General features: G+C 46.6%; 1 pseudogene; it reads right to left on the bottom strand.

The window, feature by feature from the left end:
• Positions 1 to 35894: 35894 nt before the first annotated feature.
• Positions 35895 to 62019, bottom strand: LOC142583682 (uncharacterized; annotated as a pseudogene).
• Positions 62020 to 72089: the final 10070 nt, after the last annotated feature.

Here is a 72089-nt window from a genome sequence, read left to right as displayed (position 1 = left end):
GCGGTCACAGAATATTGCGACCGTTCCAATTCTTCCTTCGCGGTTTTCTGCGCTTTAGGGGCTGCTGTTGTCTCCAAATGTCCGGTGAGAGCTTTTTCGATAATCTGAGCGCGTATACAATAATTTTTATTCTTCCCTTAAAGCATTTTCTCAATCACCAGGGTTTCTAGCACGTGCTACTCGTGATAGAGACGCTGTCAGGACTGCGATGTAGAATTGTGGACGTCTTCACGACAGACTTGTCCGGCCTGCTTCGGTAGGTTACGGCACAACAGGCAAGCATACTTTAGAGGAAGAAAAGTAGAGATGCCGAACTCCCACACATGCGAAGTGCCGCTGCAAAGATGTGAAGCGCCAACTTCCGGCACAAGGCCTGGCTTCAGTCGAGGGCGTTCGATGCGCTCTCGAGCCCCCTATGTACGGTAGAGACCAGTGGCTAGTACCACTCAGGAGGCGATGACGTCAGGTTCTATTACATGTACATCAGCAGCAAAATTAGTTACTGACTGCTACACTGCAGCAGTTTCAACTGAGCAAGTTGACATAGCAGCTCTGTAGTTCTGCCTAAGACCACTTAGGTTGCAACCTCGCTGATTGTGTTATCTGCGAACGCAAAATAAAAGATGCAGCGCAAATAAATAATCATGAAAAGGAAAGAAAACGCGGGAGAGAAGGATATTAGTTGGTAATTGTGGCAGTTCGGGCGAGTTGGTACAGCTTGACTTCATACACGTCTATATAGTTTACGATAAGCATGCAGAATGAGAGAGAATAGGCAACACACGTAACCCTAAATTTCAACTGCATCGTTCATTCACGTAAGCCTCGCCGTATACGTGTATTGCGTGACCTTCAGCGCCGCAACTGAAATAAAAAAGAGAAGACACGAATGAACAAGCGCTTGATCTTTTCTTTCTTTTCTATTTCTCCTTGAGTTGTGGCGCCGAAAACCGTGCTTAAACATTGAAACCAACTAGACCAACAAGAAGAAATGCAAGCATACAATGCGCGCATGCTCGCCGCACTCACATTTCGTCTTCTCAAAAATTTACGTTTCTTCTCAGATAGCGGAATTGATGGTTTCCATACGCATGGTTCACCAAGCCTAGCAATCAGTTCTGATTCAATAATCCAATATATTTGAACTGAACAGTTCAACGGCGCGCGAGCTACGCACGCACTCGGCCGCGCTAGAAGAGGTTACTAGCGTTTTAATTAAAGAAAGTTAAATGATGGGGTTTTACAATGCCAAAACCACTTTCTGATTATGAGGCACGCCGTAGTAGAGGATTCCGGAAATATTAACCACCTGGGGTTCTTGAACGTGCACCTAAATCTAAGCACCACGGGTGTTTTCGCATTTCGCCCCCATCTATATGCGGCCGCCGTGGCACTAGCGTTTTCCTCTTGGCCATTAGTAACACGGGCTCGATCACGCGACATTTAACACTGGGCGCGCAAGATGACAGCTCGCTTAGGCCAACGTCCTTGTCGGCTACCCCTCGTATGCTTGCCCTCGCACTGGCAGCTCAGCACGGGGCCACCAACAAACGGCGCGCTGGCCGCTCATGCCCCTCGCCCTTTCGTGTTTATGCAGGACCGCACGGCAACGGCGACGGCGAGGATGCGTATAGAGTGTCCGTACAATTGCAATAAAATACAGCTATCGCATCATTGCTCCTATACACGAAGGAGTGAGACAACTGGTAGAGAGGATGTCTTTGTGAAATGTCTGGCATGCTAAAAGAGTACACCAAATGATCTCACGGATAAAAGATATTTATAGCGCTATATCTGATGACAGATAGAACAAAGGGTGTAAAACAATGTCCACGGGCCGTATTTCGTAACAATCGAATAGTATTGAGAAACATCGTTAGCTTCGTTTCAGGCACTTTGCAGTAGGTATATACGCATAGTAGACGCCCCTGTGTCGCGTCGCTTTGGGCGACTTCATAAAAATATTTCCTGCCACGATGGTGGGATCAAACCCCTGTAGTACAGCACAGCCCCCCGATGCTCTAACTATTATTATCACTTAACACGTTTTTTATCGGTGATATAATTTCAACCTCGCACGCATACCTGTGTCACGCCAAAGCCGACTAGCTCTTCGAGACGTTTTGCGCGTGCGTCATGTGCCTGTTTGTCACGTTGTTCCCTCGTTGCGGCTAAAACTTTGAGACAACATGTTTGACTGAAGCCGCCCGCCCTCCCCCCTCCCTCGGATACGCCCACATTTCCCCGTTATTTCCTCGTAACAGCCCAAGCTACATAAACGCTGTGAGACTTGCACCGCCTTCGTGATTGGCCCAGAGCGAGCAGGTTTTACCTTTTCTTCACCGGAGTAACAACGAGATCGTCGTTTCAGAATAGACGGTGCGACATAGGCAAATGTACGAGGTTACATAGCCATCTGTGTTTCTCTCACTTACTCCTGTCCAGTGCCGTTGTGTGACCCAACAATCGGCACGTCGCAAGTTCGCGTCGAACAACCAGAAAAGCAATAATGCTCTGGCCTTCGTATGATTGTCGTCACCGTGGTTCCGCTGCGGTCGTCCCGCACACGCTCCCATCACACTCACGACTGCTCGGTTTACACAAACACGTTGGCTCTCCTAGTAACGCGAAATTCCAAACAACGCTGGATAGTTATAGCTACCGGCCAAGTGCTTCGCATAACACCTGTTCCAGCAGTGTGCAGTGCCTGCTTAATTTTATTTCCTATTTGCTATCATCAAGAAGGTGGGGCCTCATTTTATGATATCTAATTCAGTTTTTATTCCTTCATATCTTATCACCCGTCATGCAAAGTCGATGTTCTCGCATATACGCGTAAGACGGTAGCGAACGAGCCGAAAAGAATGAATAACGGAATGAATTATTGAAAAATCAGGGGCCCTATAACGTAGAACTATTCCAATATGTTTTTATTCCAATCTCCTGACGTCAAATTTGCGTAACCGCGACGCAAGCATCGGGCGGTCACCCGCAGGGTTGTCTGAACAGACCAATCAAACTCTCTCCTCGTTCATAGGAGGTCACTTTTGTTTGCTTGAAAAACGAATAACATTGCCTACACTGAGCCGCTTGTCTTAGCTAATTGGCTCACAATAGGCGAAGAGCACGCTCAAGTGGAGAGGGATTCGATAGGGCCGAGCCACTGCACTGAAAATCGATAACCGGATGAAGAGGGTGGCGCCGGTGTCTGTGATTGGTCAGGTTTCCCTTACTTTGCTTGCGGTAGCTCGTTGACAATCGCGGCGGCATGCAACTGAAACTTAAGAATGACGCTAAAGCGGATCCTCAGCATAGAAGAGTTGGCAGAATGAGGTCGTAAACGGGCCGAAAGTGCTTGAAAACGTTGCACAGCCACGCAAAAAGTCTTATTACAAGCAAATAAACCCATGCTCACCGAGAGGAGCGAGTAGCCAGTGCGTGAGCGATCGGCGGCATCTATCTTTTATTCCTTTCGGAACGCGGCAGGCTGTGGCTATTTAGAAGAAAATTCAGTTTTGTTCGGCATATTAATACATCTTTATCGTGTACACGTCACTTTGACGCGGTGAGTTTTTGCGGTTTTGTGACGTCGCATAAGAGGCAGGTGATGTGGGCGCAGTCCAAGGACTTTTGACGAATAGCCAAGGGCTAATGGCGAAGAGGCGTCGAATCAGAAATAGCTATTTTTCTTTTGTTCGGTCAAATCATGCATAATCCGTGTGTACACGTTATATCAAATGGGGAGCTATCGCGGTTTTCGTGACCTCGCGTGACAGACAGGTGAAATGGGGTTGTCCAAAAGAGTTTTTGACCAATCGCGAAGGGCTGATTGCAGAATTGGAATAGAAAAATTTGGAATAGCTTTACATTATAGCGCCCCAGGTCTCAATTAATGGACACACATTGTCGCTCGTTAGTGCATTCGTTACTCAGTTGTCACTAGTGGCGTGCCTTTCTTGTGCGAACTTTAGTGTGCTGATATGGGAAAAATTCAAGGCAAACGTCATAAAAATCTAATTCCGTGTTCTTGCATTTCAGCTTAGCCAGTGGATTGAAGTAACAGGCCAGAGATTATTCATTCAGTTCATCTGTTTACGCATGCGGGGCACCGCGAAACATAGCTCTGTGTCCAAGCAGAACTTTGATTTTGGCGAATTAGTTCATAGTTAGTCGGGGGAAGCAGTTCGAGGAAGGCAGTGAGAAGAAAACACGGAACACTAGATCGAGCGCTCGTCTATAGTGTTCCGTGTTTTCTTTCTCCTTGTCTTTCTTATGCTGCTGTCCCCTCTCGCCAACTGTTGTATGCGATATAAACATATGCCGTAAAGTTCGGAACTAGGAAGTGAATTAATGCAATTATTATTAGTAGTAAATGGATAGCTAAAGCTTGTTTCGCGAATACTGTCCGCCTGAGCAGAGAATTATTTCCTAGTGACGTGAATCGAGTAATGATTGTAGATTTAATTAAATATTGCGCGATGTAAAAGAAACACACACATATACTGTTTATCACAATGGTCTGGCTAGCAAAATGTAATAATTTAATTTCACTGGCACCTGGGTTACTGCTTTTCAAAATCTGCTTTTCAAACGGCAATATTGCGTCATTGGGTCTGATAGGCGTGGATATATTCGTACCTTTTTCATTCAAAAGGATCGAATAACACACCCAGGCAGCCTTAAACTACTCACTACGTGCGCATAAAAATTAAAGTCGCATGAAAAGAGGTTTAGAAAGCTTAGCCGCAGCCACGAATAGTCATTATCTTCACCTCGTGCAGTATCTATTAAGTTGTGAGGATCTTAGGTGACACAGGCCATAAAGCTAGCGCGGCGTGGAAACGCCTGAAGAAAACGCAGAAGGGCAGCTGAGTCATGTAGGCTTCCTTCTTAACATTGCACTCATTTTTCTTCTTTTTTGCAGTGATCCATCTCGCTGCTCGCTGTAATTGTAATTCGTTCGGCCAGCTGCAGAAAAACAACAGGAAGGCGTTAAAAACTAAGCTGCTCATTCCTAGCAGCGAGGGGGGATTGAAGTTGGAGGCTGTGGGCGCCCGCATACGGCAAGTGTGTGCCGGAAGCGTGCAAATCATTTTTCACTCGGAGCCGACAGCTGAGGAATGTTCCGTTGGCTTCAGCGGCTGGGCTGTCAGAAGCGCTATATTCTCTGCACTGGGTCTTCTCCGAGGCTTCCACAAACATCACTAGAGCTATGAAACAAAAAGCAGTCTTTCATAACTGCATCCGTCGAATTTGCGCTGATGGGGGCACAATACTCTGTAAGAACCGCTGTACAGACCATCGTATATGGCACAGCGTAATGCTCTGATTTGTCGTTGTTACTGTGTTGTTGGGAACTGAACCTGACAGTACGCGGGAGAGCGACAGATATTTATTGCAACAGAAAAGCTGAGAGCTCGGCCTGGACAAGTGAGTTGTACCGTGGCTTACTGCGTAACCTGGTTATTCCTTACAGTGTTCTGGTAAGGGGGAAGGGGAAACAGAAGGGGAGTAGGAGGTGAAAGCTGTGCCTGGATTATAAGGAGAGAAAAGTACATGCAGCAGAATTAAGAAGAATAACAAAGGCTCAGAACAATCACAATTGCATACAATTGCACTATTACAATTGTTATTACATTACATTATTACATTATTGTTATTACAATTGCATATCCAGTTCACTTGCTTTGAAAGTTACAATAGCCTTGATGGCCTGAAACCCATAGTTTTTTTTTTACCATGGACCCCCAAAATATGCTTGTAGAAAGGGGATAGTATTCAGTGCCTGCGAAAAATACTACCATCGATTGTCTCTGTCGCAAGTACAGCGGCACGCGATTTACCGTCTCCGGCATGGTGCAGTTCTCACAGTTGACTGTGACAGCAGGTGAGCAACAGAGTAAATCAGTGAATGAACTGAAGAGGAACGCGATAAACGAGAGTGCCCGTAAGCGAGTGAGTATAAGGCTGTGATTGAGCGAGTAAGTGAGCGAGTAACTAAAAGCTCCATTGAGCAGGTAGTGAGTAGTGAGATTGCTAAACAGTAATGGGTCACCAGGGGAGATCTTTAAATTAGGTATAGGCTAAACGACCAAGTATCGAGTGACAAGGAATCTAAATTATTAGTGATTGTGTGAGTAGTGAGTACGTGGCCAGCTCCACAGCTTCAGGACAGGCGAGGATATAGCTTACTCCCTCGCCGGTTTGAATATGTGTGTGTGAAAAAAGGGTGTCAGCCGGGACTTCTGAACAAAGAGATTACCAGCGCGAATCTCGTTTAGTATCGCTAAATGCATCATGAATCGCTTGTAAGAGGAGGAAGCGCGAGACTACGATAGCGCTAACAAGGCTTTTTTCAGACACTCCAGCCACGCATTTCAAGCCAACTTCGAAGGCCAAAAGGAGAGTGGGAGAACTCGCCTATAAATGCTTCACGCGCCGAGGTTATCGCTGTACGCCGCAACGATAAGAGAGAAGCAACAAAGTGGGATATGACTCCGTAAAGCCAAACGGTAACTAGCCTTTCCGTAGAAATTTTAAACTCGTGTTCAAATTGCACCGGTAGGCATCAGGCAAAGAGGGTGACTCTCCTGAAGTAGCGCAAGAAACGAAGGCACCTGCTGACGGAGTAGGAGCGTTGGAGACACGGAACATGTGGGTTACAATTGTGGAGAAAAAGACATGGCAAGAGACTCAGAGGCTGATAGGCTCATTCGCTATTGAGGAATGGTTAGAGGACCATGGAACGATTCCCGAGGTAGCTGCCTGCAGTGACGAGTCAATCGTGTTAGTAGGCGCAACCGAGGGGTATTCAGTAGAGAGCGGCGATTTTCACACAAAATAAACGGAGGGTCTGTTAGGCCAAGTGCGTTCGGTGGTGACAAGTTCGGCCAGCCTGGTAGAAAGTCCACAGGAAACGGAAGGTCTTAGGCCAGTGTGTGCGGAGGTGCAAAATTCGGCCAGCCTGCCAGAAAAAGCATAAAAAACGGAGCGCCCGTTAGGCGAAGTGTGAGCGGAGAAGGCAAGTTTGGCCAGCCTGCCAGCAAAACCACGAAAAACGGAGGGCCCGTTCGGCCAAGTCCGTGCGGAGGTGGCAAGTTTGGCCAGGATGGTAGAAAAAGCACAAGAAACGGAGCGCACGTTAGGCCAAGTGTGTACGGAGGCGGAAAGTTCGGCAAGCCTATCAGAAGAAGCACAAGAAATGGAGGGTGCATCAGGCCGAGGATATGTGAAGGTGGAAATTTCGGCCGGACTGCAAAAAAAGCACAAGAAACAGAGGGCCGGTTAGGCCAAGTGTGTCCGGAGATTGCAAGTACGGCCAGCCTGGCATAAAGAGCACAAGACACGGAGGGCCCGTTAGGCAAACTGTGTGCAGAGGTGGCAAGTACGGCCAGTCTGCCAGAAAAACCACTAGAAATGGAAGGTCCGTTCCACCAAGTGTGTGCGAAGGTGGCAAGTTCGGCCAGCATGACAGAAAAAAGCAAGAAACGGGGCCCGTTAACCCAAATGTATGCGGAGGGGGCTAGTTTGGCCAGCCTGCCAGAAAAAGCGCGAGAAAGAGGGCCCTGTAGTCCAAGTGTATGCGGAGGTGGAAAATTCGGCCAGCTTGCCAGAAAAAGCACAAGAAATGGAGGGCCCGTAGGGCCAAGTGTGTACAGAGGCTGCAAGTTTGGTCAGCCTGCCAGAAAAAAACACAACAAGCGGAGGGCGTTAGGTCAAGTTTCGTGGAGGGGGCAAGTTCTGCTAGCCTACCAGATAAAGCACAAGAAACGAAGGGTCCGTGAGGCCAGTGCTGTGGATGCGGCAAGTTCGGCCAGCCTGCCAGAAAAGCCAAAAAAACTGGAGGGCCCGTAGCTCAAAGTGTGTACACAGGCTGCAAATTCCGCCAGCATGCCAGAATAAGCACAGCAAACGAAGGGCCCGTTCGGCCATGTTTCGTGAAGGTGGCAAGTTCTGCCGCCCTGCCAAAAAGCCGCAAAAGACGGATGTGCCGTTAGGCGAGATTTCGTTCGGAGGTGGGAAGTTCAGCCAACTAGCCAGAAAGGGCATAGGAAACGGAAGGCCTGTAGGCTGTGTGTGTGGAGGGCCAGTTAGGCCAAGTCTGTGTAGAGGTGGCAAGTTCGGCCAGCCTGCCGGATGAAGCACAGGATACGGAGGGCCCGTTAAGCCAAAAGTGTGCGAGGTGGCAAGTTCGGCAATCCTGCCAGGAAAAGCACAATATATGGAAGGCCCGTAAGGTCATGTTTGTGGAGGTGGCCAGTTGAGGCAGCCTGCAAGAAAGAGCAAGAGACAGACGAGTAGTCAGGCCAAGTGTGCAAGGAGGTGGCACGTTCGGGTAGCCTGCCATAAAAAGCACAAGAAACTGAGGGTTCGTTAGGCCAAGTGTGGGCGCAGGTGGTTAATTCGGCCAGCCTGCCAGAAATAGCAGAAAAAACGGAGGGCCGGTTAGGCCAAATGTGTGCGGAGGAGGCCAGTTCAGACAGCTTGCCTGAAGATGCACAAGAAAGAGGACCCGTTAGCCCAAACGTGTTCGTAGGCGGCAAGTCAGGCCAGCCTGCCAGAAAAAGCACAAGCGGAGGGCCCGTGAAGCCAAGTGTGTGTGGCGTGGCAAGTTCGGCGAGATTGCGAGCAAAATTGCAAGAAACGGAAGACCCGTTAGGCGAAGTGTGTATGGAGGTGGCAAGTTCTGCAAGAAAAAGCAAAAGAAACGGACGGCTAGTTAGCCCAAGTCTGTGACGATATGGCACGTTCGGGTGGCCTGCCATCAAAAGCACAAGAAATGGACTGCTCGTTGACCAAGTGTGTGCGGATGTGGCAAGTTTGTCCAACCTGCCCGAAAAAGCACAAGAAGCCGAGAAACCGTTAGGCCAAGTGTGTATGAAGGTAGCAAGTTTGGCCAGCCTGCCAGAAAAAAAAACATGAGAAAGGAAGGCCCGTTTGGCCAAGTGTGTTCGGAGGCGGCAACTAAAGTCAGCCTGCCAGAAAAAGCACAAGCGGAGGGCCCGTGAGGCCAAGTGTGTGTGGGGTGGCATGTTCAGCGAGATTGTCAGAAAAAGTGCAAGAAACTGAAAGCCATTTAGGCGAAGTGTGTGTGGAGGTGGCAAGTTCGGGCAGCCTGCAAGAGGAAGCACAAGAAATGGACGGCTAGTTAGCCCAAGTCTGTAAGGAGGTGGCGCGTTAGGGTGGCCTGCCATAACCAGCACAAGAAATGTAGTACTTGTTAGGCCAAATGTGTGTGGAGGTGGCAAGTTCGGCTAGCCTGGCAGAAGAAGCACAATAAAAAGGTGAAGCCCGTTAGAGTTAATGTGTGTGTAGGTGGTAAGTTCGGCCAGCTTGTCAGAAAAAGCACAAGAAACCGAAGGTCCCTTATGCCAAGTGTGTGTGGAGGTGGCAAGCTCGGCCAGCCTGGTGGAAAAAAGTTAAAATACGGAGGGCCTGTTTGGCCAAGAGTGTTTGGAGTGGCAAGTTCGGCAAGCCTGCCAGAAAAGCACAAGAAACGGAGCGCCCATTAGGCCAAGTTTATTTGGAGGTGGCAAGTTCGGGCAGCTTGCAAGAAAAATCACTAGATGGACGATTAGTTAGGCTAAGTGTGCAAGGAGGTGGCACGTTGGGGTAGCCTGCCACAAAAAGCACGAGAAACGGTGGGTTCGTTAGGCCAAGTGTGTGCGGAAGTGCCTAATTCGGCCAGCCTGTCAGAAAAACCACAAGAAACCGAATGCCCGTTAGGCCAGGTATGCGCGGAGGAGGCAAGTTCGGCCAGCCTGGCAGAAAAAGCGCAGCAAACGGAGGGCCCGTGAGGTCAAGTTTGCGTGGAGGTGGCAAATTCTGGCAGCCTACAAAAAAAACCGCAACAAACGGAGGTCCCGTTAGGCCAGAGTGCGTTAGGAGGTGTCAAGTTCGGCCAGCCAGCCAGAAAGGGCGCAGGAACCGGAAGGCCTGTTAGGGAAAGTGTATTCAGGGGTGGAAAGTTTGGCCAGCCTGCCAAAAAAGCATAAGAAACGGATGGCCCGTTTGGCCAAGTGTGTGCAGAGATGGCAAGTAAGGTCAGCCTGCCAGAAAAAGCACAAGCGGAGGGCCCGTGAGGCCAAGTGTGAGTGGGGTGGCAGGTTCGGCGAGATTGCCAGAAAAAGTGCAAGAAACTGAAGGCACGTTAGGCAAAGTGTGTGTGGAGGTGGCAAGTTCGACCAGCCTGGCGGAAGAAGCACGAGATACGGAGGGCCCGTTAAGCAAAGTTTGTGTGGAGGTGGCAAGTTCTGGCAGCCTGCAAGAAAAGTATGAGACGGACGACTAGGTAGGCCAAGTGTGCAAGGAGGTGGCACGTTCGGGTAGGCTGCCGTAAAAAGCATAAGAAAGGAGGATTCGTTAGGCCAAGTATGTGCGGAGGTGGCTAACTCGGCCAGCCCGTCAGAAAAAGCACAAGAACACGGAGGCCCATTAGGCCAGGGATGTTCGGAGGTGGTAAGTTTGGCCAGCCTGCCAGAAAAAGCACAACAAACGGAGGGCCCGTTAAGCCAAGTTTGTACGGAGGTCGCAAGTTCGGCATGTCTACCAGAAAAATCACAAGAAATGGAGGGCCCGTTCGGCCGAGCGTACTCAGAGACTGCAAGCTCGGCCAACCTGCTAGAAAAGGCACAACAAATAGAAGGTCCGTTAAGCCAAGCTTGCGTGGAGGTGGCATGTTCGGCCAACCTGCGAAAGAAACGCACGATAAACGGAGGTCCCGTTAGGACAGGCTGCGTGCGGAGGTGGCAAGTTTGTCCAGCCTGCCAGAAAAAGCATGAGAAAGGGAGGGCCTGTTTGGCCAAGTGTGTTCGGAGGCGGGCAGTAAGGTCAGCCTGCGAGAAAAAGCACAAGCGGAGGGCCCGTGAGGCCAAGTGTGTGTGGGGTGGCAAGTTCGGCGACATTGCAGGAAATAGTGCAAAAAATTGAAGGCCCGTTAGGCGAAGTGTGTGTGGAGGCGGCAAATTTGGGTAGCCTGCAAAAAAGCACAAGAAACGGACGGCTAGTTAGCCCAAATCTCTAAGGAGGTGGCATGCCAAAAAAAGCCCTAGAAGTGTAGTGCTCGTTAGGCCATGTGTGTGCGGAGGTGCCAAGTTCCGCCAGCCTGGCAGAAAAAGCAAAAGAAGCGGAAGTACTGTTAGACCAAGTCTGTGCGGAGGTGGCTTGTTCGGCCAGCCAGCCAGAAAGGGCACAGGAAACAGAAGGCCTGTAAGCCGTGAGTGTGGAAGTGGCATGTTCGGCCAGCCTGCCAGAAAAAGGCACAGGATACGGAGTGCCCATTAGGGTAAGTGTGTGGGGTGGCAAGTTCAGGAAGGCTGCCAGAGAAAGCACAGAAACGGAGGGCACGTTAGGCCAAGTGCACGTGGAGCGGGCACGTTGCGCCAATCTGCCAGAAAAAGCACAATAAACAGAGGGCGCCCGTTAGGCTTAATATGTGTCGAGGCGGTAAAATCGGCCAGCCTGTCAGAAAAAGCACCAGAAACCGAATGCCCGTTAGACCATGTGTATGTGGAGGTGGCAAGTTCGGCCAGCATTGCGGAAAAAGCACAAAGTACGAAGGGCCCGTTAGACCAAGTTTGTGCGGAGGTGGCAAGTTCTCGAAGCCTGCAAGAAAAATCATGAGATATACGACTAGTTAGGCCGAGTGCGCAAGGACGGGGTACGTTTGGGTAACCTGCCAGAAAAAGCACTAGAAACGAAGGGCACGTTAGGCCAAATGTGCATGGAGGGGGCAAGTTCGGCCAGCCTGCCAGAAAGCGCACAAGAAGCCGAGGATCCGTTAGGTCAAGTGTGTGTGGAGGTGGCAAGTTCAGGCAGGCTGCAAGAAAAATCACGCGATGGACGACTAGTTAGGCCAAGTGCGCAAGGAGGTGGCACGTTCCGGTAGCCTCTCAGAAAAAGCACAGGAAACGGAGGGCCCGTTAAGCCAAATGTGTGCGGAGGTGGCAAGTTCGGCTAGCCTGGCAGAAAAAGCACAAGAAACAGAGGGGGCCCGTTAGGCTTAATGTGTGAGGAGGTGGTAAGTTCCGCCAGCCTGTCAGAAAAAGCACAAGAAACCGAAGGCCGTTAGGCCAGGTATGTGCGGAGGCGACAAGTTTGGCCAACCTGCCACATAAAGCACAAGAAATGGAGGGGCCATTAGGCCAAGTGTGCATGGAGATGGAAACTGGCCAGCCTGCCAGAAAAGGCCACCTATGGCTGCTTGGATAGGTCAGTACAGATTGTGAAAAAGAGGCGTCTCCCCAAGAGGACAAAGGCGGACGCGGTCGAAGCGCCCAGAAAAAAACGTGCGGAGCGCCAAGGCGCCGAGGCAAATGTGCGAAAGTCTGGATACAGCCCGAGCATCAAAATGCCAAGGAGTAGATCCCAAGCCTAGGCGTTAAAGTACATGGAGGAGTGGCATGACGCATGGCGCACGAAAGAGAGTTTCGCGAAGATTTAAGCGTAGTAACCGTCACCTAACCATATTACGGACGCCTCGCTGTAAGCAGATAGACACAGGGAAGCATCGTGGAGGCTGCTAGAAAAGTCGGTCACTGGCGTGGGCAAGGAAAAGCAACTGCCTAGCACATAAGGGGACAATGCACGCGCGGGTCTGGCAATGTGCACCTCTTCCAGTACTCGGAGGCTGCTGTGCTAAAGTTGCAGCTAGAAGTTGCGTCAGGCAATAGCTGCTTTTGCCTTCTTCGCGACCGCACCTTGCGAGAACCCCGGAATGCGGGACCCTCTAGGAAGAGTGCGTTTGAGGCTCGAGAAAAAAAAATAAGTCAGAATGACGCGTTGAAAATTGTTTTGTTCTTTTGTATTCTTACTTTAGGGAGCACATTTTGTGCGTTGAACACTTTCGAAGCATAAGGAATACACCAAACTTTTGTTAGGATGTTAGCATTTTGGGCTGAGGTTAGATCACCATTTCTATGTTAAAATTTACATGACTACACAGGGAGAATTGCAAGAAAACAGGGTCAGTGTTGCATACAGTTCGGAAGGTCACGTGCAAGTTGCACAAGTGGATAAGTTATATTTTTGCGGGAGTTCATAGCGAGTCGTGTTCATTTGGCAGGAGTGCTTCTTTAGAGGCACGTTCTGTAGATTGCGTTCATGAGCTTTAATTGCTTCGATAATATTAATTTTGTGAACGTTTAAGTTTTACGGGCGTTTGTTAGACAGAGGACAATGTTGGCCTCTTCTGCTTATGGTATGGCAGATTTTTTCAGTTAGTATGATGTTTACTTTCATGAAACCGTTACAGCTGAAAGCTCGAGAAAGGACAGCGTAAGTGTTTTTGTTTTCTTTAGTTACAAGGAGATGTAGGCTGAAGATAAAAACCTCAGTGTAGTTTTGATTGCAACTTGTTTTGGATATTTCGCACAATTTTTAAGTTTTTTTCTTATTTGTCACATTTGGTGATTTATTCCAGTCACCCTGCGTCGTATTATGTAAAGGTATGACACATAATTACGGCCAGCTGCTCGGATGGAGAGTAGCTTCAGAGTAGCACGATTTAGAAGTGTGCTAGAAGAAAGACGGAGTAAGACAGGCCTTCTGAGCCAATCAAGAAGCGTGATAAAGGTTGAAGATGGGTTCCCTTTTGTTTATTGACCTTATGTAATGATTATGTAACTCTTGTGCTAAGTGTTAGGGATATGAATTAATCGAGTACAGTTCTCCCTCAGCCTTCGTGATCTGTGGAAGTTCCAATTCATGATTATTTAGCTTGGTTATGTTGATGTCTGTTTTCCCGGACACATAATTAAAACTCTCTTGGTACTTGTAGTCTTGGTACGGATTAACGTTCACCTTGTGTTTCCAGGTGTTCTTTTAGCTGCGGGGTTGTCAAATTATTTGAATATTTACAGTCCGGCGATGAGAGTGGCCTGCATACGGCGTTTGCGGCATTGTGTGTGGCTGACCAAGGTCGCTGGTTCCAGCTTGTCATCTTACATTTATGTAGTCTAGTAAGAGCCCCCCTTCATCGTCACCAACATCAGATATGAGCACATAAACTATTTTGATGTCTAGCAGGCTTGAAAAACAGCTATCCAGCCGCTTGAAAATTATATCTGGTAAGTAAGTAGGAAGTACCCCATTGCCTTGTGAAAAACAATGGAAAAAAAAAACGAACACGCTGCATACAACGACATGCCCGCGCCAATCAGAAATGCTTAACCGTTTATGTTTCCGTTCGTTTTACTAAAACATATTGCAGATTTTATTCAAGTTTGCAGCACAATTCCAATTGGAAGTGCTTCAAGATGTAGGAGACACATTTGGAATATTATTACTTTCATCGATGATTCTGTGTTGAAGCGCAATCTCTTAGTGCAGAGTTGTGTTTACAACCTCCTTAAAGGTTTACTATATGCTAGGAAAGTGAGGGCGGGTCGGAATAAGAGAAGACGCACAAGGATGCCGTTCACCCAGTTGTGCGCGGCTGGACAGGGACAGTGTAGGTACGCGCGCCTCTTTCCTCTCAAGCGCGCTGGCATTTGTCTATGCTGTACGACGTACGGTATACAGGGTGTCCCACGTAAACTTAACCAAAGTTTCAAAATATGCCAATGCCACGTAGTTGTGCAGAACAAAGGTTATCTTGTGTGCCGTCGCTTGGCGATACTCAGAGTATTATTTCATTCCGCCTAATTAGATAATTAGTTTTCATTAATTAATTAGATTCTCAAATAGTACAATTCTGTGAAAAGTGTCAGTGACGAAATTGTAGAGCGCCATAAAAAGCCCCCGATACAGCTTTCTCTTGCTCAATGCGTGCTACACAAAGGTGTTTTTCCGAGCGTGAACGAAGCCCACAAATTCTAGAAGAGTTGACTGTTGGGCTAGTTGGTCGTCCATATTTGAAGTAGTAGCTTAGCGCAAATAAAACCACGGACACAAGGAAGACAGACAAGGACAAGCCCACAAATGCACGCAAAATTGCCGCGCGACTGGTTGCTCGAGGCACTTTGCGTGCATTCGCGGACTTCTTTCACTCTCGGAAAAACACGTTTATGTAGAACCTATTGAGCTAGAGAAAGCTGTATCGGGAGTTTCTTATGTCGCTCTACAATTTTCTCATGGGCACTTTTAATCTAAAGTACATTATTCGGAATGTTGATATATAATTAGGACTAATTATGTAACCAGGCAGAATTAAAAAAAATACAAACCTGAATATCTCCAAGCGAAGGCAAACAACATTACCTATAGGTTCTGTCCAGCTACGTGGCATTCGCATATATTCAGTTTGGCTAATGTTACGTGGGACACCCTGTATACCGCAAACGCGATTCACCTTACATATATTGACACGTGTACTTCTTTATCTTTATCGGGCGATCACTTCTCACCAGCTAACAAATGTTATCGCACAGCGCAGGACGCGCCTGCATGTAAAAGAAGGTTCTGGAATGTTATCGCTGTCTTTCCCCGCAACTTGTGTAACCTGATTGCATGTATGTGCGACGCCAATAGTGTAGAACTTTGTGGAAGACACGCGGGTCCCAGCGGTTACTCTGGAACATTCGACATTATATATATATATATATATATATATATATATATATATATATATATATATATATATATATATATATATATATATATATATATATATTTATGTCGTTTTTTTCCAGTAAATAGCCGCCTCGACTCGTGCTCAGCAGCGTTGCGCTGCTGAGCACACCGGGTCGTGGGTTCGATTCGAGCCGCGGGGACTTCGGTGTAGCGCAAGAAAGCCCGGAATTTCCTATTACGGCGTGCCTCTTAATCAGGTCATCCAAGGATTATGGCACGTAACGCCAGCGGTCTAAACTTCATTAATTTTACTAGGAGCATCGCACGCATGTCCTTGCAGCGCGCAGTGTTTATTTTCACCTTCTGTGGTCTTTCTAAAACCGAGGTATCAGCTATAGCCGCCGCTTAGTGCACGTAGAAACAAAAAGCGCCATTTCAAAATTATAAAAGATCTTGTGCACGACAGAGCTTTGTTATGTCAATTAACTCTCGATTGATCTTTTTTTTTTTTGGTGGCAGTGACCCTCTGAATTGATCATTTATGACATTGCAGTTTAAATCTACAGGCAAATGAAATAAGACACATCGAAATAATGCACGAGAAGGCAAGAAGCATCCGCTTTGTCAGGCCAAAGCTGCAGTTTAATGTTCAGCAAATTTTTGCATGCGTCGGAGGGAATACTTATGTCGACTATACAAGTAGCAGCATTTTCTTTTTCAGTGGGACGCGAAACACTGAGGACAACGCCGATAGATGCACAATTATCGTGCCCACTTGACTATATATGCAGCGCGGAACGAAAACACGCGAACAAAAATACGGCACCAGCCAGTAACAGCCTCCACAGAGCAGGGTGGTGTCTCCCGTCTCCACGGCGGTAGCAAATGGAACTGTCTTTAGTAAGAGGACATTATTCATTACGGTCATGACAGCACATACGCAGGAACTGCAGCGACACTACGCAAAAGACGGCCTGCTATAAAAAGAAATTTTCCACTTAAACTTTAAGGAGAAACGAACTGATCAGATCATTACGTCGTTTCATTAAAACGACGAAAAATGTGTGATTGGCCTTTTACGTCCGCGCTCGTGCGGCAGTCTCAGTGCGAAGGTTAAAGAAAAAGATGTACGCAAAACCAGAGCGAAGCCTTTGCGGTGCGCGCGCGACAGAAGCCTTGCGACTTACCCCATCGCCGAAGGAAGGGAATTGGCTCCGTTCTTTTGTAATTGCCGCCACGCGCTTGTGCTTGCCAATGAACGGCCGACTTTTTTTTTGGGGGGGGGGGGAGGGGGGGTACTGACGAAATAATTAGCCCCATTTCCGCTGCTCGTCACCCGGAGGCTGACACCTCCAACCTCTGGTTTCGTCAGCAAGACCGCCAAAAGAGCGTTTCCTGTCGCCAGGCGCGCGGGCCAATTACACGAGGCGGCCCCGCTGTGCGCCGTCATCGCCGGCGTCGGCCTCCCTTTGCCGCATCCCCCGCAATTCAGCAGCACTATTTAAGCCCAGCGCTGCGATGCTGAAGTAGCAAGCCGCCCAGCACGTTTTACAGTCCTTACTTTTTGCACAACGTTATTTCTTTTAGAAAACATAGCTTCTTTCCTAAAGAAGAAGCACATTTCTTTTTTTTTTTTTGACTAACCAGCTGCAGTTCTTGTTATAAAACGGCGTTACCCACCACGGCGCCTCTGCTGCCAAGAGGTCGTGCAGTAAAGCACAAGGTCGCGGGTTCGATTGCGGTTTGCAACGGCCGCATGTCGATGGGAGAGAAAGGCAAAAGCGTTCATGTACTTGGATTTAGGTGCGCGTTAGAGAGAACCCCAGATGATCAAAATTAATCCGTAGTCCCTCCCTATAAGGCGTCCCTCGTACCATATCCCGTGGTTTTGGCTCGTATAAAACAGCAGCATTTAATTTTAAATAAATAATACTGTGCTTGAAAAGACTTGTGATAGTAAGTTCAGATATTTCGCATGGATGCCGCTGACATACCATGTCCTCTATCCTTAATCGCCGTTCTAGGTGTACGTTGTGGAACTTGCGCTTGCAAGTTGCAAATGCGGCGGTACTAGGGGGAGCTAGCTTTCTTTTTTTTCCGTTCTTTTCTTTTTTGCAACATCTGTCATGCACTCGTTGAATGACACCTGGTGCTCTTTAGATTTCGATGCACACGTTTGCATCTTTTCTCCGCATTTACGGCGTTTTTCTTTTGTTCTCACGTGGTTAAGTACCTCACAAACAAGACCATTCACCAAAGGTGACACACAGCTCTCCAGAACGCTAAAAGTAAAATTGTTTTGGGTGATCTCACCTATCAAAGGTACGTATGACGTACAAAATGATTCAGACGAAACGCTTCACAGAGCAGCGGCTACATTAAGTAGAATTTGCCATAGGGAAGCGCGTAAGGCTCGAGTGCTCGTTAAAGTACTGGAAACTGCTTGACTAAATTTCGCTTCATATAACTTGAGGTTGGGAGAGTTACGTGTCAATCTTGCAATCCCAACGCGACACGTGTATGGTAGGGCTGAAATGTAAGCATCGCATGCCTTCATTTCGACAACTCACGCCTGTATTTTCGTTCTTTAGATAATTGATCACTTTTACGACATGACGTTTTGGCTTCGGATGTACGTCATTAGGTCTGGTACGGGCACCTTCCGACGTATGTAAGCCGTGCTTTCTCATAATAATAACCTCATAGAGCGTATTGGATGTTCTCCACTACCTGTTATTGTTCCTACGTTGCATTTCATCAGATGATATTTACAAACTGCTAGTTCTAGCGACAAAAACGTTGGCTTCATATGCGAAAAAAAAAAATGCTAGCCTAAGAGCAAGAAGTTTTAACGGGCATTCTTCCTTTAGTGGCGCTGAAATCTGAGCTAGTTCCTTGTCTCTTATGAATGAGCATCTTGCAAAAAACAAGGGACGGAATGAACTCTGCGCTTATTTTCGTCGTTTCAGTTCTTGCTTTCACTCTCCGATTATATAACTAATAAGTCGTAGATGCAAGCGAGCGGTATTGCACATGAGCGGTTGGACGGATGGAAGGATGCTATCGGCGTCACCCTTCAAACGGGGTGGGGGCTTGCGCCACCAAGCTTTTTTTCTCATTTTGCCTAATGTTTTACCTAGTGTTTTTTAACGCACGAATAATTCACAGACATCAAATTTTCTTAATCATCTTGGCAAAGTGGCGCCATCTAGAGTCTCGCCAGGCTTCGCCGCCATGCTGGAATGTGCGGCAGGCGGCAGCGGCTCTTGGCTGCGCGACAAAAGCACTTCGGTGAACTGCGAAAGGAATTTTGGAGTGTGTGTGTGTGTGTGAGTTGTCGCGTGTTTCTTGTGTTGGAAAAATTGCGAATTAAACTGCATGTCGCTGCCTCTGGCAAGGTCTAGCTTGAAAAGGCTGCCATTTAGCATATAGGGCATCCGCTCTACTATGCTAATATCCGCAAAGGGACATATTATACTAGAGGCTGGTTATATGAAATCAGATCAGGTATTCTCAGATCATGAACAGCAGGTTGCCATTATCCATCAAGAAAAAAGTGTATAACAACTGTGCCTTAAAGTACTCACGTACGGGGCAGAAACCTGGAGGCTTACGAAAAGGGTTCTACTTAAATAGAAGACGACGCAACGAGCTATGGAAAGAAGAATGACAGGTGTAACGTTAAGGTATAAGAAAAGAGCAGATTGGGTGAGTGAACAAACGCGAGTTCGTGACATCTTAGTTGAAACCAAGAAAAACAAATGGGCGTGGGCAGGAGATGTAATGAGGAGGGAAGATAACCAATGGTCATTAAAGGTTACGGACTGGATTCCAAGGGAAGGGAAGCGTAGCAGGGGGCGGGAGAAAGTTAGGTGGGCGGATGAGATTAAGAAGTTTGCAGGGACAACATGGCCACAAATAGTACATAACCGGGGTACTTGGAGAAGTATGGGAGAGGTCTTTGCCCTGCAGTGGGCGTAACTAGGCTGATGATTACGATTATATGAAATCAATAAATAAACACATACGAATTAAAACTCTAAAGAAAAATGAATAAGAAAATCTACCCGGCGGCGCGCGACACGCTCTCTACCAAGCCCGCAGCCTGCCGACATGTACGCCACCTCCCTCCTTCCTGGAACAAAATGTCGACTTTTCACTGTGACGAACTTCATAGCAAAAACTTGCTTCAAGTGATACGTCGGGTTGACCTACACTGGTAAAAAGTTACTACCAAGGCCTTCGTGTCAAAACAGAGCTGTAATCAATCCCGAAATACTAATTTCGTGTCCCCTTATAAGTACATAGTACAGCAGATCACCTACGGAGCAACAGTTGTTGGTATTTGGTGTTCCATTGTACACTGTAAAGTGTAGTTGAGTTTTGGCGTGCTAGCGTAGTTACTGAAGACTTGTTTGCATATAAACTGTCTTCGGGCTTTTATGGGTCTATGGGGAATAGGAGACAGCTTCTTTCCCCCCATTAATGCTATTATATTGTTCTGGTCATCATCACCACAATCAATATTGTTGTTGTTAGGTTTGCGCACGTAAAAACGATCACAGAGAGGCGAACGAGAGCTAGTTAGCGAATATCACCGGCAGGGGCACAACGTCTGTGGGCTCTATAAAGGAAGATGTTCAGAAAAAGCACAGTGAGTGAGGAACAGGACAGAAGTGGGCAGGGAGGGGCCTAGTGAGTGAAAAAGAAGTGTGGAGAACAACAAAAGAATAAAACATACACGTGCGTCACATACTCATCTGGCGGCGCTTAACGTCCGGAAAATCGTCCATAAAAATAGAAGAAAAAAAAATAGACCGACATGTTAGGCTATAATCGGGAGTCTAGATGTGTCGCCTTCAGGAATTACAGAAGGGGTTGGTGTGCTTCATCACGTTGGGACGCACGGCCAGCGGGGAATATAGCGTCCTCCACTGTGTAGCACATGGTAAACACAATGAACGGTGTCTCAGTAGAGTACAGTCAACTAATTTCCTTGTGTAGGGCGGACAGCCAAAGATAAATTACTTAGTGTTTCTGTTGCCCCACAGCAAGCGCAGGGTGCACGACTAAGTGCATCCAATATGTGTCTTCGATGTAAATTAGCGCACAGGGATCTTCTTGAAGCAAATTTTCGCTGCCCTGTCACGGAGGCCGCGTAAAACCTCCGGGGACAGTGATTTTGTAGCGATTCCTTCTCACTCGATTGTGTGCCACTTTTATCATTCACCGTACACGGCGGACCGATTCCATTGATAACGCGGAACGTGCGTCCAGTGGCGTAGCAACGGGGGGGGGGGGGGTCGGAGGGCCGTGGGCCTCGGGTGCAAGGGTACAGTGGGGGGTAGGGGTGTCATATACGCCTGAAGACACCCGGAAATTGTTGATACCCTCGCCTTCCTAGACTACACCCGGGGGAGGGGGGGGGGTTCTGAAGACCTATGGGCCTCGGGTGCCAGACGACCTAGCTACGCCACTGCGTGCGTCGCATTGAACAGTGACGCAGCGCAAAAAGGAACGGCATCGGAAAAGGCAGTGTCATCGTTACGAAATCGCGGACCAAGTCAGCCTTCATGCCCTGCGAAGATTCATTTTCCTGCACCCATGGGGAAGAGGCAATCTTTGCCGAAGCAAAGGCAAATATATATATATATATATATATATATATAAGTTGGCCAGACGGAGTGACTGTGATTACCATAAAGCCCAATTGCAATGAAGTTTTCCTTTGGCTAAATCGGTCGCAGCAATCTTGGATAAGCTCGACAGGGCTGATGTGACAATTTTTCTGCAAGGTTGCAAGGTGGCGTAGAGGTAGAACACACCCCTCGCGTGCAAGAGGTCCGTGGTTCGAATCCCGGTGCCGGCAATTTTCCACCGGATTAAAAAAAAAAGAAAAAATCCGCGTGTTGATAAAATTGCACAAACAGGCCTGGAGTGTGGCCTGATCCCGGTGACTAGAACCGGTAACGCACTCCCTCACCAGAGCAGGATTGGCCACCCTGGTGCAGTACTTGGCCACAACCTCCTATGAACAGAACAATCAAACCCCGGCCCTCAGTCCCCAGCAGCTGCGAAGCAACTGACCACGGCGGCGGTCAGACCTGCGACGCAGCAGAGGGTGCTAAGAATCACTGGCTCCGGACAGGCCGCCATTGGAATATGAACCTGGCAACGCTTAACGCTAGAACGTTATCTAGTGAGGCGAGTCTAGCAGTGCTATTGGAGGAATTAGAGGGCAGTAAATGGGATATAATAGGGCTCAGTGAAATTAGGAGGCCGAAAGAAGCATATACAGTGCTAAATAGCGGGCACGTCCTGTGCTACCGGGGCTTAGCGGATAGAAGAGAACTAGGAGTCGGATTCCTGATTAATAAGAATATAGCTGGTAACATACAGGAATTCTATAGGATTAACGAGAGGGTGGCAGGTCTTGTTGTGAAACTTAATAAGAGGTACAAAATGAAGATTGTACAGGTCTACGCCCCTACATCCAGTCATGATGACCAGGAAGTCGAAAGCTTCTATGAAGACGTGGAATCGGCGGTGGGGAGAGTGAAAACTAAATACACTATACTAAGGGGCGACTTTAATGCCAAGGTAGGCAAGAAGCAGGCTGGAGACAAGGCAGTGGGGGAATATGGCATAGGCTCTAGGAATAGCAGGGGAGAGTTATTAGTAGAGTTTGCAGAACAGAATAATATGCGGATAATGAACACCTTTTTCCGCAAGCGCGTTAGTCGAAAGTGGACGTGGAGGAGCCCGAATGGTGAGACTAGAAATGAAATCGACTTCATACTCTGCGCTAACCCTGGCATCATACAAGATGTGGACGTGCTCGGCAAGGTGCGCTGCAGTGATCACAGGATGGTAAGAACTCGAATTAGCCTAGACCTGAGGAGGGAACGGAAGAAACTGGTACATAAGAAGCCGATCAATGAGTTAGCGGTAAGAGGGAAAATAGAGGAATTCCAGATCAAGCTACAGAACAGGTATTCAGCTTTAACTCAGGAAGAGGACCTTAGTGTTGAAGCAATGAACGACAATCTTGTGGGCATCATTAAGGAGTGTGCAATGGAAGTCGGTGGTAACTCCGTTAGGCAGGATACCAGCAAACTATCGCAGGAGACGAAAGATCTGATCAAGAAACGCCAATATATGAAAACATCTAACCCTACAGCTAGAATAGAACTGGCAGAACTTTCGAAGTTAATCAACAAGCGTAAGACAGCTGACATAAGGAAGTATAATATGGATAGAATTCAACATGCTCTCAGGAGCGGAGGAAGCCTAAAAACAGTGAAGAAGAAACTAGGAATTGGCAAGAATCAGATGTATGCGTTAAGAGACAAAGCCGGCAATATCATTACTAATATGGATGAGATAGTTCAAGTGGCTGAGGAGTTCTATAGAGATTTATACAGTACCAGTGGCACCCACGACGATAATGGAAGAGAAAATAGTCTAGAGAAATTCGAAATCCCGAAGGTAACGCCGGAAGAAATAAAGAAAGCCTTAGGAGATATGCAAAGGGGGAAGGCAGCTGGGGAGGATCAGGTAACAGCAGATTTGTTGAAGGATGGTGGACAGATTGTTCTAGAGAAACTGGCCACCCTGTATACGCAATGCCTCATGACCTCGAGCGTACCGGAATCTTGGAAGAACGCTTACATAATCCTAATCCATAAGAAAGGGGACGCCAAAGACTTGAAAAATTATAGACCGATCAGCTTACTGTCCGTTGCCTACAAAGTATTTACTAAGGTAATTGCAAATAGAATCAGGAAAACCTTAGACTTCTGTCAACCAAAGGACCAGGCAGGATTCCGTAAAGGCTACTCAACAATAGACCATATTCACACTATCAATCAAGTGATAGAGAAATGTGCAGAATATAACCAACCCTTATATATAGCTTTCATTGATTACGAGAAAGCGTTTGATTCAGTCGAAACCTCAGCAGTCATGGAGGCATTACGGAATCAGGGTGTAGATGAGCCATATGTAAAAATACTGGAAGATATCTATAACGGCTCCACAGCCACCGTAGTCCTCCATAAAGCAAGCAACAAAATCTCAATAAAGAAAGGCGTCAGGCAGGGAGATACGATATCTCCAATGCTATTCACAGCGTGTTTACAGGAGGTATTCAGAGACCTGGATTGGGAAGAATTGGGGATAAAAGTTAATGGAGAATACCTTAGTAACTTGCGATTCGCTGATGATATTGCCTTGCTTAGTAACTCAGGGGACCAATTGCAAGAACCTTTATATAGGACGGTAATTCCTAGCTCACTCTCCACCAACCTCAATAAATGAGGAGGAGGAGAATAAGCTCCAGCGCATAGTATAGAGGACACAGCCAAACTTCAAAAAAAAAAAAAAAAAGAGGGGGGGGATGGGAGGGAAGGCGAGGTAGGAAAAGAAGTGTGCTTGCGTGTGGTTTCTTATAGAGAGCAAGCAGGTTGGGGTTCTGTTTTTGGTCCTTGCCAGCAGGGGTGCAAAAAAGCGACAAAGCAAGTGCGATAAGAAAAATCACCCAAACGTGATATTGTAACTATAACATTTAAATTTTAGCATCTACGGCCTTCAAACGCTCGCAGAATAAGCACCGTTATTTCTTACAGCCTTTTCTTTTGTGCACTTTCGACAGGAGCAAGAAAGGCATTGAAGTTGTACTCAATAAGTTGCATGAAATCATTCAACTGAATGGCCATGTATCGCAATACATGCTTTGTAGACTGAAATTCAATGAAACCCTATTCTGCTGAAGTTCTTCCTGCCATTGACATGGTTTGTTGTTTTCTGTTTCCTTATGTGCCTGGACAGCTATGATTAAATTTGCCCCGTTTTGCACAATGCCACGCTGAGGGGGTTGGGGGGGGGGGGGTCACAGAGGCCCAAATCTCCGTCAGGTATTCTTGTTTGTGTTGAGTCTTGGAGGCTCTGGACATTATCTTGTCTAAATGAAACTAGAACTGAAATCAACTGAATACTCCAGTGAAATTGGTGCAGCGTCTCCCGAAAGAGAGAATTATCACGCTTGACACGTGCTTGCATTAAGAGGGTTACGCCTCTTCTTGTAGAAACACGAAGCAACGTCGTGTAATTTCGTCCTCTAGCTAATCAGCGGAAAGACTTTATATACAAGCCTATAACAGGCTACCTTCACTCTTGCGTGTACGCATATCTCCAGCGTGACGCAACTTTTGAGGCGCGGCAGATTGCACATATCATCGTCAGCACTCACGCTGAAGCCCATTTCCGCACCAGCTGAGCGCGGACGCCCGATGGGAAGCGTGTATTGATTCATCATGATCAGCCGGAGCAGCAGCCGAACGCCCCGATCGCTTCCGAGGCGGCATCTCGATTCGGACGTCCAAGACAAACAGCTTGTTCGCCATGCATGACATGAGCACGCGCGATGGCGCTCGTTCGAAAACTGCCCCGCGCGCTCATCCGCTGCCTGCCGCAGCTCCGCAGTCATCGTCTCGATCCATCGGTCATCCCGCTTTCCAGCAGGGCGGCTCGTTGTTTCCATTTGCTCAGCGCTCCGATTAATCATACGCAAAGCTGCGGCCACGCCGAGTACGCCGGCGCCATCTTGTTGTACGAACTATAAGGCTGAGAAATGACTAAAAAAAAAGAAAAGATAAACAATGTGTCGAACCAAAAAAGAAAAAAAAACTAATCGCCAACACGAAGAAGAAGCGCCTCTCGAGAGCTCACTTCGTTGCGGGATTTCATTTTTCTTCGGTCCCTTTTGGCTGCTGCGTTGGTCGTGCTGTTCGCTCCACTCGGCTATAAGCAGACTCGCCAGTGCTCAGTTCCATTAATTTTGGTACTCCGGGCGAAGTGAAAGAGAAAGAGAGAAGGAAGGTCAGCGTGGACTCGAGCACGCTCTTAGCAGTGGCCGCGAGCGTGTCTTCCTTTGAAAATTTCTCTTATCTATTGTATATTTTCTTTTTTAGTCCTCTTCAAGTGTTGGAGGCTATGTCAGGGGTAACTGGTTATCCACCCTGTAAGAATGCGCGCGCGGTTTCAGTCGAAGGGCTACCCTTGCCTCCTGCTTCTGGAGCTTGTCTCCCTCAGCGCGTTCCGCGCGAGAGGGAGAAGGCGGCAGCCGGCGTGCGGTGCTTTTCCTGCATGCGGGCCTACATGGACCGTGGCTGTGCTACACACAACGCAGCAGGTTCGGCATTGCCGAGAGGGGCAGGTAGCAGGCCAAGACAGAGATGACGGCCGTCGCGGCGGCTGCCGCATCTCCAATCACGTGTGTACGGGCCGCCGCAACAACCGGAACGCGTTGGCAAACGGTCGGAAAGCAATTAGAAGAGCGCCACCGCGACAGTGACGAATGGACTCTCGCAGCCGTTCGTGGCGTTCTGGGCACTCGCCGCCCCCCCCCCCCCTCTCTCTCAGCTATTTATTTATTTATTTATTTGTTTATTTATTTTGCGTGCGCACGCGGACTACAGGGAGAAGACTGGCCGGTTGGGCTTTTCAGCGCAAGGCCCGACACTTTTCACAGGAGCTCACGCTCGCTTGGCTCGCCCGTGAGCGATGACGGGCTCGCGGAGATTCGGCGTCTCGAGAACGGACGGCTGTGTGGACGACGCGCTGAAATATCTCTGCTCCGGCCACGCGGCCCTCGCCATGTCCGAAGCAAAGGGTGCGGTACGCCGGCGTGCCGTGGATTTGAATCCGTGACTGCGCGCTAAGGGGCTACGTGTCGATGTGCAATGAAGTATGCGTTCCTGGCGAGGAGGTTCCATTCGAGAATAGTTTGAACGGTGTCGACAGGCAGGCATTATTAGTCACTATGCCAAAGTACTGTTTCGTTATGATGAACGAGATAACAAAGAGGCAACGTGCTTAACCCGAATAATAGCGGCAATACAAAGTGTTTACTATATGATTTGTATGCTGTGTCTTCATGACTGGTTTGGGATCCTTATCATAAAGGTTCACAAAAAATTAATGCCATTGCCACGATAATCACCCGATATGCCCGCTTTCAATTGGAGTTCCAGCGACGGTAAAATGTTTGGAAGTTCTTGAATCAAGCAGGCTATGTCATTTTGCACCAGCCAACGATAGAGAACGTCGGCCATCTACATAGCGCATTTCGGCAATTGAGTTTCATATGAAATACCCGCTTAAGAATGTTCAGCCTGCCGTTACCCCATAGAGTTGTGAGGAATATTGATCAAAGATGAGGCTTGTTCCCCCCATGGTTAAGATTCTGCGAATAAGAGCAGCTCTGTTTTAGTCCCCAACTTAACGCATCATGGCGATTAATTAAGCCCCGCAAATATGTGTGAGAGGCGTGCCCAATGTGTCTGGTGCGCACGATGCGTGTCGATACGTGTGGCCACTGAAATAAAGTTTGAAATCTTTTATCCGAAACTACATGGGCACGTTGATTTTCCAACTCCAACGTGCAGAAAATCGGGGCGAGCGCGATTGTGGAGAACAAAATAAAATTATGCAGTTCTACGTGCCAAAACCACGATCTGATTATGAGGCAGGCCGTAGGAGGGGACTACGGAATTTTGCACCACCTGAGGTTCTTTAGCGAGCACCTAAATCTAAGTACACGTGCGTTTTCCCATTTCGCCCCCACTGAAATGCGGCCGCCGAGGCCGCGATTCGATCCCGCGACTTCGTGCTTCGCAGCCCAACACTATAGCCCCTAAGCAACCACGGCGGGTAGTAGGGGGGGCAGGCGAAGGCGCGAATTTCGCCGTGATTTTGCCTGCAATGCTGCATTCAGCCATTCACTTTAGCGGCCATGGCGTTTGTAACAATTCACAGTCAAATGAGGGTAGCGTCGCAGATACGGACGAAGAAAAATAGCCATCAGACGTGCTTGTGGGTGTCTATTCGTTAGAAGTATTGCATGCTTTTTTTTACGGTTGGTAATTCATACTGTGCTTCGGTGCGCCTGGAAGATAAGCATAGAGTGAAGCCCATGAGTGTGTGTGTCTTTGTGTGCCTCATTCTGTTTAATCGCATTCCAGCACAGTGTACATACGCCTTTGTCATTGTTTGTCATCTACCACAGATCTGCAATAGCTCGCCCATACGTGAACCTTCTTAAATTTCAGGCGCCCGGTAGCAGTCGCCTCTATAATGCGATGTACACACACTTGGCTTAGTCGTCTTTCGACAAGCTGTTCCAGATATCGAACGCTCTCTTTGCTCGAATGTTTCCCACACTGATAGCAAGGACCGCCATTACAAACAAAGAAATCTTGAGTGCTTTTAAAACGCACGTTGTTTAACATCGTTGCGAATGTGGTGAAACCACATTCTACCGAAATAGATTTTAGTTTGAACAGGTCGGAATGCGGGCCAAAAAATTCCTCGCGTCAGAGCGAAATCAGAGCACTAATAGTCTTTGCAGAATTCGAGAGACTCACGCCGGGTCAGTAGCGGTTGAGATCCTTAGTTGCGGGAGGCCGAATTGAGAAAGCTTTTCCTTCGTAACAACATTATGGGATTGGCTGGAAGCCTCCGTTATACATACGCAGACTCAGAAGTCCCCAGTCGGCAACGGCGCTGAGCAGCTGCCTGTGACCAAGCTGCACGTGACCTAGCAACACGAGTGATTCAGCTGAATAAGTGTTTACGAACCAGTGCCCAAGACTTTTTTTTTTAATTCACGTGAGACACGAGAGCTGGGAGGCGAGCATTTTGATAAGGATCGAATATTTTTTTGCATGACGTGCTTTTCTTAACATACGCCTCACTGACCTGACCGCGAAGTCATCCTGGGCCAGGGGTGATCGGACGTAGAAGGCGACAAGAGCGAGCTGTTAATTGTTTAAAATATGTCCATGTGCACATTTATGCCTAAAGAAAATATCACAGTGAAACTGTTAAGGGCTAGTTCCCCCAGGATCATGTCCGTGTGTAACACAAGATCCCCAAAGATAGTGCAATGCCGGGCCGATCCGTGGTGCAGGGGAAGCAGGCCTTAAGCACTCACCATACATGGGCTGATCCCGAAGGTAGTGCATACTTTTGAGCCTCTCTATTTGATAAACAACCTAAAGAAAATATAGGGGAACCCTCACCACAAAGGGTTAGCAGGTTTAAGCCAATCAAAGGAAACTGAATAAGGCTATGAAACCCGAAAGTGGAATTTGATAAAAAAAGCCAATTACAAAATAACCGAGGTGTAGCCGACATGAAAATAATACACATCAAGTGCAATGGTTAGGTATTAGGTGATGATGAAAGGTGTGCATTGGCACGGCATGTTTCGTCTCAATAGTCCGTCCAGTGGTTTATTATTGCATACAGAGCAAGAGAGACATAGGAAAAAGGGGAGAGAGATAAAAAATGAACGAAAGAAGAGGAAAAAACATACAGGTCTGCAGGTGATGTCGAGATCAGATAGGTCCCAGGCAGGTCGGTCAGTGTGCCAGTCAGCGGAAGCGGATCCATGGATCGGCATGGCGGCGGATTCTGATAATAGGCTTGAAAACTGTAACTAGATAGTTTAGGATAAGCCGGCAACAAGCATGATACGCCAAATACTGGCAAAAGGGCGCACCGTAGGGGTAAATGTGAACTGGCGCCTAAGGATACTGAGAAGATAAATAAAGATAAAAAAAAACGTGACAGGTCTGAGCAGGGAGGTCAGGCATTCCGTTCATAGTGTCGCCCGAGACAAGCTCCACCTTAGTCGGCATAACTAAGGACACTATAGAGCTAAAGGCGAGGAGCAAGTAGGAAGCATTAAAAAAAGAGTTGGAGAAGAGAAAAGAAAGGAGAAGAAAATAAAAACAGACATGATGACTAAAATATTCGTGCATGACAGATTGATCTAATTCGGAGTTAGCAGGGAAGATGAGTGAAGAGATGAGGCGACAGAGTCGAATTAGTAGTGCTCTTTTCCATTTGTCCTTAGGTATGGAGTTATAAAGAGCAGGCGTTACTGTAGGCCGGTGATTGTCCTTGAGGAAACGAGCAAAATGATCAGTGAGAGGACATTCATTGAAATAGTGCTGCAAGTTCGAGCATGGTGTGCCGCACGCACAATTACTGTGTGAAAAAAGGTGAAAGCGGACATAATAGAAAGGCAAGCATCCATGAGCTGTGAAGAGGTGAACGATGTTTTTTTTTTGGCGGGAAGAAGGGAGGCATGCTATTAACGTTCGGAGTCCATTGAAAGAGTTCAGTATTGCTGCTATCTCGCGTCTAAGCCACATTCCACTGGGCGTAGGAAGTGGCACGCATCTTTGTCTGTATTGGTGATGGGGAGGCAAGCATACACTTGGTTAAACCGTGTGATGCGGCGGAATTAGCAATGTGGTCATCCATCTCATTGCCATCGAATCCCCGATGCGCAAGCACATGAAAAAGAGAAACTCGACGCCAAGCAGATACGGAGATGAGTAGCTGTTTGATATCCCGCACAAATATATTGGTTGTGAAATTATTCAATGCTGTCAGTAACGAAAGACAATGGGAGTATAAGTGCAAAGAGAGTAGTAGGTGGTAGAATGCGGAGGTATGCTAATGCTTCTCATAACAATTTCTGTGGCATATGAGCTAGTGGCACCGATAAGGTATACCTGCAAACCTTTGTGATGTGGCCATGTGGGTTGCAAAGTATGAATTCTGCGCCAGCAGAATGTGAAGTATATGATCAATTGGTGTGTATATAGATGATACAAAGAAAGAGTGGTTACTGCGGGAACCTGATGAAATTGAAGGAGATAATAAATGAAGCCTTGTTTAAGGCTTGGATGAAATTCCCAAGGGTTTAGAAGGTGCTGGATATGCAAAGGATTGTAAGTGGCAGGGCCATAAAAGGTAAGGGCTTTAAGCGCGCATAATGAGATTTGTGCATATAAGCGTTCGAGTTCTATGGGGAGCGGGTGTGCATTGGCCAAGACATGGAGAGATGAAGTTCGCGTCGTACGAGATGTGCTGGTTATTGCAAGAAAAATAGTACGTTAAATTGAAGTAATCTTGAGTTTAAATTGAGAAGTGGGAAAAGTCAGCCACCAGACAGGAGAAGCATATGTTAATGAAGGAAGCAGAACCTGATTATATGGGAGACGGAGAACAGATGGAGGCATCGAATAGTGCATTCCAAGGTAAAGGAGGAGACGGGAGGAAAGGAGATCCGATTTAGTACGAAGATAGTTTGAGTGCTCATTAAATGGGAAATGGGTGTCAGATATCACGCGAAGAAATTTAATACTGGACTGTGATTTAAGTGCGGTACCATTAATGCGAACAATGGGCTGACGAGTGGGCGAAGAGGAAGATGAATGACTATTGGGGAAGGAGAGCAAATACTAATGCTAGCTTTATTGCGCTGTGCCCAGTCCGAAATGAGATTGAGTGTGAAAGAGGCTTTGGGATTCTAAGTCGCGACGATTGGCTGCGGAGACCACGATCACTGTTCCCATGAGTAAAACCAAATTGATTCTGATGAAGTAAGTTATTGGAATGAAGAAAGTAGTAGATGCGGGAATATAGTAGACGTTCGAGAATTTTTCCAAATAATGAGTTCATAACAACAGGCCGGTGTGAAGAGGGAGAGTCAGTAGGGCCGTTGAGTTTCACAATAAAGATAACACGACATTTACGCCAATTAGCAGGGAAATAGGATAAATTTAAACAATGATTAAAAAGAAAGATGCAAAAGGTCGGGTGATAGGATAAAATCGTTTGGAACATGGGAAGAGTGAGCCATGCCGGACCCACCCGCGGCAGAGGTGAAGCAGGCTTTAAGCACTCGCCATACGCGCGCCAATTCAGAAGATAGTGCATTGCCGGGCCGACCCGCAGCGGAGGTGGAGTTTGCCATTAAGGGGCCCACACACACAAATTCGCTGGTCATCCTTCTTCACAGTGTGAAAAGGTACTGAGTTTTATAAAGAAGTTTCATATTTTATATTACCATTGATGTGACTGGTAAAAGCATATCGTAAGGCGCTGGAAGGATTTAAAGCAACATAATGTACTTAGTGAGATGGAGGCAGACGATGTTATGTCTTATTTTATATGCACACTATGTATAATTTCCAGCCTACTGTTCCATATAAAACTGCATGCCGAAGTCCAAAGTTCTGCCAGTGAGTGCACGTTCATTGTGCTTAATCGAGGAATCACGACATAATACATGCATATACAGAATTTCATTCAAACGTATGTCATAAGCTAGCACGCCTCTTAAGTAATTATTATTATTGTTATTCGTTTCCAGAACATATATGCACTAGACCGGAAAGGAAAAGCAAGGAACAGGCTGGCAAATTCCACCGGAAGGGGCATAACGCCTGCCTACTCTTCAGAAGAGAGGATAAATTTTGAAACAATAACGGAAGGCAGGAAAAAGGGGAGAAAAGAGGAAAGAGCAAGACTACAACCCTCAGAGAAATAAACAGAACACACAGTACAGGTCACACACGCAGGGTCGGCCATTGATGATCACATAACTAAAGAATGTCGAAATAAAATAAATCAGAGGTCAGAGGTCCCGTCCCCAGAAAACAGAAATAGGCTACAAACGTGAACCTCGGTTAGTTACTTTTACAAAGGTAAGAAGAGGGTGATGCACTTGACCGCGCTGAGGCGCACAATGACGCATTATTTTAAATAGCCTTTTGGAAATTTGTCATATTTGACCTGCACCAATTGTCGCACCACTGAATAGGTGCCACTTCTCATGTGCCCATTTTTGGCCACCTCCAGTACCTATAGATATTTGTAACTGTGACATAAGAATTATTGAAACCCGAAATGCATTTATACGTCGGTACTATGACACCAGTGGTACATGACACATATGTGTCATTTTTCTCCCTGCACATACTTCTCACCATTCTTGCCCCGACAGGTATGTAACGTTTGCCTGGATCCTTCTGATATCGGAGGGTCGACTGCCGACGTCTAACAATGTGCAAGCACCTGAGCTTGTGTTTGCATTTAGGCATAGCTTGTGAGCATCGCAAGGCATAAACCTAAACATTCTATGGCATCAAACGCAGTGTGGTCCAAAAACTCTTACATGAGTTTCTATGTTCCACAAAATGAAAAGTTTGCGTATTGCATCTGGTTCAATGTTTTCAATTCCTAGTGAAAATCCCGAGCATGGAGCTCAATAGATTATAATTGGTATCAAGTGTCTCCAAGTGGTAACTGGTTCCGGTTGAAATCCAACTTGTCTATACTGGGTGCCTACTGAGAAGCAAGTGGTTCCGGTTGGAGACAAAGTGGTAACCAACTGCTTCCAGTTGGAGGCTAAGTAGCAATGAACTGGTTCCAGCTAGGAGCCAACAGGGCATGTTATTTCCAAGCACAGACCGATTGGCCAGCAACTGGTTCCACTTGGAGGCTGAGTAGAAGCCAGCTGGTTCCAGTTGGACACCAACTGTCCATATCTTTAGTTACAGACGAGATGGGCAGTAAATGGTCCTAGTTGGGAGCCAAACGGGTGTATCGTATCGCAGTTTATATGAAACAGTTAACCTGTAAAGACATGTTATGAATCTTAAAATCGATAGTTCTTGTTCCTATAATGAAAGTATTTAACATGCATCTAGATGCAACTGATATATGCGCGATGAAAGTTGCCATTGACTCATCTTAGCATATTAAAATTGAGAAAAAGCGCATATTATTTTGTTGCTAACATTAACCGCCGCATTCAAGAATGCAACTTCAGTTGGAGCGCATGTTTGACTTTATTTGAGTGACGCCTGGCATGAACGTGCGCAGGACGCTCGTTGCGTTTCCTCCGGTGCGTTCACGACAGGCGTCATTTAAATCAAGTAGAACATGGGCTTCAACTTAAGTTGCGTTATTGAATACAGGGTTAAGAGGTTGCGAGGTGATGTATTCAATATTTGGTAACAAACCCACATTGTCAAGGTTATATGTCTATGCAGTTTTTGTTCCCCAAAAACAAGCAAAATAGTAGTACAGGGCCGCAAATATTATTTCATTTTAATCGAAGGCTAGGTATCTGTCAAACTTCAGATGGGGCCAGCCGCCTGTGAAAACATACGTCCATATGTCTGTTCCTGTATGTGGACCAACGTATTTTTAAATTGTACAATAATTACAATTTATATGTACAATTTATAAACGGCAATTCCTTTACCGATTTGGCGAAAACTTTTCAGTACATAATTTTGTGAGGTTTATATAGAAGCAGTGTACACATTGGGATCAGATGCTCTCTATTTCTTTATTTCATGTTTGAAAGAAAAAAAAAGCTCGTGATGTGTTAGATGAACAGCATAAAACTTTTTTACGTAACTACATTTATCCAAACTATTAAATCTATAGAAAAACATACAAGGGCAAAGAGACCGTCCCTAAATAGTGTTCGCACATAAGGAACAGACTATCAAAACACTTTATACAATGAAAATATTATATACCAAAGAACAAACGCTGAAAAAAAAGAAACTTGGACGCAAATAAACAGAAAATGTTCAAAAAGTGTTTCAGATGCTGTTCTACCACAAATATTCATGTCACTCGTTGCAGCATGGGGTTTCTCAATGCTTCTGGGAAAACATTATTAGGGGCACAAAGATTGCTTCATGAAGTTCCTTTTGTTTATCCTATAAGAGCAAAAGGCACTATCTTTAATAACTACAGCGCTGACATTACCATAAAATGCATGTGGACGGCTTTAGATATGTTTAATTATCAGAATCATGTATTATTGAGTTACTAATATGGGTTATAAAAGTGAAGATATAGGAGCTCCCTGATCATCAGGCTGTAAAGGGACATCACGTCACGTAGTAGAAAAAACAAATTATGTTAACAAAAACAAAAGAAGCTATACATGAGATAACAAACAATGCAAAGTACCGTTGTTAATACACAAACAATACAAAATAATACCAAAAAAGCAAATGTGATCGTGCAGAATAACGTAGTGTATTGTACAAAGCAATAAAAAATGAACAAACAATAATAGAGAATGTGAGTTCTAGGAGGACATAATAAAGCACAAGCAGAAATCCTGTATTTTCACACATAATTCAATCGAATAATTAGCCTGGCAAAATTAAAGTGGCCTTTCGCAATGGTCCTCCACAATAGGACATTTTTAACAAGCAAATAACAAAGCGGTTCTGAGTAGCTTCCAGTTAACAAGTTCATCAAATTTCCATGGCGCAGTGGCATAGTCGTGGTATAGAAGTGGAAGAACATATATTGCAATTCATTTCGTAAGCACGCAGCATGGTTTTAAGGTTACTGATTTTACAAGCTCGTTCTGGGTTAACTCTGTTGAGAGAATTTTAGTTCACATTTATGGTCTGTGAAGTATTCATGTTGTAGGCATTAACCGCACAAATAATTATTCAGTTTTCCAGGTTCAGAACTCATAAGCGACAATAATATGTCTGAAATAAAGTTGCAAAGAGAAATCTCTTCAACGGCATGTCACCTGATGCATGCCACCAGCATGCATCTGCAAACAGCCTTGCAACAACGAAGTATTGTCTCCATTCACGCTCTATGCACAAACATAGCGATCGGTAATGTACACAGTGCTCGGAGAACACCACAGGAAGCCTCAGAGCCACAGAACTCATCAAGTTGATGACCTGAATGTCGAAAGGCAAGACAGTGTGAAGTTGAGCACCCGCATGCTCTTCAGCGTTCTGCATAAAGATGTCTTTAGAAACTTTCACTAGTAACATTCAAAGATACCGGAGCAAGTAACATTGATTTGTTAGTAATATTCAACAATTTATTGAGAGGAAGTGAACAAAGCAAACACCTTAAATGTTAAATTCGATTTTGTAGCTAGCTTCAACTTTGCTGAATAATAATTTCCTAAAAACAGTGGCATTAAATCTTCTAAGCATCACCCGTGGCCTGCAAAGACATTACTGTAGGCCGCCTAAGAGAAAATAAGCATTTATAACTAACTGCAACAAAATTTACTCGGTGCACACCCTTTCAATTTTCTATACCTAACGGGAGTGTGTTGGTTTTAAGTGTGTCTCAACCACTCTGTCCGCATTCTTTTGTCACTCTTCAGCACGCTTGTCAAGTGCCAACCTTGAAGAGTTGCAATATGTCACCAGAGAAAGAAAAAGTAAGAAACAGCACTGCTATGGGCATGGACCCAAGGGGAAAGCCTGTTGAGGAATGAAGAAGGTAAACGCTGCGCTGCTCATATATCACATTATTTGAAGGTTTATTTTAAAATCTTGTGCAGGAATATAATAATGGACATGCATCGCGCTCAATCTAGTGTGTTCACACTTATGGAGAAAAAGTACTGCAAGGTGCCTTCAAAATTATTTCGTAAAAATCCAAATGTAAATAAAAGGTAAGTGGGAAATTTATAATTGGGAACGATCGACGAGATCGCAATAAAATTACTTTCCATCACATTCAATCCAAAGGCATGCAGCGGCTTTACTCTCAACCCCGATGCCTTTCTCTGCCATCCACTTTTGAACACTTGAAATGTTTGTTGTGCCAGAACAGAGAGAACTGACATAACGCTTTGATACAAAGTAAATTATCTTTTTGTCGCTGCAGATCACTGTGTCAATATGCTGTATCTTTGTATGCATATTGTTCGGCAGTAGTACAGCTGTGCAGTCAGTTCTGTCAGGCCTCTGGTATTGTTCGCTGTCGAACTCGTGCCCAGAGATACGAACTCTGTCACGGTCCTAAACACGGCCAGTGACCCGCTGGGGGATTTGTGCCTCAATTAATCTACGAAGAGACACACTGACAAGCCTTGGTTTGCCTAAAAGGGCTAGCGATTCCTCCTTGCGCATATCACAGGACACAGCATCTTTAACTTGGCGACATTCAGTTGCCTTGTGTGCACCAACTTTGTTGGCCATTAGCGCTCTGCTCATCACCTGATGAGGCACCCCCTTTGCAGAAGTAATGAGCGTTTAATTCTTGCCTATTTCTGCTTCAGAACAAAGCAAGAGTGTGCCCAAAGTGTTCCTTGCATTGTAACACTTTTTTCAAGGTGCAGCAATAAATGCACATTTGATGTCAATTCCTTTTTGGTATAAAGGAATTGAACGTTAACAACAAATTGCACAAGGCATATTGTGCTCGGGCTTATGTGTTCAGCTGACACAGTATTTGCAAGTAGAAGGTACATTGCTTTTACCAGCAAGCTGAACTGCTTGATGTACTTGGCTGGCAACATTCCATCAACACACAAAAGGCTGAAATATAAAAGCCACTGCTGCCACTCATTTGCCCTCCAAAACTTTCTCAATTGAGCATATCTCGGCTGGCGTCTGATGCCCTCTGGTGGCTTTATGGCGCATAGCCCTTGATCAATTTTCTTAACACATTCTGGTGATCCTATGTAATATAGAGCCCCAACACTAGACAACCACAACCCCATAAACTGGCGTGTCACGACAAGCAAAACACAGTGCATGTAGTCTGGGGTGACGCCCCGCACAATATCGTATCCCCAAAAAATTAATGAATGGGGATGGCCCTTTCGCTGCCCGAATATTCACTCCCCTTCTGTGAGCTTCAGCCATGTCTTTGATCATTCCTTCATTAATCCTGTCGGGCAGAGCTGTGGTGTCGACGGGATACTTGACTGCTCCTGCAGAACCAGTATAAAGAAAACAAATTAAGTACAAAACTAAGGAGGGTAGGCAAATAAACCTTTGCTGCAATGAATAATGGTTATTCTAACTCGTGTGAATATTCCTGCATACATGTGGCTCTCCGAACAGCCCGGTCAGTGCATGCTCATCTGAAGTTCACATTAAGCTTTCAAAAAGTTTGTAAAGGTAAAAAAAAAGAATGGCTGGTATGCCGTGATTGTACATAGACCTTTACTTGAGGCAAAATTACTTTGCAAAAAGAACGGTCGAAGCACAAATTTTTGTAGCGAAAATAAGAATGCTGAAACCAAATTACAGCGGCAAAACAGTGAAGGTAAAGCCCACACACAGATTAAACTGTAGTAAGCTAAATGCTTGTGTATACAAGTGAGTTTGATTACCTTCATGCACTTGCCAGTGTGCAAAAACCAGCCACACCCAAAGTATCCATCATACTGGACTGTGTTCTGCATCAGAGCCTTGGCTGGGTCATCAGCTGTACCAGTGAAACAGTAGTCCTGTAAAGACCGAAAAAGGAAAGTAAGATATCTGATGGAAAAAATGGGATGGTATCATATGGCTTTCAAATGGTGCACTTTAAATCGCGATCGAGCCCACATAGGATAAAATTCCTCGCTACAGATCGGCTCCTTTGTGCAAGCTTAGGAGCGGGTGCCAACTGCGGTCCAGAATTCCTATGCAAATCGGGCTCAATGACGACTGCTAGTGGCCGTGTGACACCGGTGTTACACTTGGCTCAAAAGCTTATGGTGGACAATTGGTCTTTGGACAACAATAACATTAATCGTCGGAATTACCTAACTCATAAAAACAAAAAAAGAATTGCAATTCATTTTGGCGACTCACCTTAAAGGTAAAAAAAATATTTCGTAGGCTGGTTAGTTCTTGACGAGTTTTACAGCAGTGATAATCAGATTACACGAATAGCGCATCCAAAAAGAAAAAGAAGCTTGTGCAACAAGAATGTTTTGATTCCTATAGTCCTTATACTTTTTAATGTGTTTCTTCATTTTTTTGGTTGTGGAATTGTGTGGAGGGACGGATAACGTGCCTTTACGTTTTCTAGATGAAAATTAGACTAGACAAAAGGGTTACTCACTTTTGAGTGAAAGGTCCCTCCGTCACTTCTAGTTGACCCCAGTCTCGGCGAGCAAGACCATTTGCTTAGGAAATTTCTCCATCACCAATGTCATATCTGAATGGCACTGGCCGTACCGCACCATGGAAACTAACATTTTTGAACCGAAATTCTGGAGGCAACTCATTAATTATAGTCTGAAAAGGCCATATAGAAAACTTCGACGAGTTGAAAACCGGACTTTCATCAAAGTTTGTCGTCATGGCCAAGTCCATAACACCGAGACCTAGATCCTTGCGTACCTGCCGTTACAAACGCCGGTCTGTAACATCTGTCATGGCGGCGGTGTGTGAACGATGGCACAGAAGATCTAACGAATATTCAAGCGACCTGGAGATTTTTTGAGATTATAGAATGGAAGCGATCTGCTGCCCCATGGGAAGACTGGCAAAGAAATTTCCTTGCGCCGTAAGTATATCTCCAATATACAGCTGTTTGCATTGCGCACATGTTGCTCTCATTTCTTTCCTTTCTTGAGATCTCCGTCACATTCGTCAAGAAGGCACAAACATTCAGGACAGTAGAAATGAAAGACCGTTCTTTCCGTCAAGATACCCGCACACTTGTTGAGAAGGAACTTCGTGCCTGGGATCGTTTTTTTTTTCAGTAAAAAACTAACAGCTTCATGAAGTGCGCTACTTTTGTCCGCGATAGACCAAGGTTGGCTGCAAAGTCCATGACTAGAGTCACAATGTCTTGTGCTGAAAAACCGGTTCTTAGACTAGGAAATGACTCGAAGCCGCCATCTTCACCTTCATGATTTTCATTTGCGTTATGCGCATGACGTTCCTCATCAACGCTTTGCCCAAAATATTCGCACTCGTCGACTTCCTCGTTTGACCAGTCGTACACGCGAACTGTTGAATACCCAGTGGGTTCCTTTGCAACAGGAACACCGTCCAACATCACGCTTTGCACTTAGCTAGTGTTCGACACGGGGCGAGAAGCCCTTTACCGCGTTGGTCTCGGCAGCTCGTTCCCATCAAAGAATAACTCTAAATACAGTATGCACCGCTTAGGTGTCCTAAACATGACGGCAGTACAAGCTACAATTCGCACTCTGATATAAACACAATGAACTAATTAAAGACGAGAGACAAATCAATATAATGCGTGCGCTTGAGCTAAAATATTTCAAGCCGTAAAGTGCGAACATAGGTGCGAGCGCCTTAAGATCTGGATTGCGTCGGCTATGAAGCGGCTAAATTAGAAAACGACTAAAAAGCATTACATCTTTATTTTGATATCCAGCACTAAATCTGTGTTAACTTTTTTGCTCACATAGGCAACCTTTTTGATAATGTTATCAATGCACATTCAGGCCTGGACAGGAAGCCTTGACTGCTTGGTCGGATGGCTATGCGTGGCTAAGCTGAGCACATTTCACACCGTCCTCGTCTAGTCAGCTGGTCGTCCGGGAAAAACGCATTTTTAGCAAGTTGTACATGCGATTTGTTTTGCGATGTATGCCCTAGTTCGCTTTCTAGATCATGACCATTCGCATGACACTCGCCGGTATGTTGTGCGAGTGTATGACATCCCCGATTTCCATCCGGAACACGAGACAGATTTTGATGGCCAAGCAGTGTCTGTTGTACACTGGGAAGAGAAGGTTGACAACGACAACTCTGGCGATTATAGAGCACAAATACTTCGACTTGGAAGTAAGTGAAATCGTCTACCCTCATCGATATAGCTTCAGCTACAGTGAAAGAAACTTGGGAAGTGCCGAAGAGAATCCCGACCCCGAAAATAATAATCGATGATGACTTCGACGATGAATGTGTGCCTAAAAAGGCCACTGAAAGTGCATTTGTTCGATTGCAAACCTTTTGTCCCGTCTTAATTTTCTTTTTCATTTTGCTGCTGATATATATAATAGATATTGTATAATATTGCACCGTTAGTTATTGTTTTAAAATTGGCAGGGAGCAAGAAAAAAGAAACAGTTGTCGAGCGGGATGTACCAAAGAAAGACCGGTATGAGCTGATATTAAAAAATCCAGATGAACCAGGCTCTCTAAAGGAACTCGGAACAAAGTGTGAGCACATACTAGCAAATAGTTGCTGTTAACTCAAACTTCTTTTTTTCCACTTTGAAGCTTCAATGAAATATCTAAAACTTTTTTTTACTCATCGGGAAAGACGGATTAGTTCGTCATCAAGCTCAGATGACTCTCTCATATCTAGCACAGGAATTAAAAGAAGAAAAGAAAAAAAAACAAATTTTTTGAAAGAAAGATGCATGGATCAGCGAGAAGACAATATGTTCCAGGAAGAAAAAGTTACATCGCAGCAGGTGCTTCTCAATTCAAAATTTTTGAGGTGTAAGTACAATATTTATATATAGCCTACCCTGTTAGTACATCAACTAGGAAAGTTCTTTATATGTTTATGTCAATCTGTTCATTCGAATCATGAAGTTTGGATGTCTGTAGACTTGAGAATTTTAACAGTTGATGACCTGCAGCCCAAGAGAGAGCCGAACACTGAAACCTCGGCTGCAGAAGCCATAAAGGAGAAAGCGAAGGCCAAGACCAACCTTGATGCATATTGATGCTATTTATACACACACACGCGCATATATATATATATATATATATATATATATATATATATATATATATATAACATCAATACTCATGACGTTTGGCCTTGGCTTTCGCTGTCGCCTTTATGGCTTCTGCAGCTACACACACACACACACACACACACACACACACACACACACACACACACACACACACACACAAACACACACGCATATATATATATATATATATATATATATATATATATATAGATATATATATATATATATATATATAAACGGAGTGTTTTCTTGCACTATACAGAATTATCAACAATCACCTGAGGTAGATAATGTAATTGCAGTACTTCAGCTAGATTACTTGAAGCGGCAGGGACTGCTTGCATGAGAAATCAAAATGCGTAATCAATTAATTAACAATAACTAATAAACTTTTTAAAGTTACTTCAGAACCCGTTTGAATTTACTAATTGTAGCCGGTAAGTTAACAAAGCATGTCCACTTGGACCGAATTGTAAATATCATGACTGTTCCAAGATGTGTGTCATGAAACTTACGATAAAAATGCGCTTTTGTTCAACTTAACAAATGTTATTTAGAGCAATGAAAAAAAAGTTACTGGGACGTCCATGTACTTCGTCGCCCACTTTGGGAATGAATATCTCACAACTGACGCCATCCTGAAAATTCGTCCCAAGGAGACACTTCTTACTAACTTAGCAGCTGCAATTCGTAAATTGCAGTATATACCATAGTAGTAATCAATTAAACAACTTAATTGTGAATTTTTGTTAATTGGATGATTATACATTTCAATTTCTAATGCAAGAAATGTCCGACTTTTTCACTAATCCAGCCGAATGACTAGACATATGCTACCTGCTATAAGTAATATTTAAGAATTATTTGCAGTAAAAAAGGCACCCGGAATGAATATCAAGTGTGTTTTATTCTAGATTTCTTGTGCTGATTATTAATATTTTCTCGCCATTATAAAATGAGAGTGGCAAAAAGAAGTTAGGATTCTTTATCTTAAAGTTGCAAGTTTGTATGAAAACCATGTGTCTTGCAAATAGAGCTTATTTAATTTTACATGTGTACATGAAGTGGAATGTTTCATGTGTATGAAATCGAAAGAGGCTACAGATTTTCCTAATACAGCCACTGGAGCTGATTTGCGCACTGAAAAAAGATGAGCAAGAAATGGCCACGCGAGGTGCGACGGCCTTGGCACAAAGTAAATTAAGGGATGTATGTGTTGCTGTGGACGTGAGAGCTAAATTCTGGCATTTCCATACTCAGAGTTACTGACAGTCTGCACTCGAGAACGTCCATTGATGCTAAGGTTTCATTTGTGTTGCGTTTATTACGTGTAATAATTACAATATGAATTATTAATTATATACGCCATAGAGGAACCAACTTCATTGATAACTGGTGAGTTACTGACATGTTTTTGTGCAGCATTTATTGTAAAACATGAAATTTTGCTCTTTCTGTATGCACCATAGACAGCAAGTGGAGCTGGTGACGACCAATGTATGACAGGTAGGCCTGTTTGCATGTTTCCATTCTAGGAAAGAACTGGCGCTGCAGCCTTCCCAAGTGTTGTAAATCTTTTTCGAGGGAGGGTTTCGCCTATTTGCATGATGGCGCTCTAAGTATCTTTTACGCCTAATCTGGGAAGCTCTAGCACACTATGAAACAAGCACAATGATATGTTCTGTAGAATATATCCTTGTGCCAGTGTGTAGGAATGTCCAGTTTGTAGATTCCAATAGGATTAGTAGCATGTTATGTGTTAACACCACCAATTCTGGAAGCCCAAATGACTAAAAATGTTCACAGGACAATTACTAATGTGTAACGTGACTGGTGAAGCGTAAGCTGTGGTGTGAGAGCAAATAATATTTCCCAGACATGTTCTGTTCTGTGGATGTAGTAGTTATGCCGCAGTTGCTACTCCACCAAACCTTCCTTTACGTCTAGCTTAACAGTACATATTTTGTCACAGTGCCTGTTTAATCTCAATGACAAGTAGTTCTCATTGTATTTATGTGCTATGCTTGTTCACTAATGAAACACGGACAGTAACCTCGTCAAAGCAGTGCATGCTGAACAGCTCTAAGCTGCTCCCATCAGAAATCGGTGTGCTGCATCTTGGCACGCTGCTAATGACAATGGTGCAAAACTGAGAACAAGCGAAGAAAAGCTAACATTTTAATAAATTTTTGGAATGTGCTGTAAAATAAATGCAGCTGTACATTACATGTAATAAGCTGCCTTGTATAGAGAGTACAAGCCGCTTGAATTGAAATACTTGTATTTATAACTTTAGTAGCTAGACATATTACAAACACACCTTTGTGTATGCACTTGCAACAAGTTTAGAGATACCTAAATTCTATAGTACTAGTGCTAATACGCAATTTTTACATAGTGTCTGCCAATGGAAGTATCATAGAAAGATGTTCCTTCACTCTTCATTCATTTTTATAGTTTCATCTTCAGAGAGCTCTCTGCCTGACGTCAGTACAGGCAAAAAGAATCAAGAATCACAAGAAGCCCACTTTAGTGGTTAAGGAAATGGCTCAGGCCATATCGTCAAAAAAGGTTTGGCATCGCGCCACGGGAAAGGTGGCATAGTTCAATAAAGAAGAACTTTGGCGAACTTCCAAAACCTACTTTCCCACTTGAAAAGGTCAACATTACCCGCCATGGTTGCTCAGTGGCTATGGTGTTGGGCTGCTGAGCACGAGGTCGCGGGATCGAATCCCGGCCACGGCGGCCGCATTTCGATGGGGGCGAAATGCGAAGACACCCGTGTGCTTAGATTTAGGTGCACGTTAAAGAACCCCAGGTGGTCAAAATTTCCGGAGTCCTCCACTACGGCGTGCCTCATAATCAGAAAGTGGTTTTGGCACGTAAAACCCCAAATATTATTATTAAAAGGTCAACATTGTTCAAGGTTTGTCTGTTGTTTATACCTCATATACATTGATATAACTGTTCTGAAACGCGCGTGTAACAATTGTTGCCTGTTATATTGCAGCATCCCTGTCCCATTGGGCACGGGTAAATGGCATTTACTCATCAGCGACAGCCGGAAACTTAACAAACGTATTGCCAGAAAAGATACAAAATTGTATCAAGGCAGAAGATAAGAAAGGTTAGTTTTCCTAGGACAATCAACGTTGCTGCTTCAAGGCAGAGCACCGACGCTCTAGTCATTTGTGCACATATATAGATATTGCCGCCAGCATTGCGAGAACACAAGACGACCGCCACATCCCAACTGCGTTTCAAAGAGCCGCCACACCGCAAGCGTCAAGAAAAGCACCGCAAGGCAACGCTGGGCCGGTGCTGACAGACCGGCGGCTCGTGCGCGAGAATCGGACTGGCACGCGACAGGAGGCGACAAAGAGGAGAACGACGTTAGAAGAAGCGAAGCTCAAGGGACGTTTTTGTTGACGGGCACAGGTTCGCACAGAATAAATTAGTTTGCATAGAAACGGCCGTCGTAACTGTTGGTTAAATATCTGGTAGAGGTGCGGGGTATGATTTCAAGCCCCACATGCGCCAGGGAATATAGCCCGGATCCCCGAAGTTTGGAGCCAACGGAATTAACGCCTGTCCACCAACGCACGAGCCGCCGCATACGAGGTGAGGCCCCCGAGTTTGGTCCTCTCGCCGATTCACCAAGGGCCGCGGCAGCAGTCAGCCTAGGTACCAGTGCGATGGCTACTCAAGTAATGCCTCCTCACGTCGTCGTTGATTCACCCCGGACGCCAGAATCCTTTCACGGAGACACATTCGAGGATGCCGAGGACTGGCTCGAAAACTTCGAGCGTGTCGCCAGATGTAACGGTTGGGACGAAACAAAGAAACTCCGGTATGTGTACTTTGCGCTGGAGGAATCTAGGCGCACGTGGTTTCAAAACCACGAAGCGTCGTTATCATCGTGGAACGACTTACGACGAGAGCTGCTTGCTACGTACCCGAGCACGGACCGCAGAGAGAGGGCAGAAGCCGCTCTTCAGGCGAGGAACCAGCGGAACAACGAAAGTGTGACCATGTACATTGAGGATATGACCCACCTCTTCCGCCGAGCCGATCCAAACATGGCTGACGACAAGAAATTGCGGCACCTAATGCGCGGTGTGAAACAGGAGCTTTTTGCCGGCCTGGTTCGTAATCCGCCCCTGTAGCCGAATTTCGATCAGAGGCAACGACGATGGAGAAGACGCTGCAGCAGCGTACGAGGCAGTACAACAGAGATGTAAGCCTCGCATCATTTGACGTTGGGTCAGGAGCCCTCTCCAACAACATGGACATCCTACGCGAAATGGTGAGGTCCATGGTAAGGGAGGAGCTGCAGAAACTGCAACTGGCTCAAAGCCCTCCTCCAGTGTCCTCACTTGCCGATGTCATACGCGAAGAAGTGCGACAAGTAATTTGTGAGCCAGAGCCTCAGGTACGGCCCCGCGCACAGCCAGAACGTCAGCCGCGGATATCGTGCGGCCAAGCTTTACGCCAGGACCTATGACGCACCGACTTTGGACGAACAGCCACAATACCCCAGGTACTTCCTCGCAATGTGCCGCCCATGGCAGAAGGAAGGCCACGTAAAAGCGATGTATGGCGCACTGCAGACCGGCGTCCCCTCTGCTACCACTGTGGAGAGGCTGGTCACCTATACCGGGAATGCCAGTATCGCCGAGTAGGACTGCGTGGCTTCTCTGTGATTGCACCTTGCCCTCGAAACGGTGAGCGCCCTGATGAAATTGAAGCATTTTTGTCCACGCGCCAAGCTATTCGAAACCCCCAGCAACATGAAGCTCGATCGGCAGCGCCTGTGTGTTATAGGTCGCCCAGTCCGCGTCCCTCTTCGATTTCACCGAGGCGTCGCTCACAAAGTCCACGACGGGAAAACTAGAGCCAGCGACCTGTGGAGGCAAGGCCGCTGACTCGCGGAACACCGAAGGCCCTCCATCGCCAATCCGACAAGACGACGGCAGTGACGAACCGACGAACCAGTGCAGTGATGACGCCGTTACTTCTGAGTTGCGCGTCATCGTCGACGACTTCGAAGTGACTGCGCTGATAGACACTGGTGCGGACTATTCAGTTATTAGCAGTGTACTCGCCAGAAAGTTGAAAAAGGTATTGACCCATTGGAACGGACCTGCAATACGTACAGCGGGGGACACTTAGTTGACCCCGTTGGAATGTGCACAGCAAGAATCGGCATTAGGGGCTTTACACACATCAGCAGTTGTATTGTCCTCCCTGAGTGTTCCCGTGAGCTTATACTGGGCATGGACTTTTTGCAAACGAATGGCGCAATTATCGACTTGCAAGAATCACGTGTGTTGTTTTCCACAGAAAATGGTGTTACCATTTCTGATACAGAAGAGCCACATATTTTCTCTCTCCGTATTGTCGATGAACACTTGACGGTGCCGGCACGGTGCAGTGTGACTGTCGTTGTAAGGAGCGACGTATTTCGTGACTATGAGGGACTTGCAGACGGAAATATCGGGCTGCTACTGGAAAAGCAAATATGCGTGGCAAGAGGCCTAGTTCACCTGCGTAACGGATGCGCTGATGTCCTCTTGACTAACTTTGGCAATGAGGCACAACACGTGGCGAAGGGAACAGTCATAGCGTCTCTTCATGACTATGCACAACTTGCGGATGTGTCAACCCTCCATGCAGCATCACCAGCTTCTGTCACTTTAGACAGTGTCCTTACCTCTATCGACATTGACCGAGAGCTGTCATCACCACAAAGAGATAAGATTGTGAGCTTGGTCACAGAGTTTGCTGAATGCTTTTCGACTTCATCGAAAGTCCGTCGTACTCCCGTCGCAAAACACCGCATTGTGGTCGAAGAACCTGCAAGACCAGTGCGCCAATACCCATACCGAGTGGCTTTAAAAGAAAGAGAAGCGATAAGAAGTCAAGTACAGGAAATGCTCAAAGACGATGTGATACAGCCACCCAATAGCCCGTGGGCATCTCCGGTAGTCTTGTTCAAAAAGAAGGATAACACCCTATGATTTTGTGTTGATTACAGGAAACTCAACCTCGTCACGAAGCGAGATGTTTATCCAGTCCCACGCATCGACGACACCTTGGACAAACTACGCAATGCTTACTTCTTCTCTTCTTTGGATCTCAAAAGCGGATACTGGCAGATAGAAGTGGACGAGCGAGATCGCGAAAAAAACGGCATTTGTAACGCCGGCTGGTCTATACGAGTTTAAGGTGCTTCCATTTGGTCTGTGTTCTGCGCCCGCCAGCTTCCAGCGGATGATGGACACTGTTCTCTCCGGACTGAAATGGCAGTCGTGCCTCGTCTACCTTGATGATGTGGTGGTCTTCTACACTACATTCGAGCAGCACATGTAGCGACTGAGAGCAGTTCTGGATGCTATTCGCACGGCGGGATTGACCATAAAACCCGAAAAATGCCACTTCGGCTTTCGCGAGCTACGCTTTCTCGGACACATTGTCAGTGCTGAAGGCGTCCGCCCCGATCCTGAGAAGATCACTGCAGTAGAAATGTTTCCGAAGCCAAGAGACAAAAAAGCTATTAGGTGTTTCCTGGGACTGTGTGCCTATACAGGCGTTTCGTAGAAAATTTTTCTAAAATTGCTGAACCACTCACGCGACTGACAAAAGAAGATGTCCCTTTTGTGTGGGAGAAAGAACAAGAAGACGCGTTCTCTGAGCTGCGACGGCGTTTGCAGAGTCCTCCTATACTTGCCCATTTTGATAAAATGCCGAAACGGACATCCACACCGACGCGAGTAACGTTGGTCTCGGGGCCATACTTATTCAGTGGCCGAATGGTGAAGAAAACGTTATTGACTATGCAAGCCGTACCTTATCAAAAGCCGAGACAAATTACTCAGCTACAGAAAAGGAATGCCTGGCGGTTATATGGGCCATCAGTAAGTTCCGGCCATACTTATATGGCAGACCGCTTCGAGCCATCAGCGACCATCAGTGATTGTGCTGGCTGGCGAACCTCAAGGACCCTTCTGGAAGACTCGCTAGATGGAGTTTGCATCTACAGGGGTATGACATCACGGTCGTTTACAAGTCCGGTCTCAAACACAATGATGCTGATTGCTTATCACGTGCACCTATCAAATCTACGTCACATGAATACGAGGAAGATTTCCCACTTCTTGGGGCTGTAAATACGACGGAAATGGTTGATCACCAGCGTACAGATCCGGAATTACTCCTGCTCATCGAGTACCTGGAGGGTCGACAAGTGAAAGTGCCTCGAGTTTTCGTCCGCGGATTGTGTTCGTATGTCATCCGGAACAACGTCCTCGACAAACGAAACTTCGAGCACAGTGTTGAGGCGTTTCTACTTCTCGTACTATCATCGCTGCGAGCTGAGATCTTAGAAGCTTGCCATGATGATCCTGCAGCTGGCCACTTGGGCGTTAGTAGGACTCTGGCGAGAATCCGCCAGAAATATTACTGGCCGAAGTTGATGAATTCAGTGCAGCACTATGTCAAATCATGCCGAGATTGTCAAAGACGCAAAACACCACCACTCAAACCAGCAGGTTTTCTGCAACCGATACAGCCACCAGCAGCACCCTTTGAACAAATAGGAGTGGATTTACTTGGACCATTTCCCGTATCAACCTCAGGAAAGCGGTGGATTGTGGTAGCAACCGATTATCTGACTCGGTATGCTGAGACATCTTCTCTTACAAAAGGAACCGCCATTGAAGTGGCTCAGTTTTTTGTCACACACATAGTGTTACGACATGGCGCGCCCAAAGTACTCATAACAGACAAAGGAACAGCTTTTGTTGCCCGTTTGATGCAGTTTGTTATGCAACTAACACATACTGCTCATAGAAAAACCACAGCGTACTATCCGCAAACCAACGGCCTGACTGAACGGCTCAATAGAACGCTCGCTGACACGATCTCAATGTACGTGGACATCGAGCATCGGACATGGGACAGTTTTCTACCATATGCTACCTTTGCGTATAATACTGCAGTACAAGAGACGCAACATTTCACGCCATTTGAACTTGTTTACGGTCGGACAGTAACAACGACACTAGACGCGATGTTACCTGTAAACAACAGCAGTGAACACCACCCTAACGTTAGTGAGTACATAGCAAGGGCAGAAGAAGCACGGCAGTTGGCAAGGCACCGTATCGTACAACAGCGAAATGTCGACGCAAACCGGTACAACCTAGGGCGAAGAGAGGTACAGTACAAATCCGGAGGCAAAGTGTGGGTATGGACGCCTATACGTATGCCCGGTCTTTCGGAGAAGCTACTGCGCCGTTACTTTGGCCCCTACAGAGTACTTCGCCGGCTAAGTCCCTTAAATTACGAGGCAACTCCTGAAGGCCAAGTCCGCTCCACACGACGCAGGACTCGCCCAGAGGTCGTAAACGTAGTACGAATGAAGCCTTACCATGAAAGGCATTGACTACTAGAATTTGCACGTACGATGAAGCCTAGACCAGCCATCCTCTGACCACTGTTGTTTTAAAGCAGTTGGCTTCTCTATAGGCTTTTTCTACGCATCGGGACGAGGCTTCTTCGGAGGGGGCTAATGCCGCCAGCATTGTGAGAACACAAAACGACCGCCACATCCCAACTGCGTTTCAAAGAGCCGCCACACCGCAAGCGTCAAGAAAAGCACCGCAAGGCAACGCTGGACCGGTGCTGACAGACCGGCGGCTCGTGCGGGAGAATCGGACTGGCACGCGACAGGAGGCGACAAAGAAGAGAACGACGTTAGAAGAAGCGAAGCTCAAGGGACGTTTTTGTTGACGGGCACAGGTTCGCCCAGAATAAATTATTTTGCATAGAAACGGCCGTCGTAACTGTTGGTTACAATATTAACAAAAGTATTATTCTACAACATGAAATCATTTGGAGTGTTTGAAGTGCTAGGATGACCATTATTCTTAAGTTGAAGATCATTTTAGCCAGCTGGACCACATGGACATTGTCACATACGGGGGCTGGTTTCCGGACTTGGACCAGCTGGCAACTCGTCCCAGTTCCCAACTGGTCACAGATCCCAACTGGTCCCAGTTACTGACTGGCAATGTGTTCCTTAAACTAGTTGAACTGGAACCAGTTGCGTGCCAGTTGAATACCAGTTGCAAATTTTCACCTGGGATAAGTGCTTCACTTTTGCTTCGGTCCACACAGATTCGGAAGTGCGCTTTTTATCTGGATACCGCTTAGAACATTTATTATGTGTTCTGTAAAATGTCGAGGGTGAGGCAAATCATTGGTACTCAAGGAAGTTGCGATTAGGGTCTGATAATTATGCGAAAGGCGCCTTAAGGCTCTTCGAGGCCGGGTGATAGCTTTGTTGCCAACTGCTGGCGTGGACAGACAGACAGACAGACAGACAGACAGACAGACAGACAGACAGACAGACAGACAGACAGACAGACAGACAGACAGACAGACAGACAGACAGACAGACAGACAGACAGACAGACGAACGGACGGACGGACGGACGGACGGACGGACGGACGGACGGACGGACGGACGGACGGACGGACGGACGGACGGATACCGACTCTGTTTCCGGCTGCCCTAGCAAAAATTCTTATAGAAGTTTGTATTAGTTTAATACAGTTTTGTATTACTTGTATAAGTTTTGTATTAGACGAATAGAAATCTCTATTCGTTGAACTGATTGACCTATAAGACCAATAGGCCATATGTATTAGACGTATTAGTATACAAATAGTGTATCATGTCTGCTAATTTCTCTATTAGACCAACACGTCCTATAGACTTTCTACAGATTGTTGCTTGTCGGTTATGCAAGATGTATTGCTGAATAACGTTGCCATTGTTTGCTGCTTGTTTAATGCGAGGGTGAAAGTTTATGAAAAATTTGACTATCTTGGGGACTGTTTGCAGAGAAATGTCTAATTATTCACTGAATGATTAAGAATTCTGCTGAACAAAACGCGCAGCACACTGCATTCGCACGTCTTTGTTAGTTTCATCGCACTAAGCTAGTGAAACTAGCCTTTATGAACGCGCGCCTACATGGTCTTGCCCGAGTCCTTCAATGCATTGAAGGACGCTGTTGTCTTGCCAATTTTTGCTTCACTGCTGATGTCTCATAACTTGGCCTCTGTTCAGCCTCGTCGCGATGAGTCGTGAGGAAACAGCTAATGTTTATAGCACCCAGCAAATACTTCGTCACGAACAAAAAAGCATAACGAACAGCGAGCCGTAATGTGCAAGTCGACGTCGCGGTGCCCGTTGAGTTTACGAACGATGGTGCAATCGCAGCAATCACATTTCATTCACAATCACATTCAATGACAATGTCAAAGGTTTAACTTTCACACATGAGCTATCTAGGGACGGTAAACTCCAGTTTTTAGATTTGCAGCTATCCTTGCAAACAGGCCACGCCTGTTGGATGTACTCACCACGTGCACGTAAGGATCTTTTACCTTACGCTTCTGCGCACTCAAAGACTGCGAAACGCGCCATTGCTCTGATGTGTTTAGAATCTTCCTTAATGAAATCTTGTCATCACTCTGCAAACATGAGTTTCATTGCACAATAGAGAAAAGGCTGCAGGTTACCCAAGTGTGGTGGTGACGTCAGCCTCGGAGGTATTGCTTCCGAAACTGAAAGGGAAGCGGCACAAAAGTAACTGCATGGCACAAAAAAAGAAGAGGCCTGAAGTTGTGCCATATTGCCACAGAGTGGCTCACAATCTAAAGAATGTCGCCACTAGATACAAAATTCCGGTAGTGTTTTCTGCTCCTCAGAAACTGTCAATGTTGTGCAGCCGTATTTCTAAAACAGGTAAAAAACCTGATTGTGAAAAGAACCAGGTGAAGTTTGTAGATTGCAGCGTCGGTGTGGTTTATAAGATTCCCTTGTCATGTGGCAAAGTGTATGTAGGGCAGTCAGGCCAATGTGTTAACGAGCGCCTTAGAGAACATGAGCGATCCATACCAACAGGCACATGTTCCCATTTGGCTCAGCATTGTAAAACATGCAAGTGCAAACCCATGTTTCGTGACACCACGATTTTGAAAAAGAGCCGTGACACCACCGCCCGAGAGTTATCGGAAGCATTTTTCATTCAGTCATTGGGGTCACAGTGCATTAGTGTGCCTTCCTTAACCTTGTACAGCGCCGAATTTGGTTTTTTGGATTCTGTCGCATGAGTGCGCTCTTGGGATCGGATGTTGGTGGCTTCACCGCATGGTGCTCACTGCGCATGTTACTCTGGTTTGAGCGGTCTATAAAGGAGTGACGAAATAAAATGATGTCAGTTGAGAGTAGCGCCTTGTCCTTGTCGTCTTTCTTGTGCCTGTCATTTTGCGGTAAACAAAGTATTCATGGATTCGCACCAACTAGCCCGCCAACGTATTGTGCTAGTACAAGGTTGTTTCTTTCTTTGTATCCCAAACGGTAGATGTACTTCAGTACAGCGGCATTGGGCCGATTGTGCGCATAGCAGCAATGACATGCCTGCTTCCAACAATACTGAGCAAGATTTTTGTCTTGAGTTGTTCGTTATCTGCCTACCGTTTCTATGTAACACACAGAACGTCTTATGTTCATTTTTTGTGCTGTCTAATTCTTCTGTCGTGCGAGGTGACGCCATTTTACATTATAATAACCAAATCGAGCTAAGCATATGCCATTTGTCCTAAAATTAGCGTGCAAATTGCGGCGCTATGCTATTCCAATCTAGAAGCAAATATTGCCAGCTTAAACATTAAGTGGTAGAGCTAGCACCCCGACTTTTGAAATGTTTCTATGTGTGTGTATGTTTCTGTCCAGGTTTTTTTAACCTCCCCTTCAAAAGGGCATTCTCTGGTCTAAGTAGTGGAGTAAAAGCTCTGGCAATCACGATTGTTGACCTGGCGAAGATCTCGAATGAGAAATCTGTAAAAACACGTGATGTGCTAATAAATGTTTCTAGCAATTATGCCTGTTTTTCTTTCTGTATCTGGTGCATTGCATCCTTTTATTTCAGACCAATAGACCTATTCGACTAAGACACTAATAGGCCTATTAGACTAATACGCCGATAGACCTATTAGACGAATACACCAATGGACCTATCAGACTAATACACCAATACACCATTAGATCACAGACATAATACTAAAACTAACCGACAGACTGTAGTGTCATTGATTATATTAGTGTCAATAACCTCGTAGGCTATTAGATGTTTATAAGAATGTTCGCTAGGGTGGTTACCTTATATACAGGTGTCATGTTTCCACAAAAGGAAGTGAATGAGACCAATATTCCCTTCGAAATCTAACATATCTATTATGCTTTTTGATAACATCTGCGGCCGGTTCTATTGTTTTTCAATTCTGTCTTTCAAGGCCTACTAACAACTAATGCTTCTTAAATACAAATTGTGTTAATAGTTCCTGCAGCTAATACCATATAGAAGGCCTCAAACACCCAGCCTGAGTATCAAGAATGAATGCTTGAAATTGAGGAAGACTCGTTTTGTTATTTTAAGCCGTCCAGTACAGTTCCAACGTCTCGCATATCTTGTATTTCAGTTCTCTTGCAATTACTTTTGGAATTATGGTTTTGTCTTTTAAAGCAGGTTGGGTATTTCGCGCTTTATCGTCACTTACTTTTTTTTTACCTGCAAACCAGAGTGCAAGCCGCCAAACCACCGTGCTTTGGCGCCGTCTTCCGGACTAGTTGAGGACTAGGAGCGTTTAAATGGTAGCCTCCGAGACTCGCAAGGGCTTTGACGCGGCAAGGTGTTTATAATTGGCAGTCACCAACTGCGTCCATGTTTTAAAGGGAATCTAGGGTGTAAAGGTAACCAAGTCTTTTTACCCGCACTAGCAAACCTGAGGTCTTTCTTTTTTAGGGCAGTTCAACTCGCTTAAATTCCCGTTACGTCACTGAGGCTTCGCCAGGCGGTTTCAGAGTGGTATGTCAGGAAACGCCACCACTTGCTCCACCTTGCATTCAGTGGGGGAAAGAGATGGGTGGCTGTGGCTGCGGCGGCAATTCAAAACCACTGGACTTGGTTGGTGCGGCGCTTGCTAAGGCACCGAACTTTGTTACTGCGACGAGCAGTAACAAAGCGATTACAATAACAACGGGGTTCCCCCACGAACTGCGACACTTGAGTGCTTTCGTTCTCAAGGCTAACCTCCAGGAGGGAAGCTTGCTGTTTACAGTAGGCGAATTCCGCGAATTCAAGGAAGTCACAATTTCAGACGGTATTGAATTGACTGAAGCCGCAGGTGTCCGGTTCGACCTTCTCACCAGCCATATGTTTCGCCGCAATACAAACTTGTACTGAAGTGTCACATACTGAAGTAGATTAGCCACGTACAAATGCATACATGAGTTTTGCCAATTCTGGCATCTCGTGGCATCGGCTGATGCTTCGGAAAATGAAGGAGGCAGTTATGTGTGCAAGCAACAGCCTGCGAGATTGACCAGACACACATTCTTTAGATGGTAAAATCTGCTTCGCTTCTTAACGAAGCCTGCAATATTTGACCGTATCTCTGCCAGCACACCAACGTATACCTGTGTGTGGTTTTTCCTAAACATTATATACCCATTAATGCAATGAACGCCCGTCAAACACAGTTCCGGCGATGTAACGGAAAGATCTCCGCACTTTACTCGTGGTTTGAACGTCCGAGCGCCACTCAACAGCAGTTAGAATTCTACAAATTCACTTTCATGTACCTCGTAGAGAGAAGATTACGTGTTCTCTTCGCAATGAGATGATCACGCCAGAGCGGCAAAGATATATATATATATATATATATATATATATATATATGTTTGCCGCTCTGGTGTGATCGTCTCATTATATATATATATTGCCGCGACACCATCTGTGCCCAACCACGTTGACGATAAAGACGACGACGTCGTCCGGTGCAAGCCAGGTGCTAGAAAAGAAGAAGTCTGGACTGAGCGCTTGCACTAACGCTCTCGAATAAATACCGCTCTCCGCTCTTGTCTCCAGTGAGCTGCAACACTGGTGGACGTGCTGGGTATCGCGTCATCACCTAATGATATGGAAGTCCTGCGTCCAGCCCTTCAAGACATCATCCACGCGTCGAGACACCTGTGCACCGCGCAAGCCGCCGCCTGCAAGGTCTGTGCCCGGAGATCGGCCTCTTCCAAGGAACTTTGTCAGCGACCTCACCGACTCAGGAAATGGCGCTTGCAAGTCCAACACAGGTGACTATTCAAAACAATCTAGTCCCCACTAGCTTACACGGTGACACGTATGAAGACGCCGAAGACTGGCTGGACCAGTACGAACGCGTAGCTAAGGTCAATCAGTGGCGTCCGGACCAGAAGCTTTCCAATGTGTACTTCGCTCTTGAAGGTAGCGCAAGGACACGGTTCCAAAACCGCGAGGCACATTTGACAACGTGGGACGAATTTTGCCGTCGGCTACTTGACACCTTCGGAAGCACTGATCGCCGCGATAACGCACAACGCCTTCTCGAGTTGCGCATTCAGAAGCCCAACGAAAGTGTTTCGATGTTTGCCGAGGACATGTCTCGTTTGCTTCGCCGCGCGGATCCCAACATGCCCAATTCGAAGAAGCTGAGCCATCTCATGCACGGCGTCAAAGAACAGCTATTCGCTGGTCTTGTGCGTAACCCGCCTACAGCAGCAGAAGAGTTCATTAAGGAGGCCACAGCAATCAAGCGGGCGCTGCAGCAGCGTTGCCGGCAATACGAACGCCTGACTAACGATGCGCCTGCAGGAGCCGCAGTACTCACAGCGACAGACGAGACCTCCATGCGTCAACTGATAAGAGACATTGTGCGCGAGGAGATTGCGAAGCAAACTGTGACAACGAAGGAGTTTGCTGTTGCTTCGGTCGCTGAAGTTGTTCGCCAAGAAATTCGGCAAGCATCTCGTGAGCCACTCCCTGAACCATGTCCCGAGCCGCGCTTCGAGCCGTGCTTCGAGCCGCACTTCGAGCCACGCGCATATAGCTACGCAGACGCTGTTCGTCGCCCGCTTTCTACCGGGCCAGTACAGCAGTACCACCAGCGGCCACCCATTGCTGCCTGGATACAGAGGGAGCATTTCAGGCGACCCCAGCTTCGCAGGACCGACGTATGGCGCACCGCTGATCGCCGAACATTGTGTTTTCAATGTGGCGAACCAGCGTAAATGTATCGTTTTTGCCCTCATCGCCAGGGTGGCAGCCAGGAAATGTCACCTGCCACTCCGCGACAGTTTCCAGAGAGACATCGACGCTTCGACGACAGTGTCACTCGGGAACAAGGCAGCTCAGCTAATCTCCGGTCGCGCTCGCCGTCTCCGTTGCGTTATTCTTCACCGAACCGTCGCAGTTTCGCCGACGTGGTGAGAGGCCGCTCTCCAAGCCCACGGCGGGGCAACTGAAATCGGCGACCTCCGGGGGGATGGTTGCAAGTCGTCGAACCGCCGAAAGTCCCCCAACATTACAGAGAAACGAGCAGAGCAACCCGGAGAAACGGAACGCCGGCGAATTTGTGAGTGCCGACCTACTCTTAACGATTCATGGGCACGACATGACAGCTTTAGTTGATACTCGCGCAGACTTTTCGATAATGAGTGAGCAGTTGGCAGACCGGCTTAACAAAGTCAAAATGCAATGGACGGGCCCTTATATTTGAAATGCCGGGGGCCAGATAATGACACCTATAGGAAAATGTACTGCACGACTCCAGATAGGAAATACAGCTTTTGTCGCCAGTTTTATTATTTTAAAAGAGTGCTGCAGATCCCTCATCCTTGGAATGGACTTCTTGCGGGAGTACGGCGCCGTGGTTAACATACGGGACGGCGAGATAACCTTGTCAACTAGTACAGACACGAGCCAAGACGAAGAACGCCAACGTACATCGTTACGTGTCGCCGACGACGACGTCTGCATACCACCACTATCATGCAGTCTTGTCTCCGTCAGTTGCGGAGAACAATTTAACAAGGACGGTGTAGCCGAACAACTAACTGCACTTCTGTTCCATCAAGGTGTTGCCATCGCTCGCGGTATCGTCAGCCTAATCGGTGGTCGCACAGAGGTACTTCTGACAAATTTTACCAATGAACGCCGGCACATCAGCAAAGGCACCGCTCTGGCGTACTTTGATGAAATCGACCACGTTCAACACTGCTTTGCTGTAAAAGAGGAATCGACCACCGATACGATGCCACATGCACCCGCCGTCGATGTTGACCCAGGTTTAGCGCCGCAACAGAAACAAAGTCTCAGGGAACTGCTTGACGATTTTAAGGACTGCTTCTCTACAACCTCCCGAGTACGTCAAACTCCACTGACGAAACACCTCATCATTACGGAGGAAGCAGCAATACCAATCCGACAGCATCCGTATCGCGTGGCTGAGAAAGAGCGGGAAGCAATACAGCAGCAAGTCAAGAAAATGCTAGAAGATGATGTCATCCAGCCGTCAAAAAGCGCTTGGGCATCGCCCGTGGTACTCGTTAAGAAGGATGGTAGCCTGCGGTTTTGTATCGATTATCGCAAGCTCAATCGGGTTACAAAAAAAGATGTGTATCGCTTACCACGCATCGACGATTCCCTCGACAGGCTACGGCATGCACGTTACTTCTCATCGATGGACTTAAAAAGTGGATACTGGCAAATAGAGACCGATGAGCGGGATCGAGAAAAGACGGCTTTTGTAACGCCTGATGGGCTCTATGAATTCAAAGTACTCCCTTTCGGTTTGCGTTCCGCTCCAGCCACGTTCCAAAGACTAATGGATACTGTTCTCTCAGACCTTTAGTGGAAGACTTGCTTAGTCTACCTAGACGATGTCATTGTTTATTCTGCCATATTTGAGGAACATCTCAGACGGCTACGGTCGGTTATTCAAGCCATACGGTCCGCTGGGCTTACCATAAAACCTGAAAAGTGCCACTTTGGCTATGAAGAACTGCAGTTTTTGGGCCACGTAGTAAGTCACACAGGTGTCAGACCTGATCCTGCGAAAATCGCAGCCGTCGCAAAGTTTTCAAGGCCTAGAGACAAAAAGGCAGTCAGACGCTTCCTGGGCCTATGCGCATATTACCGGCGATTTATTGCGGGTTTTGCACGCATCGCCTCACCGCTCACCTGCTTAACCAGAGATGTCACGTTTGTGTGGGGCGAGGAGCAGGAGGCGGCATTTAACGAGTTGCGGCACCGCTACAAACTCCGCCTATTCTGGCCCACTTTGACGTGGATGCGCCGACAATGATCCACACCGATGCCAGCAACGTAGGTCTAGGCGCCGTCCTTGTTCAACGGCAAGACGGTGCTGAGCGAGTCATCGCTTACGCCAGTAGAACATTGTCACGTGCCGAGTCGAACTACTACACCACAGAGAAGGAATGCTTGGCTGTAATATGGGCAGTTACCAAGTTCCGCCCGTACATATACGGCCGCCCATTTCAAGTTATAAGTGACCACCATTCTCTCTGTTGGTTGACCAACATGAAAGATCCATCTGCACGTTTGGCACGCTGGAGCCTACGGCTTCAAGAGTACGACATGACAGTGGTCTATAAATCGGGAAGGCAGCACTTAGACGCTGACTGCCTTTCCAGATCGCCGATTGAGTCGTCAGGCGGAGACGATGAGAAATCCGCAGGTTTTTTGGGAGTTGTTCATGCGGCCACCATCTCTCAACAACAGCAAGAAGACCAGGAGCTCGCGTCACTAATTGATTTCTTAGAAGGCCGCACCACAAACAAGCCCAGATTGTTCTCAAGGCACGTGTCATCATTCTGCCTACGCAACAGTGTTCTTTTTAGGAGGAACTTCTCTTCAACAGGGAAGAGATATCTGCTAGTCGTCCCTAAACCTCTCCGCAATGAAATTTTGCAGGCCTGTCACGACGAAGCTACCTCAGGCCACTTAGGCTACACAAGAACATTAGCACGGATCAAAAAGAAGTATTACTGGCCACGGCTCGCAGCACAGGTGAAGCACTACGTTCGAACGTGCCTTGTCTGTCAGCGACGAAAAGTGCCACCTACGAAACCTGCCGGATTATTGCATCCCGTTCCAGTACTGGAAACACCGTTTGCACAAATTGGGATGGACCTTTTGGGCCCATTCCCAATATCTGCTGCCGGAAATAAATAGATCATAGTTGCGACAGATTACCTCACGCGATATGCTGAAACCAAGGCACTTCCTAGCAGCACAGCAGCCGAGGCCGCACAGTTCTTCATCGAAAACGTCGTCCTGAGGCACGGTGCTCCAGCGGTCATCGTAACCGACAGGGGAACCGCGTTCACGGTTGAACTTTTGCGAAATGTACTCACCCTCAGTGGCACGGCACACAGAAGGACGACCGCCTATCACCCGCAAAGCAATGGACTTACGGAGCGCCTCAACAAGACTCTCGCAGACATGCTGTGCATGTATGTCGATGTGGAACACAAGAACTGGGACCAAATATTACCCTATGTAACGTTTGGTTATAATACGGCTCGGCAAGAAACAACAAGAATGACGCCATTCAGTCTCCTCCACGGTCGAGAAGTAACTACAATGCTGGATGCTATGCTTCCTCATGATTCCAGCGATTCCGAGACTGACGCCGCAGATTTTACAGAGCGCGCCGAAGAAGCAAAACAGCTCGCGCGCGTTCGCATAGCCAGCCAACAAGACCGTGATGCCCGACGTTACAATCAACACCATCGATGTGTCGTCTACCAGCCCGGCCAGAGAGTCTGGGTTTGGGCTCCAGTACGCCGCCGAGGCCTCGCGGAGAAACTTCTGCGCCGATACTTCGGGCCGTACAAGGTTCTACGACGCCTTAGCGACGTCAACTATGAAGTCGTTCCTGACAGCCCATCCTGCTCGAGATGCCGTCACGACCTGCCTGAGACTGTGCACGTGGTGCGCATGAAACCTTATTTTTCTGAGTGACATGGACACTCTGTGGTTTGCTGGACACCGTATGCTACCCGCCGAGCATCGGGACGATGCTCTTTTTGGAGGGGGGCAAATGCCGCGACACCATCTGTGCCCAACCACGTTGACGATAAAGACGACGACCTCGTCCGGTGCAAGCGAGGCGCTAGAAAAGAAGTCTGGACTGAGCGCTTGCCCTAACTCTCTCGAATAAATACCGCTCTCCGCTCTTGTCTCCAGTGAGCCGCGACAATATATATATATATATATATATATATATATATATATATATATATATATATATATATATATATATATATATATATATATTAGAGGTAGCTCCATAATGCGCCCTTTTGTCGTTGGAACGAAGTCGCCAAAAATACAGAAAACATGCGTGACTTTGTTCCCTCAACAAAACTGTTGGAGCCAGCGCTCGCGCCATTGTTGTATCTAGCTCCGTGCCCATTACTGCGGGTGTTGTTGCACCTCAGAAAATTGCAGTTTTCGGAATTCAGACGAGAAACAATTGCAGTAAAGTCACCAAGCTAGGTTAACGGCTATAGCGTAAATCGCCCACACAAAAATTTGGAGGACGCTTAAGCTTCGCCTTTAAAGTGGAACGCGATAGCATTCAAAGATTTCAGTCTGCATTTCACGCTTCCCGGAAAGTGAAGCGTATGTAGTCGTAATGTTTGCCAGGAAACGCTGGCAGCAAACGATATGCACGGAGGCGGGCTTTCTCGTAGAAACGCGGCCGCGATGCAACGGACGCGAGCGCCAGCTGGAGTTATTGCAACAAACCGGGTGCGCAACTCAGTGGCCACCAAGACAGCCGCGCGCTGGCGTGCGCAAATGGCGGACGCCGCGGCTGGTATGTGAATGGTAGAAACGCTGGAAAACGGACTTGTTTGAGTTTTCGCCTGATAGAATTGTGTTTTATGCTGTAGTCAAATGACAATCCCACAGCTATCATGTATCATGTCTGTAAAAATCGGGCCCCCCGGCTAACCCCCTTTCTTCTCGATCATTACATAGCGAGGGTCTCGATTCCGGCAACATTGGTGCCTTCAGGTAGCATGTGTGGGTTTATTCGCCAGTTGACTTCATCCAAAAAGATGACGTACCTGACGCCTGCGACCGAAATGACGTTCCACATCCGCCACCAAGGTTGGTGAGTGGTTGCGCTGGCTAACACTCCCAAGTTTAGTTCTAGTGGTAAAAACATAAATAACCAAGAGAGTGGATGGGGAAACGGCGCCGCAGTAGCTCAATCGGTTAGAGCATCGCGCGCGTAATACGAAGACGTGGGATCTTTCCCAACCTGCGGCAAGTTGTTTTTTCATCCAGTTTCATTGCCATTAATTTATAATTTCTTTACTTCTATTAATAAGTGCAAATAATTTCCCTATGTTGTCCTTGGTGTCCTTGTTTGTTGGCTTCTCATGATATGATTAATACAAATCGGGCCCCTTGGTTAAGGCACTTTCTTCTCGTTCATTACATAACGAGGGTCTCGAATCCGGCAACATTGATGCCTTCAGGTAGCATGTGTGGCTTTATTGACCAGTTGCCTTCACCAGAAAAAATCACGTACGGGACGCACGTGGCATAAAGGATGTTACACATCCGCCGCCAAGGTTTGTGAGTGGTGGCGCTGGCTAACACTCCCAAGGTTAGTTCTAGTAGTAAAACATAAATACCAAAGAAAGTGGATGGGGAAACGGCGCCGCAGTAGCTCAATTGGTTAGAGCATCACACGGAAAATTCGAAGGTGTGGAATCGTTCCCAACCGGCAGGAGGTTGTTTTTTCGTGCACTTTCATTACCATTAATTCATCTTTCCTTTAATTCAATTAGTAAGTGCAAGTAATTTCCCCTATATTGTCCTCGGTGTTTTCGGTTGTTTGCTTCTTATGGTAGGTCGTTGTATGTCGGTAGGTTGTAAATCATAGTTTACGATTTTTCCACGTATTTTAGTTTGAGAAATGCAATTTGTTCAGGAAATTCCTTGCGTCACATGGAGGGCCTTGGTATAGGTGGTTCGAGAAACTTCCTGTCGAAACGACGCCAGACGCCGACGCCGGATTTCGTGCGACACGGGCTCCTTAACGCTATGGCATTAAAACAAATAGAAGACCTTGTCCACAGAATGACACACGCATGTGGAACTGGCAGTGCTGCTGCTGCCTACGGTTTCCCCGTCACGTGCTCGCGTCACCTCTAGAGGCCCCATGGTCGGCTTAGGAGCCCTCGATTCCCTGGCATCATATCTTCACTGCCTCGTGGCGTTCCAACAGCGCCATCTAGCCCTCACGTGACTTCACTGCATCAAGCTATAAACCAGCAGCTACAAGCGTTCAACTTCAGTGGGCACGGTGGACTTGGAACGAGCATGTGGCCCAACAAGCCATTCTTCTGCCTTGTGCAGGTTAGTCCCTACTACAGCTCCATAAAAAGTAACTGCCGTTATCTTTTGGTCCTACCGTGCCCACAGCACTGTGTCTCAATGGCTCATGATGTGTACTGTATGTGCTTGCTTCCCTTGTGCGGAGACGTTGAAGTAAATCCAGGCCCTAATCCAGAGGAGTCTAGCACTCGCGAGTTGCTTGAAAAGTTGCTTTTAGGTCAGAATAAGCTAGCTGAGGATGTGGCAGCCCTCCGAACACAGCAAACAAATATGGAAAAACGTCTTGCGGAGTGGGATTCCCGCTTCCTAGAAATAGAAAAGCAAACTGAGCGCGTGGACAGCCTTGAACGAACGGTAAAATCCTTGGAGGCCAAGATTACTGACTTAGAGGACAGGAGCAGACGCTCAAATCTGGTGGTCTTTGGCGTACCTGAGGACGAAAATGAAACAGAGGCTGATTTGCGGAACAAAATTCTAACTGAAATTTTTTCTACTAAACTTGAAGTCACATGTAAATCAGTTGGCAGAATTCACCGTCTTGGTCGGTCTGGCAGTTCTAGACCAGTCATCTTGTACTTTCAGGATTACGAAGAAAAAAACCATATTATGAAAAATGCTTACAAACTAAAAGGTTCCAATACATCTGTACAAAATGACTACTCGCGAGATACGCTCAGGAAGCGTAAACTTCTGTGGCACAGTGCTTCAGAGGAAAGACAACAAAAAAGGAAAGTAAACTTAATTCACGAGAAACTACGCATTGATAATAACGTCTTTGTTTGGGATGATACGGAAAACGCTCGAGTAAAAATTGGAAAATACAACAATTCTAAGAAAGACTGACTTCACTATGCAGATAATAAAGAACTCCGTATTATAAACATCAATGCCCGTAGTATCATTAATAAATGTGATCAACTTGAGGCTATTACTATAGGTTATAGTCCGCATATAGTTGTTATAACTGAAACATGGCTACACAGCGGAATAGAAGATGAAGTCGTGTTCCCGCCTTCTTATCGTGTTTTTCGACGCGACAGACCAACGAGAGGAGGTGGGGTAGCTGTACTGGTAAAGAAAAATATGCCGTCCACTCTTTTGCGTCAGGCTGACGATATAGAAACTATTAGCCTAAAAATTTCTTGTTGGGGACAATCTTTCTTGTTGTTTGCCGTTTATCGAGCACCCGGTTCACCGCTTCAATTCATGAGTAATTTGCGTACGCATATCACTTCGTTCACACACACAAAAAAAAAATATTTCTGTTAGGAGACTTCAATCTTCCAGGAGTTAATTGGGAGGATAATACTTCTTGCACTGAACTTACTCCCCATGTCAATTATATGCGTGATATAATTCTATGCCACAATTTACATCAAGTTGTAACTTTACCCACGCGAGTATACGGATCTTCGTCGTCAATACTTGACCTTGTGTTTGTGAATAGAAATGTCGAAAAGTTATCAGTGTCTGTTGAACGCGGCATATCTGATCATGAAATGGTATGTTTTTCATGCTGCTTGGAAAAATGCAATCGCAGTAATGCAAAAAGTGTTGTAGTGAAGGACTTTTCACGTGCCAGGGACGAAACTATTTTAGATTATCTAGATTTTCACCTCAGCAACTTTAAAGGAAACAATGTTATAGAACTTTGGGACAGGTTTAAAGAACTTTGCACATATTGTGTTCAAAATTTTGTACCAAACAAGACAAAGAAAACAGCGAAAGTTAATCCTTGGGTTACGCGGGAAGTCATTCACTTGAAAAGAAAGATTAAACGCTGGAGACGAAAGAACGCCCCTATAACGCAAATTCAAACCGCAAGAGCTAAATTAAGCTCGTCTATTGGGCATGCTAAACGGCGATATTTTAACCACACTCTGCCCAATTTTATTCGTACCGCGCCACAAAAATTTTGGACATATTTGAGTAAAAAAGAAACAAGCCAATTGAACAAATAGTGGATGGCGGCATTCTTATCGTCGAAAAGCAAAGTATTGCAGAGCATTTCAACACATACTTCCATAGTGTCTTTGCAAATACAAGTGATATATCGATTCCCATTTTTTCTTTGTCCGTTGCAAACTCGGACCTTGTATCTGTACCTGGCGTAGTTTCTATGCTTCTTAACTTAAAAACCAAATCAACCCCTGGTCCTGACAATATATCGAATGTTTTTCTGCGCCGATACGCAGAAATGGTGTCCAAGTTTCTTGTGATCATTTTTCGTGCTTCATTATCCACAGCAACTCTTCCTATTGACTGGCTAACTGCACGCGTAGTACCTGTACCGAAAAAAGGGGACCTAACGCTGATAAGTAACTATCGCCCAATATCGCTAACGTCATCATGCTGTAAGATGCTAGAACACATCATAGCTAACTACATTACTAAATTCTTAAGTGATAACAGTGTACTCTCACCTGAGCAACATGGTTTTCGAAAAGGTTTTTCTACTGTCACCCAATTAACATCGGTTATTCATTATTTTGCGAATATTCTAGACAAATCCAGCCAGGTAGATGTAATATTTTTAGATTTCAGGAAAGCATTTGACCTTGTTTCACACTCCAAGTTAATTGAAAAACTTCGATTAATTAACATTCCTTGTTTCATTGTTAATTGGGTTTCAGCATACCTCACTAACCGAAAACAGTTTGTTAGTATCGATACTTACCATTCCCATGAACTTCCAGTTACCTCAGGCGTCCCTCAGGGTAGTGTTTTAGGGCCTTTATTATTCTTAATTTATAATAATGACATTGCCAGCGTTGTCACAGCACCAGTTCAAATAAAACTGTTCGCTGACGATTGTGTTCTGTTCAGTGAGGTAACCAGTTGCGATGATCAGATAACCCTGAACAATAATCTTCAAAACCTCCTTTCTTGGTGCAATCGTTGGAACATGGAGGTAAATGCTAACAAAACAGTTTACATGAAGATAACTAAAAAAATAAATAGCCTATCTTTTCCTTACGCTCTCGGATCTGAACCATTAACCGAGGTTAGGGAATACAAATATCTTGGCGTCACAATAACTCATAACCTGCACTGGAACATTCACATTTCTAACGTATGTGACTCAGCCTTTCGTAAACTCTGTCTTCTACGTCATAAACTAAAACAAGCTCCCGCTGAAACTAAACTTTTAGCCTACACATCAATCATAAGGCCAAAACTGGAGTATGCCTGCATAGTGTGGGACCCTTACACAAAAACGAACATTGGTGCACTAGAAAGAGTACAGCGTAAAGCAATCAGATTTATTTTTTCGAAATACCGTATGACTGATTCCCCGACAGCAATAATGAGACAACATGGCATTCAGACATTGGAAATACGAAGAAAAATACAACGGCTGAAATTTCTTTTTCTTCTTAAAAATAATCTCCTCGCCCTCACTCCTGATCCTTATGTAACGCCAATGGCAGCACGCCGAACACGTCATCGTCATGCTGACTCTCTAACTCCCTATAATGCCAGAACTAACATATTTAAGTATTCTTTTCTCCCACGCACTATAACCGATTGGAATAATTTACCTCAGTCGCTACTAAACAGTACTGATTCCATTGACCGTTTGAACTACTGATTTCATTTTTTTTTCTCATTGCTTAAAATTGTACTGACGGTTCATTTGTACATTTACTCTTCACTTTGTTTTGGGAATTGTTTGGTTACAAGACCGAGTGTTCTTTTTACCCATTTGGTTCTCGCAGCTGGTGGACTCCATTGCTATTGTGCACACTAATTTGGTCCTTTTGTTCTTACGTCTGCAAATGCAATTATTCTGTGTTTTGTATGCCCCTCCTGCCTGGGCCTCAATGAGGCCTGCAGTATTGTATAAATAAAATAAATAAATAAAAATTAGGAATAAGATATGCCGGGCGCCTATAATTGCGCGACATAGTACACTGAAAACTATTTATTAGGGTGTTTTAAAACACAATTATTACTTTTCTGTAAAAATTTGCGCCGTCAATTCAGTAGTTAAAAAGTGGACAAATAATCTGATCTCACTACGTCATTGCTGTCAGAGTACCATTGGTTGCGTCCTCCTATATCCTATATTTTATTTTTAGGAGTTTGGCTAAGGGTAGCTGGGAGACCCTGTATATACAGGGTGTTTCACTTAACTTGGGCCAAAGTTTAAAAAAAATATGTAATTGCTACCTAGCGGGACAGAACAAAGGTATTCTTGCTTGTCCTCCACTTGGAGATACTCACATTATTTTTTGGTTACCGCGTAATAAGATAATTAGCTTTATTTAATTGTTAAACTTCTCAATTACTATAACTAGATGAAAAGTGTGAATGAGAAAATTGTAGAGTGACATAGGAAACTCGCGATACAACTTTCTGTTGCTCAATACGTGTCACATAAAAGTGTTTTTCCGAGCGTGAATGAAGCCCGCGAACACACGCAAAGTGCCTCGAGCGGCCAGTCGCGCGGCAATTCTGGGGGCATTCGAGGGCTAGTTTCACAGACGGAAAACTTTTCTGTATGGCGTATTGAGCAACTGAGAGCTGTATTGGGAGTTTTTCATGTTGCTCTACAATTCTCATTGACACTTTCTATCTGATTATAATGTTTGAGAAGTTTGCTAATTCATACTAATTATTTAATTACCATGAATGAACAAAATAATCGGAGTACCTCCAAGCAATGGCAAACAACATTGCATTGGTTCTGTCCAGGTATGTTGGATTGGAATCTTTTTTATAGTTTCGCCCAAGTTAATTGAAACACCCTGTGTAGTATATGGTATATATGTAACAACATTAAATGTTTACGAGAAAACCCTTTGTCCTGTGTGGTCAAGCGCGTTATACTGTTGTGTATAACTGAATGTCATGGGAACTGGAAAAGCTTGAGTTGAATTTTCTGTGCGAGTTCTAATTTAATTTTCTGCTTATTTACCACAGTACAGTAGTTTCTGGGGTTTCATTTGTCTTATGTTAGAGTTGTTCGTGCCAGTGCCACAGAAAATGCAGCACTAATTGGTTTGTGAATCACACTAGGTAACCGAAGAAGCTGATGTGAGACTGCGCTGTGGGAACAATGATGTTGATAACGAAGGCGTCTGCAAGTACGCATGTGATTGGCTATAGTCCTATTCAGTGCGACAAGCGAAGCTTTCGCAAAGTGGTTAAGTAAATGCCATAGAACTGAATGAAATGCGTGAAATCGCTTTTTTTACATCTGCTACGCAACGGCGTTGTCAGAGAACTTGATGTTTGCGCACTGCACATGTGACACGGCAGCGCTTCTGCGCACAACAGGAGCAAGTCCCCTGAAAGAACCTAAGTCGGCAGAATTCGGCAGACCGCTGTGCGTTATCTGCCGTCTTGGATGCAAAAAGTTTCAGTCATGAAGACGTGTCGGTGTTGTACGGAGTCATGTCTTAGAAGCTTTACCCGTAGACCGGAATGAACCTGACAAAATGCCAGGGCATTTGCCGCCAATCCCTTGAACACTCGAGGAAAGATGTTGGTTGAATTCACGGAAAGGAATAAGCTGCGAGCAATGGACACCTTTTTCACGAAGCTTTGAAACAGAAAGTGGTCCTGGAAAAGCCCTAACGATGAAACAAGAAATGAAATTGATTTCATGCTTTCTGCTGTTCTCAGCATAGTGCAGGATGTAGAAGTGTTAGGTAGGGTAAAGTACAGTGATAATTGGTTAGTGAGGGCTAGGATTCATCCCAATTTGAAACGAGAAAGAGTAAAATTAGTGATGTAGAATCAGGCCAGCCTAGATCCAGTAAGGTTAAGGGTCGGCCCTTGCAAACAAATATGCAGCCTCAGAACAGAGAGATGAAGATGATATAGACGCAATGACTGAAACCGTAAATAGGCTGGCTTCAGAAGCAGCACTTGAAGTGGGAGGTAAGGCACTGTGGCGACACACTCCGCGCACATTTCTGCGCACCCTCCGTCTTCTTATCATCTGGCCCAGCATAACACAGCTGCACGCTGGACTGCTGGGTCGATAAAACATAGCGCCACCGCCACGTCACCCGAGGTATGCGTCACCGAGGGTGGCTATACAAACAGGCTGCCTGGCTGAGAAAGACCGCCTTCTACCTTCCGCTACTGGGACGAACGTAGCGTTGGTATGCCCGTCCGCTGCCATCGTTAGTCGAATAAAGAAGCGTTACGTTTTTGTTTTGGGATTCGTCCTTCGGTAGACACGCCTCCCACATCTGGTGACCCGGACAACGAACAAGAACGCATCGCCGTGGACGAACAAGACGCCCTTCAACGACAGCTGGAACTTCTCAAGAGACAGCTTCACGCGCAGCAAGAGGTGATCCAGAAGCAAGAGCAACAGCTTCAGGAACGGCACGACCAACCTGATGGTTCCGTGCAGCAGCATCCTGCCGGCTCCGCCGAGGACGTCAGAACCCCGGCAGATGGCATCCCGCACTCTGCCGCGCATGGCGTCTGGCGTGTCGCTGTCAAGCTTCCGCCGTTTTGGGCCGACTCGCCCGAGGTATGGTTCGCCCAAGATGAGGCCCAGTTCTCCCTCGCGCACATCACACAAGACCGGACCCGCTACGATTATGTAATTGCCCACCTCGATGCCTACTACGCCAGCGAGATCCGGGATATCCTTGCCAACACACCAACGGCCAACCTTTACGAAGATCTCAAGACGGAACTCATTCGCCGCCTGTCACCCTCGGAAGACCAGAAGGTGCGACAACTTCAGTCCGCAGAACTTGCCGAGCCCAAGCCTTCGCAGCTCCTCCGCCACATGCGTGCTCTCGCGGGCAACATGGAAGTCCAGGATTCCTTACTGCGAGCACTTTGGCTTCAACGACTTCCACAGCACGTCCAGGCGATTCTGCAGGCTCAGCTTACGCTACCTCTCGACCAACTCGCCGGGATCGCTGATCGCGTCATCGCGGTCTCTTTGCCGCCGTTGTCGCCCACCGTCCAGGCTGTCGCCGCACCGCTGAACACCATAGAGCTTGCGCGGCGTATCGACGACATCAACCGACAGCTCAGCTCCATTCAACGACGCCTGGATCAACACTTGCCGATACGCCACTCGCAAAGCCATGGCCAGAACACCACCCCGTCGCAGCAGCCTGGTGACGACGATCGGTGTTACTACCATAGACGCTTCGGGGACAGAGCACGGTAATGTAGACCACCCTGCTCCGCTAGAAATCAGGGAAACGCCAACGGCAGCTCGTAGCCACGGATGCGAGCTGCCAACCTGGAGGCCGTCGCATCTTCGTCACCGACCAAATTACAAAGCAGCGGTTTCTTGTCGACAGCGGTTGCGACATTTGCTGCTACCCGCGAGCCCACCTTCAAGGTCCCCGTCCTTCTACGTCTTTCGAGCTCAGCGCGGCAAACCGGTCCACTATCAAAACTTACGGCTCGCTCCGCCTGCACGTCCAGCTGAAAAACATTCCCCGTGACGTTCATTGGAATTTTGTCATCGCGGACGTCACAGAGGCAATCATCGGCTCAGACTTTTTGGCGCACTACATCCTCCTTCCCGACTGCCGCAACGAGCGTCTCATCGACGCGACAACAGCACATTCTGCGCCAGGACAGCGAACGACTACCCACCAGCCAAGCATCGAAGTGCTCAGTGTTGAACATAATTCACCGTACCACGCAATCCTCGCCGAATTTCCCGGTTTGACGCGCCCCAGCGGGTTGCCACGCGACGTGCAGCACACCACCTTGCACTACATCCGGACCACCCCAGGCCCCCCGGTTTTCTGTCGCGCCCGTCGCCTTGCCCCGGACCGCATGCGCATAGCCAAAGCAGAGTTCGAAGCCATGCTCCGGGAGGTAATCGCCCGCCGCTCCAACGGCCCATGGGCCTCGCCACTTCACCTCGTCCCTAAGAAGACCGAAGGCTGGCGGCCCTGTGGGGACTACCGTACCCTCAACGCCCGCACAATTCCGGGCAGGTACCCCGTTCACCACATACAGGACTTGGCCCATTGCATTTCGGGCTCCCACGTTTTTTCCGTGCTAGACTTGGTCAAGGCCTACACGCAGATACCCGTCAATCCGGACGACGTCACGAAAACTGCAACTATTACTCCTTTCGGCTTGTTCGAGTTTCCCTTCATGAGCTTTGGCCTGAGGAACGCTGGACAAACCTTTCAACGCTTTATCGAAGTCGTCCGCGGCCTCGACTTCTGCTTCGTCTATCTTGACGAAATATTGCTCTTTTCCCGCAACACCGACGAATACCACAAGCACCTTCGTCTGCTTTTCCAACGCCTCGATGACCACGGCTTACTCGTCAATGTCCCAAAAAGCACGCTTGGCGCTTCAGTCGCCCAATTCCCCGGCCATGAAGTCTCATCAGAGGGAACTCGACCCTTACCTCAACGCATCTCAGACATGCAAAATTACAGTCAACAACCACCGCTAAAGACCTTCGGCGTTTCCTCGGCATGCTGAACTTTTAGAGGCGTTTCTTGCCACACGCCTCCGACTACCAGGCTCCCCTCCATGATGCCTTGGCTGGTCGACGAGGAAACCAACCCGTCACGTGGACACCGGCTTTAACGGAACTTTTCGAAAAATTCAAAGCTGCTCTTTGCACCGCCACACTTCTCTCCCATGCTGTGCCAGACGCTCCCTTGGGGCTCTTCACGGACGCCTCTAGCATCGCCGTAGGCGCCGCCCTTATTCAGCACGTAGACAACACCTGGCATCCCTTGGCGTTCTTCTCCAAGAAACTCTCGGCTCGCCAAACGACCCCTTCTGCGGCCAGTCCCACCGACGAAACCACGACCCCCGCGCCGTCGAGTTCGCCAGCTTACTACAGAGAACTTCTGGCGATATACGAAGCAGTTCAGCACTTTCGCCACATTCTCGAAGCACAACACTGCACTATCTACACCGACCATAAACCTCTGACCGACGCCTTCTCTCAGCGCCGCGACAAACTCCCGCCAGTCCAGCAGAACCAGCTCTCGTTCATCGCCCAGTTTACCACCGACATCCAACATGTCAGCGGGAAGGACAACGTGGTCGCCGACGCGCTTTCACGCGTGGCAGCTATTAGCCCTTCGCAGATAACAGCTGATGTCCTCGCCGAGGCTCAGACTACGGACGCTGAACTGCAGGAGCTTCTTAAGGGCGGGTCCTCGCTACAGCTGCAGCAAGTGCCCATATCATAATCGACAAAGAATATCTACTGCGACATATCAACAGCACGAAGAAGGCCTTACGTGCCCCTTTCCCATCGCCGTGGCCTCTTTAACCAGCTACATAATCTCAGCCATCCCGGCATACGCGCCTCTGCACGCCTCGTGGCTGACCGCTGTATCTGGCCCTCCATGCAGCGGGATTGCCGCACCTGGGCACGCTCCTGCATTCAATGCCAGCGCGCTAAAGTCACCAGGCATGTCTCTTCACCACTCGGCGCATTCCCCCAGACCTCTGGTCGGTTTCAACACGTCCACCTTGATATCATGGTGCGCTTGCCTCCAGCTGGACGCTATCGCTACTGCCTCACCGCCATCGATCGGTACACTCGATGGCCTGAGGCATGGCCTCTCGAGGGATCACTGCGGAAGACGTCGCCTCGGCCTTGTTCGCCGGCTGGATTGCCCGCTTCGGGCCCCCTCGCCGCGTCACCATCGACCAAGGACGACAGTTCGAATCGCACCTTTTCCGGCTGCTCGGGCTGACCATCGGGTTCGAACGCTCGCGGACCACCAGCTACCACCCATTCGCCAACGGGATGAACGAACGTTTCCACCGAATGTTCAAAGCAGCCATCATGTGCCACCTGGACTCAACCTGGCCTGGCCATCCCAGCCGTCACCCTAGGTCTTCGCGCCACCTTCAAGCCCGACATTCAGGCTACACCCGCAGAGCTCGTCTACGGGGAACCCCTCCGTCTC

Source organism: Dermacentor variabilis, chromosome 5 (assembly GCF_050947875.1).
Source record: "Dermacentor variabilis isolate Ectoservices chromosome 5, ASM5094787v1, whole genome shotgun sequence".
Lineage (NCBI taxonomy): Eukaryota > Metazoa > Arthropoda > Arachnida > Ixodida > Ixodidae > Dermacentor > Dermacentor variabilis.
This window is presented reverse-complemented; position numbering and strand designations above follow the sequence as displayed.